This window comes from Gymnoscopelus braueri (assembly GCF_963280865.1).
Source record: "Gymnoscopelus braueri genome assembly, chromosome: 11".
NCBI lineage: Eukaryota > Metazoa > Chordata > Actinopteri > Myctophiformes > Myctophidae > Gymnoscopelus > Gymnoscopelus braueri.
In genome coordinates this window covers 39010712-39082800 of record NC_137613.1, presented here as the reverse complement: position 1 = coordinate 39082800, position 72089 = coordinate 39010712, and the positions used below count along the sequence as shown (strand labels likewise).

Below are 72089 nucleotides of genomic sequence, written 5' to 3'. Positions count from 1 at the left end.
CTTCAGTGAAATGAACAGAAACAACAGAACAAAGATTGTGTGGAGTGTTTCTCTTTACAAACTACTCAGTGTTCATTTAACTGTGTGTAAAATTGGACGTAACATTTTTTATGTTAAATGAACACTTTTTTAAAAATAATTTAAGACATTCTAACTGGAATTTCTGTTCTCTACATCTATCTGAGAAATACAATTTAAGATATGTTAAGCCTATTTTCAGGACATGAACAAAACTATCCCTCACCTCCAACCTCTTTCGCTGGGTTGTGTAAACACGAACATCTATGAGCCAAGATGTTTGCAACGCAAGCGCACACATGCACACACAAATGACCCCTGTGTTGAGGGGACAACACCTCAATCTGCTACACACACATTGTTATTACTCAGGGTGAGAGCACCAGCCAACTACCGCAAATAGTTACTGCGCTAATAAAAAAGCAAAGAGGCAGTCTTTAGGCTCTAGAGGTCAATAGTTGCCATGCATCCTGTGAGTCTTCACAATACACATTAACATTTAGAGTTCTTCAACTCTATATGCACTGGGTGCGAAACGCTTAGTTGAGATTCAATGCATTAACAAAAAAAATAGGTTGTCTGGGAATTGGAAGGTCGCCAGTTTGACCCTAGGCTCTCCCTGTCTACGTATCGAAGTGTCCTATGAGCAAGGCATTTAACACCTAAGAGCTCCCTCTCGTGTGCTCAGAGCAATCTGATCAAGCCATCTACTGGGTGAACGCAGTAAAGAAATGTCCCCTCTCCCAGAACCAGTAAATAATCCCTTTCCCTAAATTTCCCAAATAATTTTGATCTTTGTGACCCTATGATAAAATCTCATGGTTCACTTTTGGGTGCCAAACATTTGGTTGAGAAACTAAAACTGGCAACCAAAATTGTGGTCCGATGAGTCAGCGTGAGTCATCCCAGTGATTCAGCCCGGTGCCGCCTTTGGTTTGATCGGTTTTGGTGGATAGAATCTTAATCTGTGCCAACTCTGCCTCAGAAAATGGGCCAGAATCTCTTCAGACACTCTCAGACAGATCTCAAACTAGAAAACAGGCATGGGCAGCCAAATATGGGATGAAATTAGAGCAAATAACACACAATGCGCCTCCAGCCTAATCAAATGTAATACCAGATAAGAAACTGCAATACACATGACACAGCAAAATCAAGGGTGTTCCATTAACTGTGTAAGTGTACAAACTGACACATTCTAACCACTTAATTAACCAAAATACCAGATCTTCAAACTCACAACATGCAAAGTGTTGTGAGCTTGTAGATGGGCTATTTTCAAATAGCCAAAGTATAACTTAGGCTTAAGTGGTTAAATTGATAATGGCTGTGAGGATAAGAAATGATGATGATAAACAAGGAATATTATAACCGTTTCCACCTCACAGTGTTTTTTGAAGCGAGCAGTACCCAGCAGGTGGTCGGGGGTGGTTGGAGGAATACTTGTGCTCTGTTGCTATGAGACTACAGGAAATTACCATCTCACCATGTTCATCATACCACAGTGAACAGCACTCGTCATTCAACAACAATCTGAAATAGAATAAACTTAGCGTGTTCTGCATTTTCTGACCAATCATATGTCAGACATCAGAGATATGATATGAAGACAATTGTCCACAGCCAAAGTGAGGCAGCCAGGGCTTGTATACTTTAGTAGTGGCCAGGAATGTTCAATCATGTTTATTATGTAAGCTAGGAGACACCACTGAGAGAGAGATGACTTTGGTTGAGTAGTAAACAAGGTTATAGCTGCGTTGGCATTTTATCTCCCTCCTATTCTCTCGCTCCGTTACTCTGTCCATCTTTCCTATCTCTCTCCTTTCCTCACTCTCCCTCTTTGACTTTTCACACATTCTCTGTCTTCATGAGGAAGGTGTTGGCGGTGTGTGTGTGTGTGTGTGTGTGTGTGTGTGTGTGTGTGTGTGTGTGTGTGTGTTATATGTGTGCGTGCTTGAGTGTCCAGGGTTAGGTGCGTCATGGTGCTAGCTAGCTAATCCCCAGACACATTTAGTGAAAGGCCATCAGTATCAAGGGTACCCTGTGCCTAGAACACAGCATATGTAGCCAGCTGCAAAGAGGTCTCCCTGTAAGCCAACTAAATGTGCATGACAATAAATTCTACATTTATGTGCACATTAATAGCACAAGAGAAGGCTATTATAAGATATCTGATACTAACCAACTAAACCAAGTATGCACGGATCTCAAAAGCAATCTTAGACAGCAAAAGAGAGTGTACTTAAAGTACATGTGTGTTCAAACATTCACACATAACTTTGTGGTTTATGGTCAGTGAAGCAATTTCTCCCAGAGATTCAGTTCCTCCATGGATGATACTGACAGAGAAAAGAGCTCATCCAACAATAGTAAGAGTTGTATGATTTACTTTTGGAACAATAATTCTCAAAGAAACTAAGTATTTGAGCAAATGTATTCTTCATCTTTATGATCTAAAAGAAATTGACTGTTACCTGTACATTTGTTGAGTGACACTGTGAAAATTAGACTACTAACTACTTTAGTTGGTGTTTGTCTGTGTTGTGGAGTGTGTGTACTCTTCTCCTCGCTTTCACCTGTGTGTTTGTGTTGTGGGGTCTGTCCACTCACCTATTTGCAGCAGTACCGGTGTCACCAGGGCCGTTTCCATGGCGTAGCAGAACTCTCTGCCGAACATGACCGCCCCGTGCATCACCCATCTCTTCAAGGGAATGCGGTCTATCGACACCTCGCTCACCGACTCCTCTCCTCCTCGTCTTTTTCGTCCTGATCCCTCTCTCTCTCTCCTTCTTGCTGATCCTCCCGTCTCCTCTTCTCCGCCTGTCCCCGCAGGATTCTTGCCATTAACCCCAGCCACCAGAGCTCCGACCTGCATAGCGTCAGGCTCTGTGTTCTGGGGAGGCATGGTGGAGGGCATGCAAGCAACGGAAAACAAACGTGCCCCGTCCCCGAACGACAGCAACAATGTTCGGGTCCTTGACAAAAATTAATGCTACTAGCGTTATCTCTGCGAGGAATGGGGGGGGGCAGCTGCAACTGCAGAAAACAAAAAGCAAGCCCCCTCCTCAAAGATCAGAACAGCAGCTAGTAGTTAATGGAGAACAATTACTAAAGCTAGCAGTTAACAAAGCAAGTACCCCTGTCCCTAGAGGCCAGTAGTGGTAAGTTACTTGTAGATTCTTAATTATAACAGTTACTCATAGTTGCACTTCCAAATACTTCTAAAGTAGCTATAACTTCTGTTGGTGTTTGGTGGGAAAAGAAAAACGGCAAAACGCCACCAAAAGGCGTATTATTAAAATAGAATTTCTGAATAAAAAACGAACCGATTAATAACGGATCCTCTTCCACCACCGTCTGAGGTAATGAAGGTAACGACCTAAGACTAGGTCCTACTAACACTCAAAAAGGCCCAGATATGACATCCAAATAAAGAAGAGTAACAGATCCTTTCTTTATAGATTTAGCAGTGATCAGTATTCTTAGTCAAAGCTTCTAAACATAAAAAAAAGCTAAAACAAAAAAAACAATATCACCCAGACCAGGATATCAGCTATGATGAGTCACGTTGCAAAACGATTTGGGATTCAAAACGATTTGCTTTCTCTGAAAAGGTCTCCTCCAGAAGAAAGGTAGCTTCCAATATGACGAATGATGTCTAAATCCTCCATTCACTGTTTTTTCTTCGTCTCCCTCCAGAGATCAAAACAAAGCAATAAACCAACCATCCAAGGAGTAGTTATCCCAGAAAAATGAAGGAAGTCGATTTGTTCTTCTTTCACAGGAAGAGTGCAAGTTACATTCCGTGTGTATAAGGGTGTGTATGTGATGTGAATGATTCTGATTCTGTTTTTTGGTGTGTATGAGTGTGTGTGTGGCCCTGCCTGACGGAACTATCAGACTACTTTATTTGGTATTAAGAGTGGGTATTGCATGTATATGTGTGTGTATGCGTGTATGCGTGTGTGTGTGTGCGTGTGTGTGTGTGCGTGTGTGTACGTGTGTGTGTAGTTTATGGCTTATTTGACATCGAGGTTCCTCCTCCTTCTTCTTACTGTCTATTGTAAGCAGTGAAAATCCATATAGAACACCACTCAGTGAGTTCCAGAGTCATATTGGAGTTACGTATTGAGGGTTGGATGGCAGGGTGGAAAGATGAGTGGCAGACGGGGAGGAGGAGACCGCGGGGGGGAGGAGGAGGAGGAGGGCAGGCAACGCAGGTGGGCGGAGCTCCTTGGTGGATCCCCATCGATTGGCTGATCAATCTAAAAAAATAAATATATAAAAACAACACACACATGCACACAACACCAGCCCGATGTTGGCCACCACGATGTTTGGAAACAGGAAGCAGCCCCATCATCGGACGGTGGCGAGTGTCCCATTGGTCGAGAGGAGAGAGGAACCAAAGCCATTGGAGTAGAAAACGCCATTTCCGTTCGTTGGTTGGAGCCCAGGCAGAGAATGGAGGGAGAGAGAGAGAGAGAGAGAGAGAGAGAGAGAGAGAGAGAGAGAGAGAGAGAGAGAGAGAGAAAAAAAACCTTGGTTAGCGAATAAGTGATTGAAACACTTGCACCTGTGCTGTTGTCTGCATCCAACAGACGTAATCTCTTTTTAGATTGTCAATTGGGAACAAAACAGTTCTCTTTTTCAATTGGCTGGTCTGACAGTGTCTTGGAAATAGCTGGCTTCTGGCCACTGCTGAAAAAGAACAAAACATTCATTTCAGATAGCTAACAAAAAGACTGCCAGGATTCCTGTGCTTTGCCTGCATGGTTGACTCAACACCAAAAAAGGCTAAGATCGGCCAGGCTGCTAAAATAGCATCTGTTATTCGCCTCATATCAATATATGTCTAGACAGAGACAACACAACATGTAGACTCAACAAATGTTGCGGTTTAAAAGCAATAGGATACATTGAGTGCAAAACTATTTCTTAATTTTTTTTCTTTCTCAGTAAGACTTTGAAAAGAACAATTTGACTTTCATGAGGGGTGCATGATTGGACCTCGGCTATTTGCACAGTGAAAAAGTGAAACACATGACACATAAAACTAGAACACTATGTGAATATTTTGAAACGTATTCAAACTGAGCTAGTGTTTGGAGAGAGAGTTCTGTGTGTGCAGAGCAGAAGAGAGAGAGAGAGACAGACGGACAGAGAGAGAGACAGAAAGAGACAGACACAGAGAGAGAGCGAGGGGCCCTTTACTTGATAACAAACATCCTGGAGGATAGTAATACAGAGGGAGGCCAGCCAAGCAGGTCTTTTCACATGGGGGGGGGGGGGGGGGGGTGTGTGGCGCTTGACGCGCCTAGTAATTCATTTTCGGTGAGAGGCGAGTGGGCAGGTATTGCGGGCAATCTGACAGGCGGAGCGACAAGCGGGTGCAATCCCGTGAAACTGTCCCGTTCGTGCCCGTGTCATGCACGCGCCCGCCGCCAAGAGTTTAATTGCGTTTAGTGTCTATTCACATGAGGAGAGCAGTGCAACCCTGCGGATCTAAGCGAGTACGTGTAGCGTTGCTAGCTACCCATGTGAAAAGAGCTTAACCCAGTAAGACCAGGAACGCATAGCTATAGCCATTATTTTATTCAATTATTATATATAGATATACAAGCTATAGATCTACAGGCTCATAGCGCGGCACCAAGTTCTGCGCAATGAGCTTGTAGATCTGCTCTTTTTGAAAAATCGTGAATATTTGTGCAAATCTTTGAACATATATATTTTTAAAGTGAACATTTGTAACTCAAATGGGGGGTCCCTGGAACAACATATTTTGAGATGGAGATCCGTGACCAAATACATATAATTTTGGGGGTCCTCGACATGAAAAAGTTTAAGAACCACTGATATTATAGCAACATACGGTTTACATTTGTAGATGCGTTCCCGGATTGAATGGGTTAAGACAGCATTCACTCAGTAGTAGGCCTATTTCTCACATAAGAATGTGGGGTGCATGGAGTACATTGGAAGAGTGTGTGTGTGGTTGTGTGTGTGCGAGTGTGTCAAGGGCTCCGCTGATGGATTAAGACACAGCACGTTCAGCCACACACACACACACACACACACACACACACAAACAAAGTAATTCCTTCCACGTGCATGATACATCATAATAACAGTGCTAAGACCCTCATCAAGCCTCTTAGAGAGAGATTGAGAAAGAAAACAAAGCGAAAGGGGAATGGGGGCAGAGAGGAAAGGGGGGAGGGAGAGAGAGAGAGAGAGAGAGAGAGAGAGAGAGAGAGAGAGAGAGAGAGAGAGAGAGAGAGAGAGAGAGAGAGAGAGAGAGAGGGCTAGATGGCAAGATGGCAAGATGAATAGATGGAGGCAGTTTGGACTTAGGAAAGTTAATAAGAACAGAGAATTATAAGGAGAGAGGAATTGAGAACGGCAAAGAGACATGGAGGGAGAGAGAAAGAGAGAGAGAGAAGGATGAGAGAAGAGAGGAAATGTAAACATATTACCGTTTCTCAACCTCACAATGTTTTGTTTTGGTCTTTCTCTCTGTGTTGGCCTCTCTCTTTAACTCTCTCAGCACAACTGCGTGTCCCTATTAACATTCATGGTGCACTCAAGATGGTCATGCATATTTCATACACACGTGTGGTGTGCGCACACACACACACACACACACACACACACACACACACACACACACACACAGTACCCCCTCCTCCTCACCTTGCCCCATAGGCTGCGGCAGATTACATAACAGCACCCCCCTATCCCACCCGCTCAAGAAAAACGCACACAGCATTTTCCACTCTAATGTCGCATGTCTCTCTTGCATGGACACGCTACCGCCACTTGTACACAGTATCCCCAGTGTCTTTTAGCCTAAAGTTGGACAAACACAAGTTTCAGAGTTGGCCTAAATAACACTTTTGCTGGTCTACTAGCAGCAGACACAGACAAATGCAAGTCCAACATGACCAAAATATACAAAATGTTTAGATTTGGTTTTCTGTGGGAATAAACATGAAGAGCACTTGGGTTCATCAGGTCTGATGATGATATATCACAGTTTCAGCCTGTTTGTGTATTCTTGCATTAGCCCCATGTAGTTCAACCGCTGAAAACCAGGTTTCAGATGTATTTTTGTCTGCGTGTGGGTTAGCGTGTGAGCTATGTACAGTACGTGTGTAAAGAAGTGGTGCACAAACTGTGGGCAGTAGGTCACAGAATCTAAATGGGGGAAATATTAAAACCTATTAAAGATGATTCGGATTCCAATTGCATTGAGTAATTTCTCGGTTTTTAAACTGAATTTACTGATAATCATATGTTGTTTACTGGTTTCTGTTACATGGATTTTGGTGCTACAGGATTGTACATGCATTTTTGTTTCTATACTTTAAAGAGCAGGATTTGGTGTGCCATGAAAAGCTTTATATGAACATTAATTTGCCTGAACAATACCTCATTTGTGGTCAAGACATCTCGAATGTTTGTCCTGAGTGCACTGGAAAAAGCAAACATGCTTTTATGTCACTTATCTTTTTGAGTGCACGGATACCAAAGCGTTAAGCCAATCAATGCATAATATTCGTTTTTTGTCCCTGTTTTCACAACTCTGAGCACCTCTGTTTTCCCACTACACCCTATTGATAACATGACATAAAATCTAGGAATTATTTAGTTTTGTGTGATTACATATCTGTTCATTTATGTAACTTTATTCCTTTCTTCAGCTTTTAATTATTAAAAACATGGCTATTGGCAGCTGTCAAACAATCAACTTGAGGGTGATTGCTGCAAAAGGTTTGATCACCCCTTGTGTAGACGAAAGTGGTTGTGCCTGTGTGTGTGTGCATATTTGGGGTTGTGTATTTGATGTTTGTTTACATGCGGGTGTGTGTGTGTGTGTGTGTGTGTGTGTGTGTGTGTACGTACGCCAGCTGTGTGTGTGTGTGTGTGTGTGTGTGTGTGTGTGTGTGTGTGTGTGTGTGTGTGTGTGTGTGTGTGTGTGTGTGTGTGTGTGTGTGTGTGTGTGTGTGTGTGTGTGTGTGTGTGTGTGTGTGTGTGTGTGTGTGTGCACAATTTTAAGGATAGAAAAGAAACAAGGTCAAAGTGGGGGAAAAAGGCTGAGAAAAGAAAAAACAATGATGATACTGTACCACTATCCACCCGCCCCCCCTCTCTCTGTCTTTCTCTCATCAGATAGTGCTATCTGGCCGGTATATCTGTCATTCTCCTTCCATCAAACAAACACAAACACACACAAAGCTGTGAAAGCTATCTGATTGTAGCTCTAAATACATACAGTACAACACAACACGCAGCCTATTGCCTCACTCACAGAGAGTGTGTGTGTGTGTGTGTGTGTGTGTGTGTGTGTGTGTGTGTGTGTGTGTGTGTGTGTGTGTGTGTGTGTGTGTGTGTGTGTGTGTGTGTGTGTGTGTGTGTGTGTGTGTGTGTGTGTAACTTGAGACAAGTCAATATTGAGTTACACCTGAGCTTTTCTAGGAGGCAACATAAACAACGCTCACGTGAGAACCAAGACAGAAAATGAAGATAAGTGCAAGGAGAGAGGACCGGTAGATGGTATATAGCCAGAGAGAGAGAGAGAGATGGAAGAGCGAGGTAGGGGGATAGAGGGGTGACGGATAGAGTGGGGTGGACGGATAGAGGGAGGGAATTTGGGAAAAAGGGAGAAGATAATACATTTACAGTAACATTTCGGATTTATCCGTTGTGACAAGTGATGTGTCCTAGTTTGAGGTCGTCTCATTGTTTGGCTTGATAAATCAAGCACGCCTCCACAACTTGGAACCATCTGTCTTTGTCTGTAAACGTGGGAAAGATACACTGACTTGCAGCTGTTCCCTATGTACTGTAGTTCGCCATCACTTCAACATATAGTGCAAAAAAATATATATTTTTTTATTGTTGATTTTAATTGTCAGTATGTCTCTGCTACCCGGGATAAAAAAGGTAACGAGAGATGGTTGAACCAATGGGGGGCAGAAGAGGGGATAAGGAGGCAGTGTAAGAAAAGAGTTCGAGAGAGAAAAAGGCCGATGAAGAGTAAAGAGGGAGAACCAGCGGAGACTGGGAATGAGAGAAATAAAAGCAGTTAATAGAGGAAAATGGAGAGATTAAACACGAAGAGGGAGGGAGGGCACAGGGAAGGTGAGATAAAAGCAAGGCTGAAAGGAGGGAGGGAAAGAAGATACCAGTAAAGTTCAAGGTCATGGACAAATTAAGAGGCTCTCGTCTCCCATGTCTCAGTGGCACACAGAAATGCAAAGCAGTTTAATCCTGAGAGTTTAAAAAAAATGGACATGCAAGTGTACATTTTGACACTGTCAGAGTTGAAATACTAGTTCGTTTACACACACACACACACACACACACACACACACACACACACACACACACACACACACACACACACACACACACACACACACACACACACACACACACACACACACACACACACACACACACACACACACACACACACACACACACACACACACACACACACACACACACACACCTCTTGTCTATTTCAGTGAGTGTTTATTCCTGTGTCTCAGACCAGATTACCTGTCACACTGACACAGGCCTTAAAACGGAACAGACTATTTGGGTTGGCTTGCAAAACGCAGGTGCACAAAATAATTCTCATACAAAACAACTCTCTATCCCATTAGGGTCAGGCTAAATTCCTAAATTCTTCACCCCCCAGGTGTATTGCTATTTATAACGTGGGAACATGCCCACGGGGGTAATATTGATTGGCAGTTAGCAGTACCTGTTTGCGTTACCTACATTTACTGTAAATCTTCACGTTCCATGGCAACATTCCAGTGGAAGAACCCTGAGGAGAAAAAAAGCTAATGGCCAGTATTGTGCCTAAGCGACTGGAGAGACCAGTATTTTCCCTGAGCGACTGGAGAGAACAGTATTGGCCCTAAGCGACTGGAGATACCGTCATATTACTTGGCGTCAGGCTGTCTCTTTGTCTCGGCCAGTCTGTCTATCTCACTGTTACTACTCTGTATTTCAGGTGAAGATAGACGAGTGAGATTAAGGTAGTGAAAGAAGACAACATACAAAGAAGCAGAGAGGGTGTGTGTGTGTGTGTGTGTGTGTGTTTGTGTGGGTGTGTGTGTGTTGGGGGGGGGGGTGTTGTTGTTACTTTTTTCATCGTGCTGTATCTGTACATGGATTTTGGTGTCACAAACAGACATGCACACACGCTCATGCATGCGGTGCTGACCCATATAGAGGTGGATATAGATTACGAGACAGAAGGTCTCAGTCAGGATCAAGTTTACATACTGTGTGTGTGCGCGTGTATGTGAGTGTGCGTGAGAGAGAGAGAGAGAGACAAATAGCAAGAGAGAGAGAGATTCTTCTATTGCATTTTGATCAGTTTGGCTCAGTTTATACCAGTGTATGCGTTCAACTCCCCACAATGCAAGATATAAGATACTTCCCAGGGCCAGGAGATTGGTAAGTTAAACATCTAAGGAGCGAGAATGTAGAAAAAAACGGATCATTAACATTCTGCATCATCAAGCTAGCACACACCACACACACACACACACACACACACACACACACACACACACACACACACACACACACACACACACACACACACACACACACACACACACACACACACACACACACACACACACACACACACACACACACACACACACACACACAATGTGTGGATAATTACAATGTCCGGTCAAATATTCAAAGAAAACAATAACAAGATAATTACAAGGCACACTGCATGCACACATATGAATGTCCCACTGTTCCCTTTGAGTCGACTAGATTTCTTCATGAGAATAATATTTCCAGCCTAGGCAAGCTGATGGCAGGGTTTGGGATAATATCCCAAATGAGAGAGATAGGGAGTGTGAGAAACAGAACAGAGCGAGTAAAGCCTCATTCATACCATGTCGTACGAAAGTGTCGTTCGGCGAAAATAACCGACTCTCAAAACATAAAGATGTAAGTGTACATTTGGATTTACATTCAGAATGACACCAGCAGAGAGGCGAATAAAAACAGAGACTAAGCGAGAGAGAGAGAGACTGACACCTGATTTATACTTAGTTGCACTGGTGTCTCGTACCGAAAATGGCCGATCTACAAGTTCACAACGTGGTCGCGGCATTGTGAGACATGATGATCATGCGCAACGTAAAGTATAAATCAGGCTTGACAGACTGACTGACAGAGGGGACGTGTTTATGTGCTTTATGGAGCTGCAGTGCTGCAGTGCAGTGGGACCCACATGTGGTTCAACGTGTGCTACAGCCAATGACAACGCTCTGACTCTGACAACAATACATACGGGCTTATATGAGTCATAACATACCGGCTGGCCTGGTATGTGGATGAATGATGATGTAACATACCAGCTGTTTACACACAAAAAAAACACACACATACACAGGTTTTGTATTTCTATATTTGAGAGGACCTCCAATTGACTTACATGCATCCCTAACCCCTATTTCTATCATACCTAACCCGTTACACTAACCTGGAGGCTCACGTTAAAAGAAAATTAAACCTGACTTTTACAAATGATCCTTTTCAAAGTGAAAATAATATATTCAAAGTATTCCTTTTTTTCTCTTTTAGATATCTCTCTTAAGGCCCGACAAGTTTTAGAGAACAGAACAGATCAGAACAATACAATATTTACAAAGCGAGAAGAGAAGAGAAGACACACTTCATGTTGTGGACTTGTGGTGCTTTGGTGTCAGTCAGATTAGCAGCCAGCAATAGCCTCGTCATCCTAATGTTTATATTTAGAGAGCTTCTGGGCTGGCTAACTACAGAGCTGGCTAACTGGCCTACATAGATTACACAATATACCTTTAGAATAGCTTGTGCAATGGAACTATCTGGGCAACTCCGTTAGCGCCCTGGCTTCTTATCACCTGCCAACTGTGTAACACAATAGCAAATCTATATTGAGCAGACTTCAGTAAGCACACAAATAAATCCTGCAACAGTGGACAAACGGCTTGAAAGACAGAGTCTGTGTTTTCATGATTACTTACGGTTTCTCAACTCAACCTAATCCGAAACCAGTTTTGTTACTGTTGACTTCCTGCAAAACATGTGGCTTAAAGGAGTGTGTACTACTGTGTACCCTAAGCTACAGTATATAGTGGAGTACCAAGCAAGCCAACCTAGAAATGTACTGGAGATTTGTCTGGATTTGCAACAATGAGGTTAGATTACCCACATGCTTCCACTGACACCCTGATTGACCTTAAGAGGCCAAGCACAACACATGCAAGCAAGCATGTATGTGCATGCTCATTCAGCCATGGTTCAGCTACGGGCGGCCGTAGCTGAACCGATAGAGAGGCTGTCTGGCAGTCAGAAGGTCACCGGTTGTTTGCCCCCCGACCCTTCCAGTCTATGTGTTGAAGTGTCCCTGAGGAAGACGCTTAACCCCTAACTGCTCACAGGGCGCTGTATGAATAGGGCGCACAGCTCTTAATAGTTAGGATGGGTAAATGCAGAGGACTGTTTTCATGTATGTGCAGATGTACAGTGAGTCACTGTACATCAACACATATATGAAAACAGTCCTCTGTTTGTCACTGTTAGTGACAAATACTCCAACAACAACTAAATTGCTATAATATGAAGCATGCACGCACATCTCTGAATCTATATGAAAAGAGGAAGTCAACCCATGTCCATCACAATTACTTGGGCTCCCATTTAAACTAGCATGCCAACATGTGTTTCTCATAGGCTCCTCTCCACACCAGCATACTGACATGTAATCATCACTGGCTCATTGTATAATCATCATTCATGGCATTGCCGTGGCATGGTGCGGTATGTGTGTGTACCAACAGGCTGAGGCACCAGCCACCAGGATGTCCAAACATATAATTTTCATAGGCACTCATTCTAAAACAGCATGTGACCAGAGCTAGCACACGCTGTCCTTTTCACAAACACGCAAGTCTCGTAGACTCCAGACAAACAGATGGAAATGGCCTTCATGATTCGTTGCCTGCATGGATAAAGGGTTCTGAGCAGCAATCCGTGACTTCTTGTTGTGGGGGGGGAAAAAAGGCACAAATCTTCCTGATACCGACATATTTCTGGTATTTTTTGTTTTGTTTGTCAAAAGATTATGCAGTGGGCTAGCTAGCAACTTTTTTTAAAATGTTTTATTATATTATTATTACTACTACTACTACTACTACTACTACTACTACTCAGGTAACGATGAAAGTTGGGAACGCATGCCCCTCCGGTTATGCAGTACCAATTGTCAGAGTACATAACCATTTGTTTGTCTGTGTCCCTTTTATGCCCATATATGGAGATCTCTATACGACTACCTATGTATGTTACACAGGTAGATTTGCTTAAATCTACACGCAATGAGGTTCACACAAGCTGCTGACAACAGCCTTGGCCTACTTTCATACAGGAGTCTCATTACCGTCAACCCCCCTACAAAACCCCTGACGCTTTGACCCGTTGGGACCAATACCTTAGGGTGCAGAACCATGGGACTACATGAGTCCCTCTCTCTTCAACCTCTGGGTCTACGCCCACAGTTAGGGGGGGGGGGAAGAGAGAGAGAGAGAGAGAGAGAGAGAGAGAGAGAGAGAGAGAGAGAGAGAGAGAGAGAGCTGAGAGAGAGAGAGAGAGAGCTGAGAGAGAGAGAGAGGGAGCGAGCTGAGAGAGCGAGCGAGCGAGAGAGAGAGATATATCCCCTGTGGCCCAGACTATACCCCCTACACAGTAAATTCCTTAATGTTAATTTATCCATTGTGTAGTGTGTGCGTGTGCGCGTGTGTGTGTGTGTGTGTGTGTGTGTGTGTGTGTGTGTGTGTGTGTGTGTGTTGTTTATGACTCGCCACCATCACTGTGACCCAGTTATAATACAGATATCAATGCAATGCTGTTGTACCCACTACGTTGTGGCCCTGCACACTTTGTAAAATATACCTTGTAATAAAACATACATACAGACAAACAGGGGCACACACACACAGACATACAGAGACACGTACCCACAGAAACAAAGTGTTATGTTTATATGTTTATACGATTCTATTCTTTTTCTTTTCTGAAAAACTTCAAATATGTATTAAAAAATATATATGTTGCTATATACTGTACATAGCAACAGGCGACAGGAACCCCAAAAGGGGGTGTATAGTTACAAATAGGGGTTCCTGCCCAAAATGGGTTAATGTACACAACTTTTAAACATGCGAGTGTCATAAAGTAATCAGTTGAAATTTCCATTTCACAGTCTATTGACAGACACATAATGTCAACAGTTAACATTAACATTAGTTAACATAATTATACTCCCACGGCAATATAAAGTGATTTATAATCTTGGTTCACTCTCAGTGTAGAAATGCAAAACTATCTCCCATGCTACTACAGTGTGGCCCCCTGTCCTAGCCCCACCTTTTGGCTTGGATTTCTGCCATGCACGTGAGATGTTGGCTGGCTGGTTGGGGCTCTAGTGGTAGACGGTTATCAAAGCCAATATCAGATGACTGTATTACGTATATTTAGCTCTGGGCACAACATACAAGTGGCAGGCACAAGCATACATAAATGTATTTATTTATGTCTGCATAAAGAGGAAAGGCAAAGGCCATATTAATTAAGAGTACAATGGGGTGGCCATGGCTGATTGGCTAGAGAGGCCATCTGGTACTTAGAAGGTCACCGGTTTGCATCCAGGCCCACCCATGTCTATGTGTTTAAGTGTCCCGGATCAAGCATTTAACCCTAACAGCTCCGCCCAAGAGCCAGAGAGAGACCATCATGACCATAGATATAGAAACCTAGATACCTCATTGGCCGCTGCAGTTAATTGGAGCGGCCGCCATATTGGAAGTGGCAGCCGAGCCTTTTAATGCATTTAAGTCCACTGAAGCAGGCAGTCTCTCCACTATTAAAATCATCACAACTCCCTGAAATTTCCACCGAATTTCAAGCGCTAGGTTTGTAACAAATGCCAGATATGGAGTTATGGATCCAGTAGGCCTGTACGGTTACATCTAAAATGCATATTGTCATACCAAAATACTTTTATCCAATCCAAGTAGCATTTCTGTCAGTCCAGTCTTTGTTCTGAACCAATCTTATCCCAAGCTACAAACAAACGTCTGTTTGCACAGCCCCAAGCTTCACACAAACTGACTATGTCTCTGGGACCCTGTTTAGACTGCAGCAATCTGGGAACCCATCGCCAAATAAAAAGGAAAAACAGCGCCCTCTGCTGTTTTTTACTCTTTCACTTGGCTCTGGGGGGGGTCTATACGGTGGACCCGTGCGCAAGGAAACCGTGGTTTTTGGTCTGCCTTCAGCGCTCCACTTCCGGTGGTGCGACTATGTTTTCATTCCCACTAACAATGTTTCTCCACGGAACACTAACACCAATTCTCCCAAAGAACATGGATCGTTTTGGTTATAAGCCCACTTGTTTCTATGATACAAGAGCAATTTAAAATGTTACTAACTTTCCGTGGTCTTGTTGGCTTCGAGGACGCTATTGTTAAATGAGTTTCGGCTTGTTTCTAGTGGGGAAGGAACGGCACACACGTAAATCCCGCCCACTACATTTGATTGGGTAAAGCACGGCCTGCTTCCTGATCTGATAGCACGCCCACTTGAAACCAATGCGCACGGGTTGTCAACACGGCTACCGACAGATTCAAACGCAGAGCAGAATCTGTTCTTGAGAGATTAAGATTGCAGTAAAATCCGATTTAGTTCACAAATCCGAGTGTTGAGTTTGGCAAGTTCCAACGAAATAGTTGCTGCTGCGCGGCTGCCTCTTATGAGCTTGCCATTTCCAACATGGCGCCCACAGATACAGACGCCCCAGACTAGGAGGCAGCTTTTTATGTCTATGAGCATGACCATCTGAGCAGCCATCTGCTGGGTGAAGCTGGAACTGAATTTCCAACAAAGGTCTCCCTTTTCTACAAACAAGCCTCAATAACTGTTCTCTCGCCCCCTTTTTTTCGGTCTTGCTGTCATCCGTCTCTCCTCCTTCTTCACTGTGGCTAATGGTACCACCAGTGTTATTCACCGGTTTTTATTTTATTGTCAAAGCGAGAAGTAAAAAGCATATTTCATCATTGTCAAAAGTAAAAACAAAAAAACTGGTGGCTCTACCCATTATGCTCAATGTGAACACGAGGACCCGGGTTTGCATCCGACCGCTCTTGTCTAGCATGCTCTCCTCTCTCTGGCCTTGGTTTCTTGTCTCTCTGCTACACTGACCTATCTGAAAATAAAAAGGATAAAATGCCCCAAAAAATAAAATCTTAAAAATAACAAATCAACAAATCAATAAGCAGCCAAGACCACAGCATTACACTCCATTAAAGTAGACTGACTTACTTCCATGCCAGACTAGTATCACTCTGCATGTACACTAAGCTCTGCATAGTGTGAAGTTAGCGGGGGAACGCTTGTGATTCCTTGTCACATGTTCTCTTTTAACCGTCTCCCATTCTCGTTCTACCACACTCTTTCATCTTTCCTCTCTCTCTCTCTCCACTGTTTACCATCCATAGAAATGCAATTACTTAACGGGTTAATGTCTATATGTTTGTCAGTACATTGGTACACGCTTTAGACAAGTGCACATGGGGGACTCTGTTTAACTCCAGTAACTATTTGATACCCTGTTGACATTCTGTATGACTGGGAGCAATTTTACTTTAATTATAGGGAGGATTTTGCCCCAGAAGCCCAACCTCTTTATATTATATAAGTCATCATTACTTATTATTTGGGAGTGTCAGTGAATGTTGTTGTTGATGTTGTTTTTTTTATGATGTGATGAGACTCAAAGCATAGTAGACCCAAACAAATATCCCTTGAAAGACCACTACAGCCAGCACACAAGACAGCTCACACACACACACACACACACACACACACACACACAAGACAGCTCACACACACACACACACACACACACACACACACACACACACACACACACACACACACACACACACACACACACACACACACACACACACACACACACACACACACACACACACACACACACACACACACACACACACACACACACACACACACACACACACACACACACACACGTATCTAGGGTGACGGTATAGAGAAGGGAACTGGCAGTGTTCCAGTAATGTCATTAACACTGTTAGCAATACTGCACTCCAGCTAATGGACAGACACAGTCCCTCTCTGTCTCGTCCTCTAATAAGCGCACTCTGTTGTGTGTACTATGTACACATGGGCGCACGTGCAAACACACAGAGAAATATCTGAGTGTTAGCCAACTTAACTCTGAGTGTAAAAATGTCTGTGCAGACGAATACACATAAAAACACCCACAGACACACAATCAAGACCAACTGGTATGTTACGTTTGTGTTTACCTGAGATGAACAGGGTTAGGTCCGGTGGAGATAAAAACATGTACTGTAATGTACACACACCCAGTTGATTATCTTGCTGTCGCTGTGATTTAACATGGAGAGGAATGGAGAGGACAGAATCAACACCACAGCCTGAAAGATCCCCAACGAACGCTGGAAACTCTAAGGCTGGTGTTTCACGTGAAACGTTTCAATAGCAGCGTGGTTGTACAAGTATGCAAAAGAATTCCATCAGAGTTGCAATATATCAGCCCCAGCAATTAACTGAAAGGTTGCGCGCAGCTTAGGTGCTTTAAGATGAAACAGTTTGAACTAGTTTCATGTAGCCAAAATGCTGCTATCATGACACGTTGCATAGTACCACCAACTGATAGTAATTTATTATAGCTGATAATGTAGCGATTCTAAAACTTTTTATTTTGAACATTCTCAAAGTTACAGACCTGTAAGTGTCCTTTAATATTTTAACAAACAACAACAAATGCACTTTATTGTCCCCTTGAAAGAAATGACGTGGCGATTGAATAACTATCAATCATTTAGCTGGGGACCTCCCCTAGGGGTTCCGAGGCCCCACGTTGAGAATCACTTATGTAAACAACCACAATGGCAGATGAACCGTTTGTGAAATGGACCTGTGAAATGAATGCATTCAAACACAAATCACAACAGGTCACAATATCTACCCATCTGTCTATCATGCTAACTTGTTATTGTTGCTGTGTTTTTGCTGCGTGCAACTGATGGAGTGCACAGCAGGCCGTTGCTGAATCGTACATTGTGTCAACCTTGACGTTATTGTCACCTCTGTTCTTTGCCAGGCTGTGTCTACTCTAATGCCAAGCTAGCTTTATACAAAGTAATAACCTGCCACAGCCAGCATGGTGTCAGGTTTCTGAAATGGTTACACCCAGGCTTGATAACAACCAGGGACAATTTTCTGTGTCTCTCTCTGTCATCAGTTAGGCTATTGGCAATCTGGGAACCCATTGGCAAAAAGAAATTGCCTATTGGTAACATTAACTGGGTCAGTTAATATTATGTAATATTTCATAACTGGTGTGAAAATATTGTATAACACAAGCTGTGACCAGACCAAAAACTTGGTCACACGCCTTGTGCTGCCGTGTGACAAAGCATAAATCAGGCTTTAGGCTAGTTTGCTCGATTTCACTAATAACCCCAAGCATGAGGTATTGCAGCCATAATATTATTACTGCCAGGTTAATATAGCATAACGCCAGTTGTCAGGCATGCATGCACTTGGTCCTAATGGCTTTAGACAGGGCTTGCTAACGGTTTAACTTACAGGCCAACCATTTTGATCACCAGGGTCTAGGGCTATCCTTGTCCTGGATCCTTGAGATCCAGTAACAACCCACAGGACACAAAAGTCACAGGACACAAAGACAACACAACATGGACTGTAGTGCCGGGTATCAATTCTCTTACCTACTGAACATGGCAGAAAGTGTGAAACCAGGGTTGAAATTGTGTTCAGTTTTCAGCGAGAGGCACCCACAATTTCCTGTGTGAGCGAAATAACAACGCTGAGGCAAGCACTTAGGCATTGTATTTGTAGATGGCTGCCATAAAAGGAAGCCTCCCTGATGATCAACAAGTCTGTTATTGTGTGTTTAATATAATGTCACTTTTCATCGCTGTTGAACCTCACGTGTTTTGATGATTTTCCTTAAATTTCGCCTGTGTGTGTGTGCGTGATTGGGGACAAGAGTAGTGCAGTTGCTTTCTCTTAGGCGCCTTATCAGCAGCACTGCAGGCATGCATTTGTTTGCGTGTGTGAGTGATCTGGTAGAGATATGGGAGGCTATTGATGGCAAGCTACAGTTTTTGTAAGTGAGGCTAGGCACATACACATTCTCCTTCTATCCCCCCTGGAGACACAAACACGCACACACGCACACATAGGGTTGTGTATAGAAAAACTTTACAAGAATGGGAAGTGGGTTATCTGTGCACAGGATCCGTGTTTAGGACACAGAGCTAGATTTTCAAAGACTATGTGTGTGTATGTGGGTTGAAATTGATAGATTAAGTAAGTGTGTGAAGCAAGGGCGTAGCTTTCTAATTAGCTGCAATTGTGTGCAAACTGGAGGCAAATTACAGTACGTCGATTTGCAGTTTGAAATATGATTCATGTCAAGTACAGCATGTACTGCAATAACAAGATCAAAACTGCACAGACTGTAGATGGGTAACTGGGGCCCAGACTTGTTATGTGCGCGTATGATCATGTAGGCTATATGTGAAAGTGTGTGCTTCAATGAGTATTACATGCATGTGTGCACCGTGTGTGAATATGTGTGCGTGCGTATGCGTGTACCACACATGTGACTGTGTGTGACTAATTGTATGACATAGTTCATGCCCTCTTGCTGAATCAGCACCAGTTAGTCAGCATCAATCCCATCTAGAGGAAGTCTATTGGTTTCACTTCGACTAATCGAGCTCTCCTCCGTCACGCACTGAACAGAGACTGACTGCACCAAAAGAAAATGCAATGTCAACGAGGAGATAGAAACAGAAAAAAGGAAGAGCTTTTAGGTACGAAATGACCAAATTTTGTGTGTGTGTGTGTGTGTGTGTGTGTGTGTGTGTGTGTGTGTGTGTGTGTGTGTGTGTGTGTGTGTGTGTGTGTGTGTGTGTGTGTTACACTCACCAAAAGGTCTTGAAAGCTTCATAAATGTCGCTGATATGTTGTCGTTAGGCCCAGGTCACAATCTGCACTGGCCCTACCATTGCACCTACACACACACACACATACACAATAAATCAACACAAATCTTGCCATTTCAGTGGAGAAACATTTGTATCGCTGTACGAAAATAACAGACTTTCAAGTTAACAATGCTTTGTATGCGATGGAGTATTATTCAGCCTAAGGCTGATACGCATACGGTACTCACAATGAGAGAGGCATATACAAAAATCAATACAACACACACACACACACACACACACACACACACACACACACACACACACACACACACACACACACACACACACACACACACACACACACACACACACACACACACACACACACACACACACACACACACAGAACAATGAGCCTGCGTGGCTGTTGACAGTCATTACAGGAGGTCACACGTAGATTAACCACTATTACCATGGTATCCCTATTTTGGGGATGTTATTACAAGTAAAAAAAATAAAAAATCTTTGTCCAAGTGTCCAAAGAATGTCTGCGTGTGTTTTGTTTTCAACAAATGTGAAGAGATTTAAATAAATATCTATTCTATGCGACACGTGAGCTTGTAGATCACCTATTTTCGCTATTCTTCGTTTGAAAACCCCGTCTATTTTGTGTGCTTGTAGATCTGATATTTTCACGGAATGTTCGCCCCCGAATAGGGATGCTAGGGTTCGGTTAAATGGTTAATTTTAAAGTAGGAGTGAGAAAACGCTCACAAGCACGCACACATAGCGTGTATGGGCCTTTCTAATCATGCTGGAAGCCACTGTTTTAATCTGTCAGCCGTACCCAGCAGGTAGTTAGCTTGTTCTAACAGTGAATTCCAATATTACACTGTTCCTTCCTCCTACGCAACAACTCTACAAAATAACCACACAGATTCCTCAGGAGACACAACCCGACCAAAAACAGTCAGACAAGGAGTCGTTTTGTACACTATACAGACACCGCTTTACCACTCTGATATGACTCGTTTCCATTACAGCACAAAAAACAAAGATAAGTGAATTCTCAAAGAGACACACAATAGTAACATCGAGACATCGTTTAGGCTTTGTGGGGGGTACTTTATTTACACGTTGCCTGTAAATAATCTAGGAACCATTAAGACAAAAACATTTTTGTGTACTGTACTATGGTATTAGTGGACACTGTAAACAAGACTCACACCTAATCCCCTACTTCTAATCAAGAAAATATCCCTCAGGGGAAATTCAATAATTTCAGTGGCCAGGTACTGTACTGTACATTTGAAATAAAAAGAACAAAAGAAATCACCCTTTCAAAGACGTCTCAGAAAGTCAAAGTACACTATGTACACCATCCGTTCTCACAGTACAGCGTAAACAAGACCAGACACGTAGCCTAAATCTACAGTAATACTGTATGTCAGTGGTTCTCAAACTTTTTTATTTCAAGGACCCCCATAATAACTCTTGAGAGTGTACAAAGGGAACTCGTAACTGGCCCCCCTGTAAAAGGTCTAAGCTCATCACCAGAAATGATCCCCACCCCCCCAAACTGTTTACTGTACATATTTTCCTTTTTGATTACCACTCGTATATTATTGTTTGTCTTTAAAGGTTTCGATGAATTGAATACACAGGAGGACCCCAAACAAGCCGTAAGGCTTCCTTGGGTTTATCCCTTTAGCATCCTTTTGTATGAAACTGTACCTCTGTGCTTTTTTTGCAAACTGTTAATAAAGTATTCAATCAATCAAACCAAATGGACGCTTACTTTTCAGAGTTACAGACCTGTCAATTTGGAACACCCACAAGGAAGGAACCCTGAGGGTCCCTGGACCCCACTATGAGAACCACTGCTGTATGCAATAGGAGCTATAACAGTTTTATTTACATTTCATTAAATATTTACAATATTGCCTAATAGTATCTGCCATATAGTATGCCACATCACTAAAGTTTACATACAAATGGCTAATCAGATGTGATTACAGGATAATTGTTATTAAAATTAAAATGACCTCACAATACAAATGAATAAAAAATAAAGCAGTGTGCCTTTGTGGGTCCACATCACACTTTGATTGGCTGACAGATAAGCCTGCAGGCTACAGTACATGCTGTTGACTACTATAAGTCACTCAATGTGCAGAGGGTTACATACCACCAATATTTAAGGACTTTGAGTTGACTGTAGGCTACATTTTATTCCATCAAGTCAATCAAAAACAATAACTATTATTTTACCCATAACTCACACTTGGGTCAAAGCACCAGCAGGGAAATTAAACCCTACAATATACGTTAAAATCTAAAAATGTTATGTAATCTCTACATTAAAGCATGGGGGAAAAAAACAACACTTTAAAAACCACAGGCATGGAGATGCCTACCACACACACCTTAACATTGCACTTTATCTTACTCAAAGACGACACGTTTTTTAAAACCCATAATGTAATTACTTAGTTTAGAAGTTCAGATTTTAAATTCATTAGCCTTGAGCAACCTAATTATGCAACCTGTCCTGATCACAGATGGCAGAGGTCAACATCCCCCCCTCTCTCTCTCTTTATGTCTCTCCTCCTTTCTTTCTTTCTTTCTCCCTCTCTCTTCATGTCTCTCCTCCTTTCTTTCTCCCTCTTTCTGTCTCTCTCTCTCTCTCTCTCTCTCTCTCTCTCTCTTTCTGTCACTCCTCCTTTCTCTCTCTTTCTTTCCTTCCTCCTTTCTCTCCTACTTTATCTCTATTTCTGTCTCTCCTCCTTTCTCTCTCTTTCCTGGTCTCTCCTCCTTTCTTTCTTACACTCTCCCTCTCAACTTCTAAGCACAGTAAGCATGTCGTAGACTTCACAAATAATGTCAATGTTAAAACATGTCTGCAGCATTTCAGTGGGTCGGTCACAAAATAAACAACTTCATACAGTATAACGTTACAAGAGGAGGTGGCAGCAATGCTGCTGCCTCTTGTTATTATTGCTTTACTATAAATAGCCTGTAAACAGTGGTGGAAAAAGTAGGCCTACTTTTTACCACCATCTAGAAATACTCAGTTACAAGTAAAAGTCTGGTATGTAAAATGTAGGCCTACTTGAGTAAGTACAAAAGTATTGGCATTAAACTATACTTAAAAGCACCAAAAGTAAAAGTACTCATTATGCAGAATGTCCCATTTTGCAAGTTCAATATGTACATAAATCTCAAAATAGCAGATCTACAAGCTTGCGACCCGTTGTGAGCTTGTAGATCGGCTATTTTCAAATAGCTTAAGTATATAAGGCTAAAGTGGTTAATGCATGTTTTGTAATGATATTCAAAATCTACAGTAACTTAAGTTTTCAAATAATTGTAATGGAGTAAAAGTACAATATTTGCCTCTGAGATGTAGTGGAGTAGAAAATAAAGTAAAAAATACCTACAAATTGTACTTAAGTACAATGTACTTACTTACTTTACACCACAGATAAATAGCCTGTCGTAAACACTCGATTCAATTCAATTCAGTTCAATTCAATTGTGCTTTATTGGCATGTCTATCAAAAAGCAATTAGCGATTATTGCAAACTCATGCGAGCAAAAGACATACTTTATGACAACGTTACACTATTAATAATTAATAAAAGTACATTTACTCAACACGACCACCTCACTCATTAGAAGGACATTCTAATGCGTGGGGGGCCGTGATTTTTCCATTACTTTTTTCATTTTTTTTGAAAGTGAAATATCCCTTTAATTTTTTTTACTTTTACCACCACTGGTCACATCATCTCTCTCTCTCTCTCTCTCTCTCTCTCTCTCTCTCTCTCCCTCTGTCTGAGTGTCTGTCTGTCTGTCTGTCTGTCTGTCTGTCTGTCTGTCTCTCTCTCTCTCTCTGCAGCCGCAACCTGAGATGCTGTGTACAGTCAGTACATCGACACAATTCTAAGTCACGCCGTTATCGTTTATAATAAACATGCAGTGTTACGCACCTCGCCGCCGTTATTCCAACCCGCCTGGACGGAGACACTTGTCGCTGGTCGTTATGATCTATGTCTTTTTTGGGGGGGGCTCCGCTCCAATCGCTTTGTTTTGGTGCATTAGATTCTATGGTGCTTTTGCAGCTGAAGCTCCAGAGTCTTTTAAGTACGCCTTTAAAAGGAATAACAGTCGGAAGGAGAGACGTACCAGCGCCGAGCTTCCGCTGACGCGGGGCGGATTTGCATAAAAAGGGGCGGGGTTCGTAGGTGTCTCCGCAAGAGGCCTTTATGTATTTCAAAAGGGGGAAAGGACAGTGGGCGGGGCCTCACGTTCTGCATGCATATGTATGTAAAGGTTGTTTTCCAAGGCAAATCCTGCAGCCTGTCAGCTGATTTTGACTTCTACCTACCCCGCCCCCCGTCTCTCCCTCCCTCCCACTCTCGCTGAGCATTACACAGCTATAGAATGTGTAAGCCCTATTAAATTGTTTTATTATATATAGTTTTGAAAAAGAATAAGGAGGGGGGGGGGGGGGGTCGAGGAAGCAGTGGTGGGAAAAGTACTCAATTTTTTTTACTTAATTAAAAGTATCAATACTGCAAGGTAGCTGTTACAGGTTAAAGTCCAGAATTCAAAATGTACTTGAGTAAAAGTACAAAAATATTGGTATCAAAATGTACTTATAGTACCAAAAGTAGGAAGTACTCAATAGACCAATTATTTGTTTACCAACATTGAGACTGGATGCACAGGTTTCAGGCAATCAATTCTCAACCTGTTGTTTCAGGGTGCTGGTTTCAGTGCACCCCAACCCCCTCTTGTGTGTTGGCTAGTGAGGCGCGCCCTAGCGAGACCTGACAGAATGGGATTCATTTGGAGCCAGAGTGACGTCGTCTGTTAAGGGGTCTATATGCAGAATGTCCCATTTCACAAGTTTTCAAAAGTAAAAATCTTTTGAAAATAGCAGATCTACAAGCTCACAATGCGTCGCATGAAGTGGTTACTGTATGTTTTATAATAATAATCAAAATCTACAAAGTAACTAGTAACTAAAGTTTTCAAATAATTGTCATGTAGTAAAAGAACAATATTTGCCTCTGAGATGTAGTGGAGTAGAAGTAAAAGTACTGAAAACTGGAAATACTCCAATAAAATAAAAAAATAGTTACTTAACACCACTGGGAGGGAGAGGGGGTGGGATGGAGATAAAGGAGGTAAGAAGAGGTAGCCTGGCGTAGACAGACTATTTTTTTTGCACTCGCAGATTCGTCTGGTCCCAGGCTAAAGAAGAGGATGACTGAGAAAATGGGGGGGAGAAGGAACAGAGTGCAAGGGTGAAAAGAGAGAGTTTTTACTTGCCACTTGCTTTGGCAATGTAAATGTCTTCTCATGCCAATAAAGCTCCTTTGAATTGGTTTGAGAGAATGGGGAAGAAGGAAGAGAGTAAAGGGAGAGAGACTGATCTGAGCACATAAAAATGTTGAAGGATGTCTAGTCTTATGGCAACTTATGTGTTCGACAAGGCAAACAAGTTGCCCAGATACTGCATCACATACTGTACCAGATACTGTGCAACACACACACGCACTGCACACACTTTTTTCCTGTAGCATTTATAATCTCCATTTTCTATTCCTTTATAATTTCTAGTCCTTCTTGAATGACTTCTGGAATTAATCAACATTACAACATGTATAGCATTGGCAATTTTCCAAAAAAGAAGGAAATCTAATCTTCCTGGATGATTTTGTTCTGTCTGTAGAACAAAACAAATAGTATAACATCGGTACAGTGAATCTGTCAATGTTCTGTCTGTTATTTACATTTCAAGCATTTAGCTGACGCCAGGGACTCTTGATATTAAGATATGGATACATCAACAATACATGGATTCACTGCTTCAGAAGCAAACACAAGGGGAACTCCACTTTTATTAACAGTTCAGGAATCAGGACTGAAGATGCCATGTCATTCTCAGTAGAGAAACTATCACTTCCGATAGCTTACTACTGCTTTTGTCTAGGGTTTGATTTTCTTCCTATGCATTCCTATGCTTTATTTCAGGTAGGAGACTGTAGAGATGCAGGAAACCAAGGCCAGAGAGAGGAGACATATGACCCAAAGTGGAAGTCAGATTTGAACTGGGGTCCTTGCAGATCAAAAACACTATTATGGTTGGTCAATGCACCACCGAGCCACCAAGCATCCCAAGGTAACTCAGAATCAGCTTTATTGTCACATGGTGTGAAACTGCATTTTTGTGCAAGCTCCATCGTTTTTGTTATTTCCATAAAAGAGAAAGGGAAGAAGAAGGGGGGCAAGGGGAAGAGAGAGAGAGCTCAAAAAACAATTTATCCACATATTTACAAATAATATCTATCTATGCAGTAAGTACCTGAGGTAAGACATAAGGTGCGTGAGCATAGCAGCAGATATATACTGTACATGATATGCTATATGGACGTTAGTTAAGGTGCGAGAATAATAAAAATCAGCGTGTTGTAGGATTAAGGTGCAGAGTGTCAGCGCGTGTCGACCACATAGTCCACATAAGGTACTAGCTGTCACTGTCAACTCATTTGGAGCCTTCCAGTGTTTGGCCAAGGGGGATTTCCTCTCCATCCTATAGATGATTAATGTCCCGGGTTCAAATCCAGGTGGTTACAGTTGCAGTAATGCAGGGTCATACCTTATGTAACGTCCAGTGACATGCATCACATTTCTCACTTGAAAATCACTACTGTAGCACTGATACAGGATCAGTTCAAAATCCCAAATGATGGATATTCACCAAGCATTGACGTCTGTTTAGGATGGGCAGACACAGTACACATATTCAGTGTAGAGATCATACATACATTTATTCTGTAAATGTATTTCTGTACTGCATTTCTAACTTACTATTGCAATGCAGAATAAAAGCGGGATGCAGGCCTCCTAGTGCCCCCACTGTACTTCTGTATAGAACACTGCACTGTAATATTAATGTAACATAGCATGACAACAATAAATGTACCTTTTTCACTAGTTCTTTGTATTGTAATTTGTTGTGGTATTAACTATTGTATTCATAAGGGTTCACAATAACAAATTGTTCCACGGATGGTGCAGACCTATTTTGAAGCACAACCGGTGGCACAGAATAGGGGTGAAAATGTGAATGATTCCTTGGCCCCTTGGAAAACTTGTCCATGTCCATTTATCTTTGACCACTGTAAGGTCTCTTTACAGGTCTCCCAAACAGCTGAAGCTGATTCAGAACGCTGCTGCTCGAGTCCTCACTAAGACTAAGAGAGTGGATCATCACTCCAGTTCTGAGATCTGATCTGAGATACACTGGCTCCATGTCTGTCAAATAATTAATTTCAAAATACCACTGTTAGTTAATGAAGCTCTGAATGGTTTAGGGCCAAAATACATGTCTGATTTTCTGCTACATTATGAACCATCCAGACCGCTCAGGAAAGTCAGAACTAAATGTGGAGAACTAGATACCGTAGCTGGTTTTATGTACCACACATCTGGAACAAACTCCCAGAAAACCGAAATTCTTAGTTCTTTTAAATCAAAGCTGAAGACTTTGTTTGCTGCTGCCTTTTATTGAGGCATTTGATTCACTTTGCACTTAATGCTCTTAATGTTTTGTGTAAAGCACTTTCCTTGTTGTTGAAATGTGCTGTACAAATAAATGTGCCTTGCTTTGGTTGACAGGGGCCCCTCAAACATAGAATAGTTTGGATTTTTTTGTTGAAAATAAATACTATCCTGCTCTCATCGTATGTGTGAATACAAATTAACAGGTAGCGAACAAGACTTGAAGAGAAACGCAGAAGCTGGAGTAAAGTTGACTGTTTTTTTTACTGTTGTCTGTTTTCTCTCCACAATCATTTTGTAAAACTGAAATACAAACATCAAAAGGGATGCGTCACAAAAAAATGTACAGTAAACTTCGGTCTTAATAATTCAAAATAAAGTACAGTCAGCATGTAGAAATCACAAATGTTAATACCAAACATGTATCTATGCAAATAAACACATGACTAAATTATCATAATGACCTGCCTAATTTCTAAGGCTAACAGCTGCAGAAAGAATGCTTGCCAACTAGTGGGAAATAACTGAGAAAGAACATGACAGGGGCCCCTCAAACATAGAATAGTTTGGATTTTTGTTGAAAATAAATACTGTGTGATGTTGACTGTTGTCATGAGGCCCAAAATTCCAAGAACCTCCCTGAGCACAGCACAATTATTATTATTTTCTGAATGTAGAAGCAGCTGGAAGTATAATGCTTTTTGGATTAATGGGAACCTGATTAAGAACTGTGACAGGACAGAAATCAGCTCAACTTCCAATTGGAGGCTGAGGCAAGAGCAGACTTGCATGGTCACAGATTAACGGCTACTTATGGCCTTACGTAACAACAAAACAATGCCCAGTGCACGCATAGACCCACACACACACACACACACACAAATAGAGTGCTTCTGAAAGCTCCCTACATAGACCTCTTAGCTAGACACAGACACACGCTGTTTGATCATGACATGATGGAGAACATAACGTTACCTATGGGCCAATTTGTACACTCAAGAGTTAAATGAATACTGAGGATTTTACTGTGTGGGGCATGGGGGTCTGTGTCAAGGTCTTTGTGGTAAAGGGTTGCAGTCAGGGGTTGAAGGTGTCAGGTGCCGTGTGTCAATCAGCAGTGTGAAATGAGGAGAAGGCAACATTCAATTTAATTTTCTTGTGGACAGGGTCCATGAATTATTTGGCTTGTTAAGCTACCACTATTGATGTTTGAGGTATGTTACTGATGCAGTTATCCCCCAAGTGACTTAACAAGTGAGCAGTTAAATAATCGCTGTCTTGCTCAGCAATGCTTGGGCCTTATGCTTGGGTGCCATGTCACCCACTGAAAATAGCCGATCTACTCACAACGCGTCGCATTGTGAGTTTGTATATTTGCTATTTTCAAGTACACACTGGCAGGCTCACAACTAGTCTAGGCCTAAATCAGGCATTATGACCTTACGGTCTCGAGACAGTCGCTCTAACCACCAGGTCAGTCCAAAAACCCCCCATAGCTGAATCTGCGTAAAATTGAATATAAAGACATCACATAGGCTAGGGAGAGAAAATTCACTTTTATATCGACATGTAGTGTGTGAGTAAGCTTCCATTTCTCACAAACTACTTGAACATAATGAAAAAGAACACATACAGGTCAGGCGTCTGCTAATAATGTATCGAGTTTGTAAGAGCCTACTTCCCAATTCCACCTCCTTGGGACAGTTGACAGCGGTACGGTTGGTTGGGACAACTTGTTCTGGGCTAAAGAAGAAAGAAAAAAACTCAGTTGAAGAAATTTCAGTGTCAATTTGATCACCTTATATTTCAATGTCACTTGTTCATGCATTTCTCTGAGAGAAAGTAAATTTATAATTTTTCAATGGAATTTGGCATTCTTAAAAGACTTCAGTGGCACCTATCTCTAGCTAGACAGCACTGCTATTATGGAAGGTAGCTACTTAATTAATTATAACCAGCACCACTAGACAGACAACTACTTTATTACTAATAAAGTACTGTAATACAGTGACTGTCAGCTGTGCTAATAATGACATGTATATTAATTTTGTTAGCTAGCTGTGATAACTAGCCTAATCAGGCATGGAGGGTAAATGCATTCATCAGATATGATAATAATATAATCTGCTGTTGGTAGAAAACTGTTTTTAAGGCCTCCTCATATAGAAATCCCCAATGCAGGACAGGGGTTACTGAAGAGAGAAAGAAATATTTTTCAGAATATCTCACTCGTAATGATATAGAAAATAGGGGTTACACTCATGTCCTAACATTTTTGACTGCCTGCCACTTGAAAACATTCATTCAGTGACTTCAGTGGTGGGTCTGAAAGGGTCTTATTCAATTAGGAAAAGCCTTTGTCCTTTTTTGTTTGAATGTTGTTTATTTGTAACAAGGTAGGGACTACAAACAATAGCCTGTCCCCACTCCCCAACAGCCCAAGGGTAATTGCCCCATCTGTCCCAGAGAGAACGGGCACTCTTTTGGACTCATGCTACAGTAGCTACCAACAAATATTCAGACAACCACAGCTGTCACACATGAATTGTTTGGGCAGAAAATAAGCTTTCAAAATACAAACAGTATGGTAGAAGAATCCTAAAAAGAGCCAAAGGTGTACTTATGTACACACTGTGATGACGAATGTCTTTCAAGTTGAAAGTTTAAGAGGGTTTGTCAGAGTATGAGCATATAATGGTGAATGATTGCATTCTCACTTGTTAAAAAGGCACTGTCCGATCCCACTGTCCCAATGATCTTGACTAAGGATATAATGTAGAATGTTTATGGTTTTATATGAACACCTTGTTGTCAGTTAAGTGTTGAGATAGTGTTAAGTGGCAGGACTATCAGTAGATTAATCATTTTGCTGCCAATCCCAAACATATCTTGCAGCTATCTGCATTGCCATAAAACATAATGCGCTCAGCAAGGATGAACCACAGGAAGAACCCAGTGATTTTGGTGGCCCTATATAGCCTTTCCTCTAACGTCACCCTCAGGCCAATTTGAGAATCCATTGTTTTTTTGTTTTTGATTCCAATACAAAATCTGAGGTTAACTGCACACATTACCATAAACTTTGCTAAGTGCATCGATGCTCCAAAAGAACAAATACTCAAGTAAAATACAGATACTATTTATTTTTACTTAAGTACCATACTACAGTAAATGTACTTCGTTACTCTCCACCACTGATGATTTTGTTGTGTGTCCCCATTGCTGTGTGGTGTGTGCATACATGCCTTTGTTTCACCATCATGACCACTGTACAATAACTGCTCTCCTTGGCAAACAGTGCCCTCCTGTGGTAATGTTTGGGAAACGACACAACTTTGTTCACTGACACAATATACAGATTCTTATTTATTTTTGACTCGGTAAAAACACACTTAACATTATGACAAATATTTATCAAAACCTAAAAATAAAATGCAATGAATAGTTTACAGTACAGCATGCATGGGCAATACATACTGTATTATTGTATAGTTTACCTCCCAGTAGGAGGATATTTAGAGATTATATACAGAGTATTAACAATTATGTGCAGTTTATAAATGTAGTAATATACAAGATGTTGAAAGTGAGTGTATGTCATATTTCCAATTTAGCCTTTTTAAGACCATGAGACCCAAAATGTTTTATATTGCCTACATGTCTATATTAACACTGACCATTTAGTGTTCCTTATATGTAAGTGGTGAACGGTTACCTCAAGTCTTTACTTCTTTACAGTCCAATTTGTAACTCGGTGTCTGGAGTTATAACTCCAGAAATAACCAAAAGTGTACATACTACATATAATGTCTAATATTAATACCAAGAACTATATCATACAAACATACAAAATAATTGCACACAGCAAACATCTGGGTGTTCATTTCACTAAAATGTTAAATGAACACTCAGGATTTTACTGTGTAGAGTGCGGTACAACATATAAATACCAGTTAAAGTACGACTCTTTCCTATAACATTTTTGGCTCTCGACTGTGCTATTCAATAAAATAAGTTATTAAGTAATATACTAACTCGCCCAATAATACAAAGTAAAATCATCAGTGTTAATTTACCCATTTGTACACTCAAGGGTTAAACTAACACCAGATTTTACAGTAAGAATAGAAAATAAGGTGACAGTTTGAAATTGACTTGGTTACTTGCTGTTTTCAGGTTCAAGTTCATTCTACCGTCACGTTGTAGTTCTCATGCACAGTACATCTACAGTGCAGACAGTCCACGTCCACAGTCAACAGTACCGCCCTACGACAAATAGTCCTCAATCAACATGTCAATACGGACCGGTCCGCTTACAATCGTTCCCAGACTTCCCACCGACGTCCTATCGCACGACTCTGATACTCTCCAAATGTTCACAGGAGCGAATCACCTCATTCCAGAAAGTCTGATTCCATCTACCTCCCACACACACCCTTGTTTTCATAGACCTGGCTGCTTATTTCTCTCGCAGAATCTGGCAACACCGATCACAAGCCCCCTCGACATCAAGAGTGCGGTCCCAAGTCCCAGCGCTGCTGCAGGGGCCACGTGAACCGGGCGGGCTCTCTACTCCACCTTCCAGATGGCGATCTTGCCGTCCTGCTTGCCGGCTCCGCTGAGCGCGTAGCGGTCCTCAGCGGAGCAGAGCGCCGTGACTCTGTCGCCGTGGCCGTGAAGCTCTTTCAGGACCAGCCGGCGCTCCGTGTCCACTATGTAAACCTTCCCTTTGGCGGAGCTGCGGCCCACGCCGCCTACCCACACCTGTAGAGACGAAACAACACAGATTATTGTTTTGTGCTTTATTCTTAGATGTGGTTGTGCGTGTGTGTGCGTGTGCGTGTGTGTGTGTGTGTGTGTTTCTGTCTTTCTGATTGCTTTTGTCTAGTTTCCAATTGTTAACTTCATGTTTAACTACATTAAAAGCTGATGACCTACAGTATATGTATTATGCTATATCTCTATATGAGTTGTTGTATTGAGTCGTGTGTGTGTGTTGTACTGTGTACTAACTTGGTTTTTCACTTTTATCATGCAGTGGCAGCCACCACAGTCCTGTAGCACCACACGGTGGTAGGGTTTGGTACTGTCCTTCAGATGCCAGACACACACCTCTCCGGAATCTGCGCACACACTCCACAGCTCTTCCCTCTGCCACACACACACACACACACACATCACAGAGACACAGACTGAGGCATGTCTAGCTAGAAACAAACAGGAAATTGCAGCATAGAGCTGAATGTGTGTGTATGTGTGTGTGTGTGTGTGTGTGTGTGTGTGTGTGTGTGTGTGTGTGTTCTACCTCAGGTAGCAGCAACATAGAGCTAAATGTTGCATCAGATGCTTTCTGTTGCTCTGGAAGACTCAGTCGATGTTTTAATGAACCATTTCTCCATACCTCCATTATACTGTCTCTGGAACCTGGGGGGGAGAGAGAGAGAGAGAGAGAGAGAGAGAGAGAGAGAGAGAGAGAGAGAGAGAGAGAGAGAGAGAGAGAGAGAGAGAGAGAGAGAGAGAGAGAGAGAGAGAGAGAGAGAGAGAGAGAGAGAGAGAGAGAGAGAGAGAGAGAGAGAGAGAGAGAGAGAGAGAGAGAGAGAGAGAGAGAGAGAGAGAGAGAGAGAGAGAGAGAGAGAGAGAGAGAGAGAGAAGGGGAGAGAGTAAGAATGTGTGTGTGTGCGCGCCTGCAATACTGTGATATTGTGTGATACTACAAAACGTATCTCATGGTGTATGTGTGTTCATCTGTTAGTGTTGAGTATGTTTGTGAGTTTGTGTGTATCTCGGTGTGTGTGTGTGTGTGTGTGTGTGTGTGTGTGTGTGTGTGTGTGTGTGTGTGTGTGTGTGTGTGTGTGTGTGTGTGTAACTCACAGCACCACAGATTTCCGTTATAGATGTGGACGGACAACAGACGACCGCAGGACAGACGGAACTGCTTCTTCACCTTTAGGGGAAAAAACATTGTTATTGTTTTATGGCAGATAGCCGAGCTAGCAATGAGCCGCCTGGGAGAGAGTATACATTAGAAACAAACACTGAACAGGTGCTCTTTATCCAAACTGACCTGCAGCGTGGAGACGTCCCACATCATGACACTTCCTTCTGCACTGCAGGAGTACGCCACCTTCTGACTGGAGGGTCAGACGTTTACATTAGTATTTTTTATTATTTATTGTTTAAATCTTTTTTTGTCTTTTTCTGCCTTTATTGTTGGAATACAGTAGACTGACAGGAAATGGGGGGAGAGAGATGGGGAGTGACACGCAGCAAAGGTCGTCGGGATCAGGAATCTAACCCACGACACGCTGTCAGGCAGCCTAGGTGTCTGGACCGCTACACCAGCCGTCCGGGCCGACATTTACATTAACCATTTCGTTGCTTTTACACAGAGCAACTTAAAGCCCTCTTCAGACCTCAGCGTGCCAGATTGACTTGAGACTAGTGTAGTAGTCTACATATCAGTGTAGTAGTATGTTCCATCTGTGAGAGATGTAGTGCGTTCTCTCTTCACACTGTGTGCGTTACTGGTTGCGATCTGTGTCAGCCGGCAGGCTGCCTTTCCGTACATTTCTATGTGGCTATTGTGGAAATAACAAAAGTTAGTTCTGCGATCTGAACCACTTAAAGCCTATATAGACTGCGTTGACTACAGTCCTCCAGGGGTCTATTCTTGGTCCCCTCCTTTTTTGCCTCTAAACCAAATCACTGAATATAGCAGATCTACATGTACAAGCTCACGAGTGGCATTGTGGTTTCACTACGTGTGTGTGTGTGTGTGTGTGTGTGTGTGTGTGTGTGTGTGTGTGTGTGTGTGTGTGTGTGTGTGTGTGTGTGTGTTACCTGTATTTGTCAGTGCATAGAGTCAGTCCAGTGACCTCAGCCCTGTGTTCAGTAAGCTGCCGGTTACACACCATGGAGACCATGCTGATGATGTAGATCACAGAGTCTTCAGAGCCCATCCACACCTGGTCCTTATCCACACCCAGCATACAGTTCTAGTGTGTGTGTGTGTGTGTGTGTGTGTGTGTGTGTGAGAGCGAGAGAGCAAGAGAGAGCGAGAGATTAAAAGTCATACAAAAACAAAACCACAAAAAAAATAGTGTATTTCTACAAAGTGCTCTCTATGCTATAGCTCAGTGGTTCTCAACCTGTGAAAGAAGGAAAAGAAAGAAAAGAAAAATATCTTTCCTTTGAATATGGCGATCTACAAGCTCACAAGCTTGTAGATCTGCTATTTTCACAATATTTACCCGTGGAACGAGTCAAACAAAATGTAATGCATCAACTCCTACATTCCAAGTGCTTATCAGGGTGGGGGGTCCCCAGTTCAAATATGATTATTTTGGGGGGTCATGGCCTGAAAAGGTTGAGAGCCCCTGCTATAGCCAACCTCTCCACTAGGTGGCAGGACAGATCTTTTAATTGCTTATGCAAACATCCAATCAAATTCATGTATATAATAATGGGCTAAAAGTATTAAAATATGACAATTTCCAACACAGTAAATATGCATTAAATTGCACACTGTACATTCATTACAGTTAATATTGTTTCTTAAACTCACAGACGGCAGATTTGTTGCTAAATCTGCTACATTTATGCGACATAATGGTGATGTTAAATAATGTGTGTCCCTTATATTATAAAGGAATTAACAAGCTTTGATGTTCTGTGGTAAACCAACCAAATAAACTTTGTGTGTTCCAATAGTACAGTGCAATAAAACAATACACACCATCATTTCCCACATGGTTAGATATGAATGAGGAAGTTTTAGACAACGCAATAAAACAAAGATACGAGTGATAGTATGTGTGTAGTTATTATAAAGTGCTACCAATCATCTTTTTAAAGCCAAATGAGCAACGATGATATTGGAGGAACAACAGGTCAGAAATGATATGTATCAAACAGTAATACATGCACAAGCATCCACACATGTGGATCAAAGGTCGTGTTAGGCCAGTAAATACCGGTGTTGGCCATTTCTTTAACGACATTCCCTCAAGACATCTTTATTGGTAAAAAACAAAACAGTGCTCTCTCTCTCTCTCTCATCAATTATAGTCCTGTCTCATATAAATAAAATGTCTCTACTTGTACCTGTATGAGTAAGTGACACATACTGTAAATCTTTCTTGTATCTCACCCCTGACGCCATGTCCTGTGAGCAGCCTATATTTTGATTTACTGCCGGCCAGCTGAGCTGAGTCAGTTATGATGTAATATTCTGAAGTGCCTATTTTTGTGCAGCACACTTTCATTGCCTGTTATTCTGAAGAAAACATGTTCTAAAAAACTAATGATGCAATCATGTGCCATTACACACATGTGGCACACCAATTGCACAATTTCAAGCCATTGGGCTATATTACATTTTTATATTACTCTTTCAAATGCAAATAGTTCTCAGCCCAAAACATAATGCTGTAAAATGTTGTTAGGCTACATTGTTAAATGCAACTACTTTTCGTATTAAAAATGAATGTGGCCTTTTTTATACCAGATGCTCAGTAAAGAGTAGTCTTTCTGGACATAATTGCCGGCAGTTTGAAAAGTCCACATATGCACAGACAGTCAGACACCCACAGATATACCCACACAAACCCAAATACAGTGTTTGCCACAATAACTAGCACTCCAAAAAACGCAGCTTTTCCCCCTGAACTTTCACAGTACTGTAGATTGTAGAAATGCTGCTGCATGGCCCAGATCTACACTGTGCATGACCTGGTATTCAAGCTGTGATAAATTATTGTTTTTACCCCGTTCACACACACACATACAGATAAGTTAACCTATTGCATGTGACTGTGAGTAACGTTTTGAGAGCAGAGGAATGAATTAGCACAGTACCCTGAAGTGCTTCAGTCCATTACAGCCGACCTTAACTTCATTTACCCATAGCCTTCAACTTAACCCAAGACCGGGAACGTATCTGTGTGTCATTTTAACATTTCTTTGGCTATTCAAAAATAGCAGATCTACAAGCTCATAGCGTGCCACCGAGTGTCACGCTATGAGCTTGTAGATCTGCTATTTTTGAAAAATCTTGAAAATATGTGCAAATCTTTGAATATATATATTTTTAAAGCTAACATTTGTAACTAAAATCTCTGCCTCTGGGGGGTCCCTGGAACAAAATATTTTGGCGGTCAAATACATATCATTTTGGGGGTCCTTGACATGAAAAAAGTTTGAGAACCACTGATTATAGCAACATAAGGTTTTTCAAAAAACTTTTAGGATTTAGAAGACATTTGTAGAATCCCCAGAAGCAAAGATTTGAGTTAAAAATGTTCGCTTTAAAAAACATATATATTCAAAGATTTGCACACATTTTCACGATAAGAAATAAATAAATAGCAGATCTACAAGCTCATGAGCTTGTAGATCTGCTATTTCTGAATAGCCAAATAAATCTAAAAAAAAGGTGCTTTCCCCGGTCTTAATGGGTTAAATAACTTGGAAGCTCCCCTGTCCCACAGAAACCTCCCACAGTAACGCTGCCTTAGCCTGGTAAACCCGCCCTCCGGATATCTCATTTGTATTTGATTCTGAAATCAAATACAAATGAGATTTCCGGAGGGGGGTTTACCAGGCCAACGCTGCCTCTGTTGGGTTTGATTCGCTTTGATCTGCACTGATTGTTTCCATGTTGGTTCTTTATATGCTGGGTGAAATGACTCATACAGTATTAGATAGTGACCCATATACCCCATTCAAACCACATTGTGTAGTTTAAAAAAATCAAATAGACACGCACTACTACACACAGAAAAAATAACCTGAGTTCCAATGGATCCAATGTAGTTATTATTAGTCACAAGCTCCTGTATATACTTTTCATTGGTTATTATTTATTTATTTATTGTATTTATTATTTAATTATAAAACCCACACTTGACCACTTTCAGAAGAAAAAAAAAATAGCAAAAAATAGCAGATCTACAGGTTTGTAGATCTGCTATTTATGCTACTTTTGTGCGACACTGTATACCATGCGAGTATATAACATAATTTTATGTTTGTCCCTGTGTGCCGTCAGTGAATTATGTGACACTGTATGACTGCTGTCTTCACTTTGTGTTTACTTACCAGTGATAAATGGTGCATTTATAAATGGTAAATGGTGCATTTGTATAGTGCCTTTATCCAAAGTGCTTTACAATATGCATTACATTCACACATCGGTGGTAGAGGAAACCATGCAGTCCAGTGTAACTGTTGAGCCAAATTCATACCAAAAGAAATGCCAAAATGTGTTGTGTATTTCCATTTGGAAAACAGTTATTTTCAGTGAGAAGAATGCGCATTCTTATGCTTAATGTAAATCAGGTTATAACGTTCATCATAGCCGTGTGTATTCATGTCTGTAATGTTCTTACCACTCTTGCTCTCCCAACTTGTAGACAGGTGTGTGTCAGCGACCAGCTAGAAGCATCATAAACCATCACCTTCCCCCCGCTTAACGACACCCACAACTGACCTGGAAAACACGCACACGCACACACACACACATAATTATATTCCTTGTTATCAATTCGTTCCCAGTCCCTTATCACATACTTGTGACCCACAAATACCAAAGTGACATATTGGAGTAGGGCAAGCTGTAAATATCAAGTTCAAAGATAATTTCTTTGAAGTATTAAAACCGAAGCCACAGACAGGGGGAGTTCTCTGTATGCATTCTACTGGAAAGGCTGTTTGGCACACAGTATACACAAGCAAAAACATTTCATTCTGATCCAGTTGCATGACGGAAATGGTGATGGAGAAACAAGTTTGTGACTGTAAATCAAATTGCCAATGCACATATACCCTGAGCAAGGCACTAAAGTCACTCACCAACTCAAGAGCACAAAATTAAAACAGTCATATTTGAGTAATTCATTAGAGTGAGTTTGTGTTTTTTAACAAATTAAATAAACAGTACAGTAAACATACTATACGGACACTCTTCACTCCACTATTTATATTGTGTCTCCACCCTAGACCCCCTCAGACTCCACCCTAACCTAACGGTCGTCTTTCCACCCAACATTCATCCAACTGCTATTTAAAAACACCTCTGGAAGAAAACGGAAAGTAACATCCTGTGTTTCATTTGAGAAAGCGGGAGTGGAAAAGGAGAGAGAGCCTGTAGGAGAGGTGGATGTTGGGGGTCCAGGGGGAAGAAAGGCCGGAGAGAGAAGCATGAAGGGGGAGAGACCTGTAGTAAGAAAACTGTTGGAAGAGAGTGAGGAGAAAAGTTGGAAAGGAGAAAGGTAAAAAAGGGAAGAAGTGATAATGCGGAAGAAGAGAAAGGTTAAAAGGAGGTAGCAGACAGAGAGAAAGAGAGAGAGAGAGAGAGAGAGAGAGAGAGAGAGAGAAAGAGAGAAGTATGAGAGTTGGACATGTGCCAAGTATTCCGTTCAGTGACCTACATTCAGACCAGAGTCACTGAGAGGAAATGAATAGCAACACTTGTTCTTTACAAACCCCCAAGTGATGACTCCTATAAGAAGTACTGACCACTACTTTGTGTGTGTGTGTGTGTGTGTGTGTGTGTGTGTGTGTGTGTGTGTGTGTGTGTGTGTGTGTGTGTGTGTGTGTGTGTGTGTGTGTGTGTGTGTGTGTGTGTGTGTGCGTTTGCTGTTACGCGTCACATAATATCTTTGAGCGTCTACATGCATCATCAGTATGCATACTATGCATGTGAATGCGTGAGTGAGCATTTGTGCCTGTACTATATGTGTGTGTGTGTGTGTGTGTGTGTGTGTGTGTGTGTGTGTGTGTGTGTGTGTGTGTGTGTGTGTGTGTGTGTGTGTGTGTGTGTGTGTGTGTGTGTGTGTGTGTGTCTGTGCTGTGTCATGTGTATGTCACCTATATCTTTGAATCTAGATGGCATGTTTTAGATTGGGTGACCATGTCCAACATAAGGATCATGAGGATAATGTCAATGACCCCAGAGCAGGGGTAAAGTCCCCCGTAGAGACTAGGGTTTGCCTTTGGCTTGGCCGGGCACTCCACAGAACACAATTGGCCGTGTTCGTTAGATGGGAAGCCGGATGGGAAGGGAGTTCTCAGTTCTCAACGACTCCTAGAGCAGGGGTCTTCAACAGGGGGTCCGGGACCCCTGGGGGGTCCTCAGAGCTACTATAGGGGGTCCGCCAAATCTTTGTGAGATAGGATTTAGTTTTTTTTACATTAACCAGTTGAACCCTAGAATTCCTTTTCTGAGGAGAACATTAGGCAAAAATAGCAGATCTACAAGCTCACTGCGAGGCGTTGCGAGCTTGTAGATCTGCTATTTTTGGCAAAGAGGTATAGGTGTAGAGGGGAAAAAAAGAGCAGACCAGTAAAAAAAAAAGTTTAATCTGAAACACAAATTTATACAATATAGAGGGGGTCCCTGCTTCATCTCTCTCTCAGCTAGGGGGTCCTTGGCCTGAAAAGGTTGAAGACCCCTGTCCTAGAGCAAGGGTTCCCAAACTTTTCAGTGCCGCGACCCCCCAAAATAATCATATTTGAACTGGGGACCCCCCACCCTGACAAGCAAGCTTGGAATTGTAGGCGATTACATTTTGGTTTGACTCAGTTCCACAGATAAATATTGTGAAAATAGCCAAACTGCTTGGAGATCAGCTATTTTCACAATGTTTGCCTCTTTCTTATGTAATATTTGACAATTTGGCCAATTTGGTATTAAAATGGTCTTAAAAGTAATTAAATTTCAAACTTCAGATATGTGCAGATACCCTGTATACTTATACTGTATGTTGGTTTGTTTACTGTTGAAGGAGAAAACAATGTTGCACATTAAGCTAATCATCTGGGGACCCCCCAAAATGATTTGGGGTCCCCCCTTGGGAATCACTGTCCTAGAGGGTTGTTGCGCCTGTTTGGCAGGGAGCAGAAATGGATAACCGGGGACTGAATATCCCCTTCCTCCGTGCTCCCAGTGATACCCCTCACTGTCAGGTGAGGAGGCAACATCAGCGGCATGGGGCGTGCACGCGCAGTAGCAAAGAAGCCACAAGCGTGGCATTTTGCAATGAAACTTACAGTAATCCGACCGTCATTGTGGTCTTGTCACAAATGTTAAGACTCTCAGGAGGCCAGGTATTCATTGAGTGAGCAGTAGAAATGTTTAACCCATGGAATCTTCACTTTGACAAAACCTGAAAGCCCAGGGCCCTTGAAAAGGTCTTCACCTTTCACCCAAATTCAACAACAACCGGCCATGAAAGCGTATTCATACACTTATTTACCAGGGTATACAATAAAAGCCAGTGTTCATTTAATTCTGAGTGTCAAATATAAAATTACCTCTCAGAGTAAACACTCTGGATTTTGCTTTATACTTGAAGCCAAGTCTGAATCTCAAGATAAAAGATTATTTATCACTACCTTGCCGAGGGGATAATGAATGGCTTCTAGATTAGTGTCTTTCTCCATTTTCTATACGAGTTGGCTCATAAAGGAAATGACAGGACAAAGAAGGGAGTGGTGTTATGAACCCAGTCTGTCTTTGACGCTTCAGCGTGTTTGTCTGTCTCTGTATACGCATCTCTTATTGTTGGACTGTCTATGAGTACTGTATATACTGTGCAGTACATCAGGTGTTATCTGTGTGTGTGTGTGTGTGTGTGTGTGTGTGTGTGTGTGTGTGTGTGTGTGTGTGTGTGTGTGTGTGTAGCTCTAAGACCAAATCAGAACAGTCAGTCACAGAGAATGCAACCTAACACTTGTCGTCATAGTGACAACAGAATACTAAAGACGTTACTGGGTCACGTGACAAACAAAGGATGTGTGTGTGTGTGTGTGTGTGTGTGTGTGGGTGTGTGTGTGTGTGTGTGTGTGTGTGTGTGTGTGTGTGTGTGTGTGTGTGTGTGTGTGTGTGTGTGTGTGTGTGTGTGTGAGTGAGGGAGAGACAGAGAGAGAGAGAGAGAGAGAGAGAGAGAATATTGTGTATTAATGTGAGTTTAACTTTTATGTGGTTGTCTGCATTTTGTATCAGTTGGTGCCGTTGGTGAAGGTGTACTGTATGTGCATAGTATGTGTGTGTACCTGGTGTGTACAGCAGCACATCCACAGCTTGTGGTGCAGTTAGCTCCAGTGAAGGGTTAATCTTGTGTTTCAGCGTCTCTGAAGTTGTCTTGGGAACCATCATAGGTACTATAGACAGACAGACAGAGACAGAAAGACAAACAGACAGACAGACAGACACGCACGCACGTGTGCGCGCTCACACACACACACACACACACACACACATACACACACACACACACCCCCACACACAAGAAATGGTGTTGAAAATGCACACATCCTGTCTGCATCTAAAAGTTACCTTTACTTATAGGTTTAAATCCACAGAAAATTTATTTCTGTTCAATAAATGCACGACAAAACATCAATAAAGGAACTTGCCTCTTTCACTGCTCTTTGCCCTAATTTAGTACTCCAAAAACTATGAATATCTTAATCCTCCAGAATTTCGGTCAACCAATTGGTATCTACAGAGAACATCTGAACGTAAACACCAAATGCACCACGGTGAAAACATAACAAGCCAGTCTTTTCCTCATTGACGGATCCCTGGCCTGCGTACTTCCTCTTTGACTAATGCATGCATTTAGTGAGGCCCTGATTGACGCTCGGCATGTGACGTCTCACCTCGCCCAAGTAAGATATTGCAGAGTGCAATAAACTGCCAGGATTTTCACGGGTGAGCTTCAAAAAGACATTTAACAATAATCATCACTATGAACATTGTCAGGTTATTATCAGGTCTCTCTTGTAAAAGAAATTTATGATCTCAATCGGACTTCCTGGTAATTTTTTTTTTTTTTATCTACCTTCCATCTTGATGCGGTCAAAGTGGGCCAGTTTAGAAGCAGCGTAGATGGACTTGTTACTCTGAAGGCTCCCCACCACTGCATCCATCAACAAGGCATTGGTTAGAGCTTGCTGCATGTACTGAGGGTCCTGGGTAGATACAGAGAGAGTGGGAGAGAAAGGGAAAGAAAAAGAGATATATATGAAGATATATATGAGAGAGAGAGCGAGAGAGAGAGAGACAGCAAATTCATTAACTGTGTTATTCGTTTAGAAATGTGAGATATTTATTTATTTATTTAATTGTGCCATTTGTAACTCCAAGAGTGTACATATGTAACCAAATGGATCGTTTTGGGTCCATATGTACAATCTCAGAGTTAAATGAACCCTCAGGGTATTACAGTGTACTATCTCATCAAGCTGGTTAGACTGGCTAGCTGTGGTGGTGGGTGCACATTCCTAAGATTCAGAAGGCTCACTGAATGACTGACATGTGTTGTACATTAACAGAGCAATGCACATCAGGGGAACTGAGAGACGGCTTAAAGGAAACTGGGGAGAAAAGGCATGAAACGAGTGAGAGAAAGAAGAAGAGACAGAGAGAGGAGATAAGCTACCTACACAGAAGAAGAAGAAGAAGAAGAGACAGAGAGAGGAGATATGCTACTGCACCTACACAGATTCTTTTACAAAATGATACCATCTGGTTTCATAGGGGAAATTCATTGTGCGTGCGTGCGTGCATGTAGTTCAGCTATGCTTTAGGAATGTGAACCACACCCACAAAGGTTCACACACACACACACACACACACACACACACACACTCTATTTCTCCCCCTTTTAGTACCTCCTCTCTTTAGCAGTGCTTTCTCCCACAAAATCTCACACCCTCACAGGGTGTACACATGTGTGGGTGCGCGCGCACACACACTCACATGCACATACATATGCACGCACACACATCTTCCAAAAAGTCCAATTTTTTTTACTCCACTACATTTCTAGGAAGGCTGTGGTCAGGTCATGGACCTGGTGAGACGAAGGAGGAGCCGGGCCAGGAGGCCACCCACAGAGCCTAGTCCCTCCATGTGCCAGAGCCTCCCCGTGTTTCAGGCAGAGTAGTTCTGGAGAAGCGGACTGAGTGGCCCTGTCTTTCCCTATAGGACTGATCGTGGGTAGCTACCTGGGATGTAAGTTGGGGCTTGATCAACCCCGGCTGGGTCACCTGGGCGAGGGTGTATGTTGCGAGACCCGAAACACCCTATGACCCCAGGCTACAACACTGATGATACATCCCCAGGTGCATCCATGTGATGTATTCTTTATAGTTATGGAATATGGAGTACTAGTTACTTTTTGCTCAGCTATTTTTTTAATGCAATTGGCCACACGCTGTGTTCTTCACTGAAGAAAACCAATCACACTACCCGCTCTCAACTGGGATTGAAGTAAAAGCAAAAAATATGTCACCCAGGCGTGCAAGGCTAGGCTATCCATCTTGGTTATCCCTCTTTCAATCAAACAAAAAGGTGGTAATCGTGCTTTGGAATACTAACCATGATACTGACATGATATTGGCCATGATACTGCCATGATACTAGCCATGATACTGGCATGATACTGACTTGATACTGGCCATGATACTGACCATGATACTGACATGATACTGGCCATGATACTGACATGATACTGACTTGATACTGGCATGATATGGGGGCGGCCATAGCTGAGTGGTTAGTGAGCCCGCCTAGGGAGCCAGAGGCCCTGGTTTCCCCAGGTACGATTCCAGGCCAGGCCAGCAAATGTGTCGATGAAATGAAATTTGTCCCTGAGCAACACTCTTAACCCCTAATTGCTCACAGGCCCTCATTGGAAACAAGACCGCAAGGACTTTCATGAATGGACCTGTTAAAGGAATTATCCTTTATTATACTGGCCATGATACTGACATGATACTGGCCATGATACTGACATGATACTGGCCATGATACTGACCATGATACTGACATGATACTGGCCATGATACTGGCCACGATACTGACCAGCTCAATCAGTCTGGCAAAACAGACAAACCAGAACACCCATTGCCTGATTTCAAGTCAATGTTTGAGATTTTGGGAATAAGAAAGGGTTCATATATTTTCAAATATTTACCATGTTATTGTTTACCGTTTTTCTGATTTGATTGCATTTCTATGTTTTTATAGGTGTTTCTATAGGCTTTGTAGCGTAGTGATTCTACAAGAAGCACATCAGTGCATGCAGTGCATGTGGTTTCAAAGAGTTAGGTTCTATAAATTAATTGTGAAAACATTACAGAAATTTAAAAAAAAATTACTTTCTTTTTATTTTAAAGTATTTGTAAAAGCAGGTACTTTTAAAAGCAATAACTTTTTTAATTTTGAGTAAATGTTTTTGAGCTACTTTGACTTTGACTCAAGTACTCGGGTTGAGTACTTAGTCCACCACTGCTTAATGGTCCCATATGGTCAAAAGGCATTTTATTTTGTTTATTTTTTTCCCCCTGTGTTTTGCATTGTTTTTGCACTCAGGAGGTTGCTTATGCACTGTGTAAACATGTTATCTCTTGTGCCATTTTTCAGCTACTCACAAAATTATTTCTGTTTTACAAGCCATTCAAAATCATATCCCATGTAAACAGGCTGACCAAACATTGTTGAGTTGCGCAGGAGCTGCAAGTTAGAACTCAGTTGGAGCTATCGAGCAAGTTCACACTGTTACACTTTTGAGGAAATCTTGGAGTACAAGAATTTGACTGTCTGCTACTGGCTGTATTGTGTAGGCACCTGACTCAGACTTGACCTTGAGTTAGCATAAAATGACCAGTAAATTAGGTCATGGAAAATATATTGTTCCTGGCTGCCAGGCGGCCAAACAGCCTCTTGAAAGAGAAGACTTAATGATCAATGGATAAGCCTCGGACAATTTTCCTCATCGAATCGACCAAATATGTCAATATGAGAATTGCTTTACTCCCAATTAGCAATATCGGTACAGCTGCTTGGCTTTCTCTTTGTCAAGCCAGCAATACTAATAGCACTCACAGTTCATTTAAATACATGCCCAAAGCTTCCAAATACCAGTACAGAGAGTCCACATTGATACCCAAGCCCGATGATGTTTTTAAGTATTGTGATATAGTAATATTTCAGAACACAAACACACAGAGGTTTTACCTTGTGCTGGTCAGCCAAGTTGCGTCCAGCCCACATCTCCTTTACCATGATGTTCCAGAGCTCGGTCTCAGTCTTCAGGTTGGCCTCGAACGTCTCCTTCCTGCCGCTCACACGCAGCTTCAGACTGGGGATACGCAGCAGCAGGAACGGAGCAGACGACACCTTCACCTCCTTCAGATGTGTAGAGAAAATGGAAACAAAGATGAAGAAAAGGGAGAGAGAAAGATCAAGAAAGAGGGGGGGAAAAGCATGGGATGCCGACGGATGGATGAAAGAAGAGAGCAATTGGACTTATGCCCTATGCAGAAAAGTGAAAATATAATTTAAATCAAATGAGAGGTGGGGGTGGGTAACCAATTTTGTGAGGAAAGCTGCACTTGTAAAATGGTTATTCCCTTGTAAATGATAATAATGCATTTTAACACCACTCAACATCATCCTTTGAATAACATAGTTCCCACACTAATTCCTGTGGGCAGGTTATCTTTAGTGAGAGTTCATGGCTGATCTACCGAGTGAAAACACAGTGTACTGAATGGCCTACCACTACACTTTATCCTAGAGTCAGAGAGATATTGTGTTAAAAGACCTCATATTATTACTGTGTCGCATATCCCCCCTCCTCTTTATTCATCCAAGCCTTATCACCTCTTTCCACTGTTTAGTTTCTGCACTGTACAAACTCAATGTACTGTTATCTAGTTTATTCTTCCTTCCTCCCCATTGAGAGACCAGCTCTCCATCCCCCCTATTTGCACCCAACCCCCCCCCACCGTCTATTCTGACCTCTATGTCTCTGTACTGTGCCACCTCGACGTATCCAGGTCGTCCGTTGGTCAGCAGGAACAGCCGCCGCTGGGTCATGGCGATTTTCCCCACGCCGCGGCTCGTCTTCACCGAGGACGACACTTTGAACACGCACTCGCTGGGCTCCAGGTGCTCCAGCACAGAGGACGGCAGACACAGCTGAACATTTTAATGATACAAGTCAATGGTAGACGCCTTGGGGCACCGGTTGCAGCAGTTGGTACGTGTACAGTCTAGCACAGACCTAGATCAATCAATCCACTGTACTATAAATGATCACATGCTCCTAATAATTAGCATGGGTAAATGCAGAGGACAAATTAGTCCAAACTGTATACAGTATCTATATTTATTTCGATGTCATCTCTGGTCCTCAAGGACCCTTTAGATTAGAACATACAGCTCAATTTACAAAGACACCAGATGAATGTAATTAACTTTCTCGTAGGATGTAACACCAGAAGTTCAATGGGTCCCTGGTGACCAGGGTTGGGAAACCACTGCATTATTTGATAGTACAGTGAGTGGAGAAAGACAGAAAGGAGAAGGTAGGACTAAGGGATGACTCATATCCAGGGCATTGTGAATGTTTACACTGAGATACTACAGAGCTGCATATAACTCAGAGTGCAGAGTGGTCATAGGACCACAATGGAAACAAGTCCCCAGGACTTCTTTTGTGTTATGCTTTTAGCCCAAATGTTGTACTGTACCTCTGTGCCGTTTACATTTTTGACTAATAAAGTATTCAATCAATCAATCATGTAATAGCATCTACTGTAGTATGCAGGACAAACCTCTTGAGCTTCGGTCTCAGTCTCCTTCCAGATGGTGTAGAAGACTCTGAAGAGATCTGGACTGACCTGCTTCTGTTGGCCTGGGACACAGACAGAACATAAACCAATAGACACATATAAAAAGATATAAACACAGAACACTGAACAAATACAGTGACCAGTGACAGACCAAACATTAAGCAAAAGGTTACTTCCTATATTTTGTCCTTTATGTACCCAGGGAAGGTTGGCAGAGCTGGCTTTCCAGCAACGCCCTGCTCCACAACACTCAAGTTACCCACACTCTACCTGGGAAATGTCCAAGTACAACCACAGTCCTCAGTTGGGAGTTACAGAGCAGGTCTGTGTACTATAAAGTATGGCAACAATGACTTCATACAGACTCTCTGTACACCCACCATACTGTAGCTGTTTGCCCAGCCTACTCAGCACATCTACAGACTTCTACTGTTGGTAACAAAGCAGTTGCAGGTTTAGCATCCAACTGTGTGACAACAATGAACTCATACAGACGCCTTGTCCATGCTCCCCAGCGCGCACACGCGCCGCACACACACACACACACACACACACACACACACACACACACACACACACACACACACACACACACACACACACACACACACACACACACACACACACACACACACACACACACACACACACACACACACACACACACACACACAGTAAACTGCCAACATATTGTACCGTTGGAATGATTTCATTGGCTAACATCCAGGAGCTAGCCATGCTAACAGGCTGATAAGTGATAATTAGAAAGCATCGGGTTCACTGAGAGACCGTTTGAAAAGGCAAACGTGAAAGGCACCATCATCATCTTTAAATAATACAAACAGTATCATTATAATGATACAGATAGTTATAGGAGGGCCTATCGTACTGCTATGGAAAAGGTCAAAGTAGTAAAATATTCCATAAATATAAATGCATTCCCACGTCGGCTGTCACACACATGCGCACAAACATGTCAATGATTTACTTTCAGCACACATTGCTAAAGCTGAGGAAGCTCTCTCCAGCCCAGGCTATCCGTCTCTCTACAGTGCCGGAAAGAGGGAGGAAGGAAGGATTGCTGGACGTGTTTTCACTACATCCAAAGAGAGTAAGACAGCTTCTTTCCCATAACAGAAAACGAAGCGCAAGATAAGCAAACCCCTTCTCCTTCCTTCCTGAAGAAATGCTGCGCAAAGGTGGTGGGGTCCCAAAGAAACCCACCCAACAATGCCTAAAGCCACCAGTCCGGTTGCTGATAGTAGATTCTGATCAATTACAACCTGATACTGTAAATATGACCAAATGCTGGTATGGTATCCAAACAGGAGGGTCTATTATTTCTATTATTGTTATCATACCATAGTGATATTCGGGGCATACTGAACACTGGGGGGTTATAACTAATGTCATAATTTTTCTGTTGGCTGTTGGAACCTGTCCAGTAAATTGTCCTACAAACAAAGCATTGAAGAACAAGTGAGTTAATGATTAACCTGAGGAATGAATGTGTGATTACAAAACAAGGAGCAGGGTACCATTGAGAGTACCAATGTGTCTGACCGCAAGTGTGTGTGTGTGTGTGTGTGTGTGTGTGTGTGTGTGTGTGTGTGTGTGTGTGTGTGTGTGTGTCACTGTGTCTATTTGGGAGATGGAGAAAAACACACTCCCCAAGAGATAGCTATAAAAAGCCCTGCAGGGCAACTATTAAGAACAAGAGCTATGTGTAAAAGCATAACCAAATGTTATTATAAAAAAGAAACCCACTGCATTATAGCATAAAACAAAACTTTGTTTGGACAGTTCATTCACCAATTCAAAACTCTTGAGAATATTTGGTACTCTTTATCACACACACACACACACACACACACAAAACCTACCTACGGTCATAGCTTCAAACAGTCTGTGTATGGTTCCTTGGTCTTTCACGATGCCAGACTCCTGGACATATTTCACAAACTCCTCCAGATGCATGTGCTTATTCGTCAGCTTGAAACGCTTTACAGCACCCTCCTCCTGCTCGTTGCCATGACGCGCACGCTCCCGCTCCTGGTCCCGCTTGAGGCGAGTGATGAGGCGTTTTATTTCGGGGCGTCTGTCAGCCTGTGAGTTGTTCAGTAACATCATCATCATCGACAACACCATCGAGGGACGCACAAAATAGTCACAATAACTGTCACAGTGCACAGTGGGTCAGGCAAAAGTGTTGTGCTAATCAGTAATTAAGGTATGACCATTGTCATAGTCATTCACCATAAATTAATAAGTGAATGAATGAGAAAATGGAAAAATAAAACACAAATTCAATGTCCTCTTTCTATATCTTTGCAGATATTTTTGACATCACCTGTTTAGAGGCCCCTCACTCAATTCATATTTGAGGTAGATCGGACAATGCGTGAATGATTAGGCCTGTCCCCGACTAAGGATTTGTATAGTCGAATCTGATTGGCAACTAATTGCCAATAGTCGACTGGCAGTCGACTAAGGACACACCCAAAAAAATTAAAAATAAAAATAAAAATTATATATATTTTTTGTTGCATGATTCGACTGAGATTGGCAGTCGAATCAGTCTGATTCAACTTCCATCTCTCAGTCAAATCATGCAAAAAATATGTTATGCAATAGAGGAACATTCCATTTGGCTGTAGGGGTGCTTAGTGTCTGATTTAACATAATACTATTGGTTTCTCCCAATAAATCATGATGTATATCCTATTTTTGGCAAACTAGGCCAATCTCAGTAATTTTTTTTTATTTTTTATTTTTTATAATTCGACTAAGAGACACGCAGTCGACTCGGACCCCCCGCGACTAATTAGTCGACTATTCGACTAGTCGAGGTCAGGCCTAGAATGATTCTTTTGCATTCCTTAGTAGAATTGACCCCTTCCACAAAATTTTAAAGCCAGTTATAGCCAATTGGTATGGATTATAAAAAATCTTCGATTATTACATGACTCCAGAGAGCATGTGTTAACAATCTTTTCACCACCATGAGGCTGATTTAAAAAATATTCAGGATCGAGTTACTGGGCCTACCGGCAGCATGTACAAGGGGCGTACACACAGGGACGAAAACAATATCTCCAGCCTTGCCTTCGGCCTGGCGGATAGAACGATAAACAGTATGTAGGCTACTATACTAAGATAGGGCTATACCGATGACTCTAGCCATACCTGTAAGCGCTCATTATCGGGGAGAGAGTCAACCAGGGACTTGACCATCTGAGACGGGAAGATATCCGAGTCCGTCTTATGAAGACTCTGGAAGTCCTCTAAGGCATCAAGACGCCTGTTGCACACTGTGTTCACCAAACCACGGAGGTAGTGGTACCTGGACAAACACACAGACAGAAAAACAAAAGGTAGAGAGATTACATTCCTCAGATAATTATTTTTTTGCAGGTGCAATGACAATAAAGGAATTGAGCTGAATTGATATCCAGAGGGATATAGGGATTATATCTAAATGCCTGTTGAGACAAGTCCTCTTTGAGTGCTTATCTCCCTGGGTAGAGTGGTAGGTTCATAATCTTGCAAAAAAATGCAAGAGTATCTCATGCATCTTAGCTGTTTAAAGTTGTTCTTTTTCTTTAGCATATCCATGTTCCCCGAATAACACAGAATGTAAGCTTCATGAAAAAGGAAATATGTTATTATATTAAATGATAAGAAATATCATTTGTATAAAGTGAATGAGCTTATTTGTAGATCCTCAACTAAAAGATGAACCTTCGCTACCTAAAATATAAAGCAAACCTACAGTACGTGTTGTATACAAAGCTATTTCTCTTCTTCTTTTGTTTTCTTCCCCCTTCCTCCCCTCCTTTCCTTTCCTCTCTCCTAGTACCTGGCCAGCAGTGCAGAGTCATCAGGTGATGTAGCATTGAGAGCCTTCTCCAGGGAAGCAACCATGTCAGAATAATAGTTCTGCACATAGTGATAGGCCAGTGGAGGGGGGAACTCTGGGAGACGGAACACCTTCACTGCTTTTTGGTGGGACTTCAAACCTGAAATGACAATGATTCATTGGTTCCAATTTATTCATTTACCGTACTGATAAATCTATCTGGAGAAGTGCTGAGTGCCTGGCACTAACAACAGTAAACAGTTCGCCCGTTTCAGGTAATTTCACCCACTGTTTTACACCTGTAAACCTGTGATGTGACAATAAAGTTGATTCTGATTATGGTAGAGCACTCGTATTTTTAGCTTACCTGTACGGGCATGTCTGTTGCAATAATTACTTATGGATGAATGCAGTTTAAACTGGTTGCCCTCCCACTCTGCAATTCTGTCTTGTTGTTTCTTTGTCTGTCTGTCTGTCTGTCTGTCTGTCTTTCTCTATCTCTCCCCATCTTTCTGTTTTTACACCACCCATCCACCTTCCCATCTATCCCTTAGTACTAACCAGCATCAGGTGTCATCTTCCTCAGAGAGGCAGGTCTGTTGGAGTTAATGGCGAGCAGTGTGTTGTCAGGGGAAGAGTGGTTCAGGTTTGGCATGCTGGCACCCAGCCTCCCACTCAGCCTGTTCTCAGGGCTGGTGCAGCTGTTGTAACCACTTCTGGACAATTCAGACATGGGGGGACGCCGAGGAGAATCGGTCATAACACGGTTCCTGAGAAGATAAGATAATTAACTATTAACTGAATCCTTACTACTAACTACACAGTTAATCCTGCACTATGACCCCTCTATTAAAATATATGGTTGTGTGCCTTACTGTAGATACACATTCAAAGAACCACATTCCTAACTACAGACAAAATTATTATCATCTGTGAACAACCAAACATCTAAGTAATGTACAGTACATAGCATAGCATCTTTGGGAACAAGTTAACAACATACATCTGAATAACATAAGTAGCATCTGCCTAAATAAGCATTAGGAAACATGTACAGATGCAAAGATAAGGAGTGCTAGTGGGATGAGGTGGAGTCTGAAGAGATACGTTTTCAGAGTGGAGAGAGAGTCTGCAATCCTACAATTATTACAACTCAAACATCATACCTTTGTGTTTGGTTGCGTGTGCTGAGCTCCATCCGACTGAAGGTGTCCATTTTCCTGCTTAGCCTGTCTCTCAGGAAGGTGTGGAATATATGGGTGTCTAATACCTGCATGCACATGCACACACACACACCAGTGCATTTAAGATAGTTACATACTGTATGACACAGGCAGGATAATGTGTTTGCATGTGCATGTGCATGTGCATGTGCATGTGCATGTGCATGTGCATGTGCATGTGCATGTGCATGTGCATGTGCATGTGCATGTGCATGTGCATGTGCATGTGCATGTGCATGTGCATGTGCATGTGCATGTGCATGTGCAAGTGCATGTGCATGTGCACCTTCTTGTAGAAGAGCTGATCCGCTGGCTCTCTGGTCCTGAGAAACTCCTCACTGTTGAAAACTCTATGTTCATAGTTCAGGTAATCCTGGACCTCTCTGATAGAGAGAGAGAGAGAGAGAGATAAAGAATAGCCTAATTTGTGCTTTTTCGCATAAGATAACTAATTTACCTAAAGTACCTGTATTTATTGTTATTCGGCATAAAATTACACTTAACCATTTGAAACCTAGCATCATTATAAGCAAATACTTGACGAAAATAGTCAAACACACAGTAAAAATAGCAGATTTACAAGCTCACAACGCAGCGCAATGCGGTACATTGTGGGTTTGTAGGTCGGTTGTTTTCGATGAAGAGATTTGGTAGCGGGGAAAGAAGGAGGGGACCAAACACAGACCTGGGGGGCCTCAGTCAACAAGTATATAGGATTTAAGTTGTTAAGAGTGAGTGAGACAGAAAAACACATGCAAGAATACCTCCTGCACACAGGACACATACCTGAAGATATTAACCACCAGTTCCAGGGCTATGTTTTGTATCTGTGAGTTGAGGCGTCTCTGCCAGCCTCTGCGTTGGCATCGCAGCTCGTTTACATCAGTGCCCGCTCCTAGGTGGCACAGCTCTAAATCATAGTGTAACTGGAGACACTCTGCCCTGCGCGCACACACACACACACACACACACACACACACACACACACACACACACACACACACACACACACACACACACACACACACACACACACACACACACACACACACACACACACACACACACACACACACACACACACACACACACACACACACACACACACACACACACACACACAAGCAGGATGATCGTACATGACTGTCACAGCATTACATTTGTATGGCTATTGTATAGTTGTTTCTTTTAGTTTATCCTCTACAATCCTACAGTATCTAGAATTAGGGCTTGTTTTCTTCTTAGTTTTGGTTTAAAATGCTTATAACTTATACTACTATTTTAGCTTCAATCTTTCTCTATCTGCGGTTACTGTGATTTAAGTAAAAACAAGACTAATAAGTCTAATAATGGGGTGGCCTTTATCGAAGTCTAATCTTGAAATATCGATAGTTACAGTACTACTGCATGTGTGCAGTTTATGAATGGAGCTTGCACAAATCACAAGTTCAGCGGTGAAGGTGCACTATACAGGGTGATCACTTGTGTGCATGTTCTAGTGCGGTCACTATGTGCATGACGTCAAGTCAACTTTTGAGGGGACAGTCATACATAGTATACTGTACATACAGCCAAACCCTATTCCGGACAGTTTGACCTATGGCCATGAAAATGCCTTGAATTAACAGCTGACAATCTCTTCCAATGGTACAGTTTTGTGTGTGTATGGCTGTACCTTGAGATAAAGGTGTCAGCAGCAGTCAGGGGAATGTTTGGTAGGTCAATGGTTTCAGACCATGATGACTGAATGATGCCATCGTCGATATTCACCAGGATTAGGTCCTCTGTCTCCTACACACACACACACACACACACACACACACAAAGATGTTGGACAAAAACCTTGTATTTCCGCATTATATATTATTACGCTTTCTCATAAATTAATGGATTATTTTATGGGAACTGTGATGCACATAAACGTCAGGATCATGCACAAGTGCTCATGCATATGCATGTGTACACACAAGCTAACACAAACACACACGTGCACACTCTCTCTCACTCTCTCACACACACACACACACACACACACACACACACACACACACACACACACACACACACACACACACACACACACACACACACACACACACACACACACACACACACACACACACACACACACACACACACACACACACACACACACACACACACACACACACACACACTGAACTTCTGTGGGTACAAAATGTGCAATTCAGTCAAACAGAGCCAGGCTCAGTCTGTCTGAACAGACAGCTGCTGTTACATATGAGGGCTACTGTATAAAACAAATACTCAGCACTGCTAAATCTCAGCCTAGATGAATGCAGTGAAGCACAGACCATTATTGTTCAATATGAGCTCAGCATAGACACTGACTGAAACACTACCCAAATTAAAACAACACCATTTCTGTTGCACAGACAGCAGCCTCTGAAGCAATAGCAGCTGTAAATCACAGACCATGTGTCTTGTGCTGTGCTCTCACAACACTGAACTTACACCAGTGATTCTCAACCTTTTTAAATGTCAAGGACCGCCCCAGTTTGATATGCATTACGCCACAGCCCTTGATACAAGTTTTATTTGATCTCTGGAACCCCACACTACACTCTAAAATCATCAGGATCCTTTCTGGTCCATTGGGTTCCATTTGCACACTCTCAGAGTTCAAGTTCAATTAGCCGGTCGACAAGCGGGCAGATGGCTATTGTTTCTGTTTGTTCCACTCTCGTGTGCTTCTAGACACGTCTCGTGTATTACTGCACCGTAATAGTGTGAGCTGGGAACTGTGGATGCATGATGGTAAGAACTGATATCACCTACCATAATCTACATGTTTAAACGTGCACAACCCTCTACAAAAAAGTGGAAAATATAATGACGCCACTCCGAAAACAAAACCTGGCACCAATGTGTGTGTTTTCGTGTGTGCGTTTGTGGGTGTGTGTGTGTGTGTGCGCGCGTGTGTGTACTTACAGCAGCAACTTCTTCAAAATGGCTGATATGACAGCCCATCAGAAAGGCAGTGGGAGCCATGAGGAAGTCCAGCATGTCGCGGGATAGGACAGGTACGTAGGGCTGCTGCCAGGACAGAGGCTGGAACACACGCACACAACAATAGGATTGAAATAATGGAAGGAAACTAAAGATGGATAGAGTATTAATTAAAGTATTCCAATAATTTATGTGCACTGTGTCCAGTGCAACGCGGTCGCCTCGGAAAACAATGAAAAGTTTTGATCAAATAGAATACATTTTTAGTTACTGCATTGTCTATTTCTCGCTTCAAATGTTTTCAAAAACATACTTGACAGCAATGTTTAGCTGTAAATGACATTGTGTAATTGTTTACATGGCTGCCATGTTGGGTACGGCACGGGATCAAGCAACGCAGATTGATATGAGCCAGGTGCTCTGAGTCTTTGATTAAACAGCGGTCATTATTCCAAAATAACACACCGCTGAATTAAGTGATTGACCAATCAGAATCAAGCATTCAACCAAGCCGTGTAATAATGCATTATAACACCGGCAGGGTAGGCGTTATTACATAATACATGATCGCAATTATTTGAGCTCATCACAATTGTTGCATAATCGTTAGAATTCATCTGTATAAAAAAACAGCTGGATGAAATGAACACAAATGTCATATTTCCATCATTGTTGTCCACACTATTTTAAACAACTTTCAACCTTGCTGTACCTACTGACCTGTAGATACAGCAGCAGACTTTCTGCTACCATAGTGAGTCTGGCCCAGTCTGATGAGAAAAACACCACCCTCTGCTCTTGGAGGAGACAGGACAGGACCTAGGGAGAGACAAGAAGAGTTATGAGGTCTGTGTTTGTGTGTAAGTACTTCTTTCTACAATACTTGTGAGGACCCAATGTCCCCACAAGCAATACCAATAGGAATTTACCTTATGGAGACATTATTCTGGTCCCAATTAGGGAAAGAGACATTTTTATGGCCCTCTAGCGTCTCACATTTTGTTTTACAATGCAATTTGAATGGGTTCTGGGTCATGGTGTCCTGGCCGACTTTAGAGGGAAAGATTTTAGGTTTTACCACTATAAAAAGATTCAACTTGGAGTTGGGGTAGGGCATTTAGGGCTTACGTTGTTGTTAGGATTTCACCATTTCATTTTGAGCTATAAGTTTAACCATAACATATAGCAGGGGTTAACCATCCTATATTATGACAAAAGCAGTATAGTTCCAACGAATAAGAGGTCTATATTATTATTCATACAGTACACATTGAACTGATTCAGTTATATTTGAGATATGGATCAAACATGGTCTCATAATTTGCAGGTGAAATGTTTTCAGTGCTATGCCCAACTAAACGTACTTTACGTGGTATATCAATTCTATAAATCTCTGCCGTGATATACAGTACGTGTATGCAACATTTTGGTACTATACTTAAACAAACGTTACATATATACAAGAAAGGAGAGAGATTTGAGATATATTTTTACTTTAGGTCAATACTATTTCAATTATAATAATAATTATTATTACCATTACATGGCAGGTTGTCAAGACCTTTGTACAAATATCGCTCTGCTTCCTTCCATTGTTTACTGGCTGCAGTATCGCGACCCACATTTGTGGGGATCAGGTTCCATCTTATCTTGTGATCTTAAGGTATGTTACCTGCAACAGTGTTGTGTGTGTGAAACACAGCAATGGAAGATGTAGGTCGATGTCGATGACAGGTCTGTCCTGATCCTCTCTGGAGGGCAGGAACACCTGAAGGGGACGGAGGCTGAATGACTAACACACACACACACACACACACACACACACACACACACACACACACACACACACACACACACACACACACACACACACACACACACACACACACACACACACACACACACACACACACACACACACACACACACACACACACACACACACACACACACACAAGATTACTGTAGGAAAATAATGGCAGTATTCGAGAGATAGATTGAGCAAGTAATTACGAGTGAGAGCAAATCAATGGCAGACAGGAAGGAGACATACTGTACAGACACGGACAGACAGCGAGACAGACAAGGAGACAGATAGAGAATGTGAATTATCCAGAAAGTACCTTTACAAAAAGGCAGCCAGATTAAAAAGACAAAAAGAGAGGAAGAGAGAATGAGACATCTAAGCAGCTGTAGACACGCAACAAAACAATAACAAACAGATAGCTAATGGTAAAGGTCTTTACACATCAGGGGCGACGCGATCTGAATTAACGACCCGAAAATGCAAAATATTCGGACAGGCGAACATCCAGCGCGACGTGTATATGCGTATAAAATGTATAAAGTCAATAAAGTTATCTGTGGTGCACTCCACGGAGAAACAATGGAGTCTACATCCTCAACTTGAGGATGTAGACTCCATTGTTTGTAGACTCCATTGTTTCTCCGTGGCGTGCTTGAGGACCTCAAGTGATGATGAGCTGGTCATGGTTTTATTGAATAATAAAAAGAAAAAGAATAGAAGTGTTTCGGTACACCCAATATTGACCTTGAGAACAGAAATGGGTGAGTTCCACACTACTATCCAGGAGCTCAAATTGTACCACAGCCGTTTCAGGCAATACTTTAGAATGTCCATCAGACAATTTGAAGGACTGCTCCAACAGCTCCATGTTTGCAGAAGGAGAGGACAAATTTCCGAGAGCCGATTGATCCGGAGCAGGGGCTAGCCACATGTCTGAGGTAACATTATATGATAGGCTATATTCTATTTGAGGAATGAGACCAAGTTCAGTTTTCTTGAAAGCTCCGGGCCTCCAGTTATGTAGGCTATATAGCCTCCAGTGCACATCTGGCTCACTCATCTTCAACAGGAGTTGGATGGGATGGCCATATAGCCAATGGCCGATCTACAAACTGACAACGCGTCGCAGCGCGTCGCGTTGTCAGTTTGTAGATCGGCTATTTCTGTGAATGTTCGCCCCGAGAATAGGGATGCTCGGGGTTCAAGTGGTTAGTGTAAAAAGAACAAAGAGAGAGAAAATGCTCTGTAGTAACTCTCAGGACCCCCTAGGGATCCTGGACCCCCTATTGAAGACCCCTGGCCTACCATTTTGATTGGTCAGAGGTGGAGCTGTCGCCAGCCAATGTCTGCATGAAAAAAATCGCCCCCAGTGTGTAAGGATCTTAATGGACTAAAAAGTCATGGATTACTAGGTAGAGACAGACAGAAATAGAGACAGTGATGGACAGACAGTAGTGATGTCTAACCACGTGTAGCTGACCAGGAGGTGGTATGGGGACCAGGGATAACTTGGCTGAAAACTCTTTGATGGTATCCTCAAAGTCAGCCTGCCTGCAGGTCCGAAGCTGGAGTACAAGACTAAAAGAGAGAGAGAGAGAGAGAGACTTTATTTTTGTTGTTTCATTTATTATTAATTATTAATCATTAGTACTATTATTACCATGATAGGCAGTCTCTCAAGGCGTTGTAATAAGGGAAATGGGAGATGACACAGATTGCGACGGGTGCGTAGAGGCGGGACTTCCACCTATGGCCATTCTGGACACTGCTTTCGTGAAAGGACTGACAGGAGAGACGGCAAATGAGAAGCAATCATCGGAGTTGATTGGATCAACAAGATATTGGGTCCCCCCCCCTTTTTTATTACACCACAACCACACATATCCCTCACACAAGCAGTATCATAATGCGAGTGCATGCATGGATGTCTACCTGCACAGCTCTGTAGAACTGCACCACAATGCCATGTGTTCGATTCCCAAACAGGTCAGTGAAAACCAGGAAGTGGTAAGCGTCTTCTCGCTGTTCAGTGGCGACCTGCAGACCCCCTGTCCCGTGGAAATTAAAGAGTGTCAAGACACAACATAAATAATGACTGGTATCGTTTAGGTATGGACACCATGTCTCCACATCTCCTTATTTAGAACTAATACGTGCTACTTAAAGTTTGGTCTGTTTGATCAATGGTTGCTAGGTTACTGTTCAAATATTACAATGCAAAATGTCCTTCATAAAATCACCACAGTGCCCAACTTCACAAAAAATAAAAATGTCTTCCTCAAATGTTAAATAAAACAAGACCAGGAGACCTGGTTCTGCCAGACCCAGACTTCACATGACGTGTCAGCCTGTGTCTATGCCCATGTATGGACGAAAGGGGGACAGACTTTTATGGCTGGGGCACGACGTGTGTCCCTTCTATGCCCATGTATGGACAGACTTTTTTGGGGGACAGAATTTTTTTGGGCTGGGGCCGGAGGACAAAGTGACCATACCCATGTATGGACGAAACAGGTACAAAGCCTCATGTAAGCCCGACCCCCTTGGGTCTGGCAATTATAATATTGTGTTTGCTGTTGCCATGATTGTGTTGTTACCAGGGAAACAGAGGAGTGGCAGGGCAATGAGGTCTAGGTCCTTTGGAACACTGATGTCCTCTGTGGTCGACGCCCCTTCAACGTGATTGGCTGCTTCTCCGTTAGTTGATGACTCAACCGGACGATCTCGTCTCTTCTGCAATCAAACAATTTTATTTTGAAAACACATTCTACATAAAAGCCTATAACTCAAATATCATTGCTGTAGGGCAGAAATCTTGTATCTTTTTATTTTTTTAATGAATGCTCTACTTCACTGCAAAAATAGCTAATCTACAAGCTCAGGACGCATAGAGAATCGTGGCTATTTGTGCTATTTTGAAACATTTTGAAAGTAAAAGTGAAAGTGGTTAAGTCTGTGGCTTTTATAAATATTGAACCAATAAAAAATATTAACAAGAGCTTGTGACTAAATAATAACTACAATGGACTTCCATTTCCTGAAAAGTAACGGTTTTGGACATACAAGGGTTCTGCCCGACACCGACAATATACTGTATACTAAATAGTAGCCCATCCTTGTAAAACAAAGAAGGACTTGTTTTGCAATTAATTGATGATCATAGATTTACAATTTATCTGTTCTGCTTTGTGAGGAAAAGTCAACAGTAATAATAATTAAGCAAAAAAATTACTAAAACCTTCTTAATGAAGCTCTTTCTCCTCTGGACACGGCTGAAAGCTGGACCAATCACATTGCTGGAGCTCGTCTCCTTGGATACAAAGGGCGGGGCATGGACCTGCAGTACTTCAGCGTCCAAAAGGGGGATCTCTTTTAATTTACTCTGCTGTTGAAGCTGGTAAATATTTTGGAAACAAGTTTAATTCAGAGCCTCTCTCTAGGTCGTCCTCAGACGAGCCCTCCATCGTTGCTTCCAGTCATCCCGGTACTCCATACATCTGGCCAGTTCGTTGGTACTTTGCCGCTGGCAAATAACAGTACACACATGGCCTGAAAAGCATTCTCAACATCTGGGAGAATAATACCTCATTGTAAATCATGTTGTTTACTTGTTCCTATGCTATTATTTAGATTTGTTTTTTTCCAGACCACAAATGCTATTTAGACATGTTGTTTAGAAGCACTACATTGTTCTCATTGCACTCTACTTTATATATATTTACCCTGTCGTTTATTGACTAGGGTTAATGCATACTCTGCTTACTCCAATCTAGCACAACAGTCACTTTGGATAAGACCTGCTAAATGCCTAAATGTGTGAAGTTGTTAAACATTGAGTGATCAATCAGGGATCATAGTAGCTAATGTCATGTGTGTGTGTGTGTGTGTGTGTGTGTGTGTGTGTGTGTGTGTGTGTGTGTGTGTGTGTGTGTGTGTGTGATGCTTACATTGTTAGCAACATTGTTATGTAAATGATACCAGAGTCTTTAGCAAATATTGACAATGTAATATTCTATGGTTATGACACATTGATTATATGGAAATCTCTGAACAATCATGAAATGAAAACCATAAAATTACATCTGTGTTTAAAAGTATTATGTGCAACTTCAATAGTTTTTACCAAACACCTGTTCGCAGTAAATCTCTCAGTTACTGCTGCTACCTTACAGTATAGTCAAATGGTGAGATTCTAATACTACGTACGTAGTAGTTGTTGTTAGTGTGTGTGTGAGCACTATACCTGTAATAAGTCTTGCAGTTTATCACTTGAGGCTCCCACCACCACACATGCCTCCAACAGTCCTGATGGAAGGTCTGCCATCACAATCGCACTGCATAAAATACAATACACAGCCACAAACACACACCTTGTAAGTTGAATGAATGAGAGACAGTAAATATCTTACTTTTACGGAAGTGACCATGTTAAATGTGAAAACATTGAGGTTGACTTCAGAGCAAAATGGGAAAACTGTCATGTTTAAATCGTTGTCTTGGCACCCACTACCTTGGACTTCCAAACCAGATATTGAGCCAGCCATGATTCATGAAATGATTTTTTTACAAATCTCTTTATTGATTTTTTTCAGACAATAAAAGGGAACATTGTGTCAAGCAATGATAACAAAGAGGTCTGTTTTTTTCTAACAAAAAACAACAATTAAAACAAAGCAACAAAACACAACATAACAGAACAAAACAGTAAACCGAACAGGCGAACACACATACATGTTAAATACAGGACGAAAATATGTAAATATGTTAATTTAACATTATCACTGAGTTGAAAGAAAAACTCAAACTAAAGCTAAAACTGTGCATCTAATACAACAGGCTCAACACAATGAATGCACCTCCTCTATCCAACCCACAGTCGATTATTTTATTGCATGTTGTAGGCCTAATTTGCACACTGAACACATACTTTACCAGATGCACACACACACACACACACACACACACACACACACACACACACACACACACACACACACACACACACACACACACACACACACACACACACACACACACACACACACACACACACACACACACACACACACACACACACACACACACACACACACACACACACAAGATGTTAATGTTTAGTCAAAGAAATAAGAAACCACAGTTGCGTGTCATCAGCATCAGGATTCAATTCCCAACTAAGGATGTGTGCTGCATCATGTGGTTCTCCTCCTCTCTCCTTTGGTGATGTTGATGTATAATTCTTGTCATGGTTGTGGCAGGAGGGAACTGTTCTGTCATGTCTGTAATGTCATGGCTTTATAGTGTGACCCCTGGTGGGGTGGCAGCTGCTTTTGCCCCGAACTAATAAGCATCTCAGTAAACAAACGCACATCTGATTGTCATTACCTCCAGCTGGAGGCAAAATACTGCACATGAAACGGTACTAGGACACATCATCACTCTTCCGGCCTCTGAATTTCATCCCCCCTCTTTCTGACCCCCTGTTTAGTTTTTTCAAACGTTACTGCCAATTCTGCGTTTTTTTCTTAAGCCTGATTTATACTTTGTTGTATGACGTGGCATGAGCTTCTGCTATTGTCAGCAAGCGACACTGTAGTATGGCGAAGAATAAATATTCTAAAAATAAATATAAGCACGATTCCATTTTCCCTGTCCCGCTGTTGCCCTCGACTTTGTGTCCATCTTCCCCCCTCTCCCTAACCTTTCCTCTGTCTCTCCTCCTGACCTCTCTCATTTTGTTTCCCCAGATCATTTCCACAGTATTCTTTGTTTATTTACATACGGTACAATAGCGAGAGAGATGGAGGGGGTTCATGTACTGGGTTCACTGGTCTCTTGGATCACATTCAAGACACTGCTGTGCAACAAAGTACAATTTAGGCTTCATGCTTTATTAGATGAGACACCATGATGCAGCAATTTATCATGTTTTCTCCCTTTCTTTTCATTCCAACCACGTCTCTCCCTCTTCCTGTTCCTCTGTCCCTTATAAGCCTCTGACTAAACTGGCCTGCTGTGTAATGGAACGAACACACACACACACACACACACACACACACACACACACACACACACACACACACACACACACACACACACACACACACACACACACACACACACACACACACACACACACACACACACACACACACACACACACACACACACACACACACACACACACACACACACACACACACACACACAAAATGTATTCCCTATAAAACCCTAATTCTGTAAACCCCCTGTGTTGTTTGTCAGAAGAAGCCAATAATGTTCAGCATCAAAGCAGCTTAATTATCTAGCAGGTTTTACTGTTAAAATTTTGATTTTGTTTTAGTCACAAGTCTTTTGAATAAAATTCTATTAAGTCATATTTTAGTCACCTGAAATCAAATGTTTTAGTTTTAGTCTAGTTTTAGTTGACTAAATATCATACAATGTTAGTCGACTAAATCGAAAGTTTTTAGATTTTTTTAGATTTAGTCTAGAAAATGTTTTGTTGGCAGGCCTGTCCATGCATCCTCTGTTATTTGTCTGGACAGAGTGGGATAAATGGGCTACTTTAATTCAGTAGGTGGATGGTCCCAGCAAAATACATGAAGGGAACAGAAGAGACCAAAGTGAGAGAGAAAATAGTTTCTTTCAAAAGCTACATTGATCAGCAATGATGATGTTATTAGTCTTTACATCGTGTATATATACACTGGTAAACGAAACCCCCCTCCGGAAATCTCATTTGTATTTGATTTCGGTAGTTGAGATTTCCGGAGGGGGGGTTTACCAGGCTATATTGAACTAATTAAGTCAGCACAACAACCTTGAAGATTTTGGGTTAAGAATGTCATCCTACAGTTGTATTAGATATAAATGACACACCAGGCCAGCATTTACATTTACACAGTGGTGTAAACGTAACTTGTACATTTACTCAAGTACTGTATTATTATCTATTTTTTACTTTAGTGGAGTATTTCCAATTTTCAATACTTTTACTTCTACTCCACTACATCTCTGAGGAAAATATTGTACTTTTACTCCACTACAATTATTTGAAAACTTTAGTTACTAGTTACTTTTTAGATTTTTATTACTAAACAAACATTAACCACATTAACCACTTAAGCTCTACATTATATTTGAAAATAGCCAATCTACAAGCTCACAACGCCTTGCAAGCTTGTAGATCTGCTATTTTCAAAATACTTTTATACATTTTGAAAACTTGAAATGGCACATTCTGCACGAGTACTTTTACTTTTGGTACTTTAAGTATATTTTGATGCCAATACTTTTGTACTTTTACTAAAGTAAATTCTGAATACCAAAGTTTGACTTGTAACAGAGTATCTACATTGTGGTACTGATACTATTAATCAAGCAAAAAATTTGAGTACTTCTTCCACCACTGCATTTACAGTTGAAAAGACATAAGAGTTATAAATAGCACAAAGTAGAGCAAAGGCATGATGAATATGCGAACATGCAGTAGGACAGGTACTGGGGCTAACTCATGATGTTAGCTGTGACGTCATGTTGTCACTGTACTTTCCCAAGTATGTTTTACTTCAACGCCATGATCTCAGTTGTTGATGTTTCTTGGGACATGTCAAGCTTTGCTGGCTAATGTGGCTATAGATAAATAGTAGTAATCAAACGGGCAACAAAGGATTTCCCAAGTGTGCCAAACAGAGCTAAAAGTTAGCCCAGAAATAGGCCTATACTTTTTTAATATATATAATTTTAACGATATAGGTAGGCACAGAATAACTAAGTACATGTACTCAAGTACAATTTTGAGGTATTTTTACTTTCTTCAGTATTTACAATTGTCAGTAGGCCTACTTCTACTCCACATCTCAGAGGCATATTTGATTTTGATTATTATTACAAAACACACTAACACTTCAGCCGTATATATATTTCGCCATTTGAAAATAGCAGATCTACAAGCTCACAGTGCATCCCAGCTATTTAATAAAAAAATGTAATCATTTTGAACTTGTGAAATGGGACATTCTGCGCAATGAGTAGGCCAACTTTTACTTTTGGTACTTTAAGTATTGATGCCAATACTTTTGTACTTTTACTCAAGTACATTTTGAATGCGGTGCATCTACATGGTATTTCTACATTGCAGTATTGATACTTTTACTTAAGTAAATGTGAGTACTTCTTCCAGCACTGGCAATATATGTATGACGCCAGATATAGCCTAACGACTCTCCTTTTCAAACATGACAGTGTGTCTGATCATCACACCAGATCATCAGATCATTTCACTGTGCAACTACCACTCGAGAAGTCAAATGACTCATGTTTTACTGTAACGTTAAACTGTTTAAACAAAATGCATGTATTTATGGACAGAACCACACTTTTAATAAAAGCAACGAAACTTTGAGAGGACTGAACAACGTAACCAACTAACCTCAAATCAGTCGATCATTTCCTCTGGCTGCTGGGGAACACAAGGACGAGATCTCCAGATCACAGTGAATATAAATCCGTGCTGTGTGTGACTGTCTATTGTCTAACTCTAACCGACACGACTCACTGACTGTGATTCACCGTTTTAAAACAAAACACACCCTGTCGGTCGGGGTCCAACGCACTGAACGCAGTACGATACCCTGATCACTCACACAGACAGGACCTACGCTTCGTTCGCGCACACACAATCCTCCTATGGCAGCATGAATGGACACTGAAACCAGCCAGGAAAGCAAGCGACATGACTGTTTGAACTTCCAGTCTGGTTTCATTTCCAAAATAAAAGTGCACAAAATGATTTTTTCAAATTAATAAGCTTTTGATTTCCATCGCTTTGGGCAAAATATAGGAGTGTATTACTACCATCTATTGTATGTCTAGCTGTATTCTCATTTAAAACATTTATTTTGAAGAGTGTACGTATAGCTACAGCAGTTTACTTTCGACCATATCTGAGGTCCTCCTGTTGTCCCTGTGCCATGGGTGTCAGACTCAGTAGGCCTATTATTTGTACTGTTTGTTAAGCATGTCTCTGCATCCATGCCAGTCCAGATGATGCCACCAAAACACATATCTGACCACCTGAGTCGACCTGACAAATAAATCATTGTAAGTCTGACCCTACCTGCAGTAACAAAACATCACCAATAGAGAGCAATGTTGGATAAGTTGGATAAACTACACTCAAGGAGGTCATTGTCCATGCTTGCTGAAAAACATAGACCAAATAATAAACCATTGAACCATGAAATCTTTAAAGACCCTTCAGTCCCCTGCAGCTCCCTCAGCACAGGGCCCCAGGGGGGTGTTTCAATAGTCAGCCCATTGTGTTCTTTTTAAAGTTGTCTTTCAAACATTGAAAGGGGCTTTCCTGATTTATTACAAGGAATTAGATAGATCTCTTTATCATTATTCTTGGTTTATTATTAATAATGAACCAAGAATAATGATTGCCATATATTTCGGCCTGGCTGCCAGGCTGAAAGATATGGCCGAGACTACATTTTGCACCGTGTCCGTCCGTCCATTTGTCCATCAGTCCGTCATTCTGTCTGTGGACAGCTAATCTCCGGCACCGCTGGCTTGATGGCAGCTAAACTGCAGCACACACACACACACTACCTTTTCTCATGGGCCTGTTGTAGCGCTACCAGGAGGCCGATTTTTGCAAAACACGTTTTGACAGTAGGCCTACTCCTACAAATTTTGTCCAAACATTGCGCAAATCGGTACACAGTATCTCTATAGTCATTAAACTAAACGTGCCTTTCAGATTTTTCATATTCCATCCTGATTGTCTAAGATTGGCTTCCAAAGTTTGCTGGAGTGCTCCGTTTTGAACAAAATGCCTTATCATGAATTATTTGGGTGAACTACTCCTTTAAGCCTGTAAACTTGTTATGCATTAAGTTGAATCTGAATGTGAATTATCTCTCAGAGTGTGAGATACCTACACTGGCTTGGTTTGGCTATTGCTATCTCAACCTGTGAAACATTGATCGTTAATTTAGTTATTTCCTAACATAGTCAGCTTTTACCGTTGTTTATAATTACTTAACTAAATTGGCCTGGTGGGTGTACATGTTCAAATGTACCCATATCGTTTTGCCCTGACTGTTGGCATCTTCTCTGCTGTGTGTGTGTGTGTGTGTGTGTGTGTGTGTGTGTGTGTGTGTGTGTGTGTGTGTGTGTGTGTGTGTGTGTGTGTAGACACAAGACTAGGTAGCTGATATATTGCACTTTTACCTTTGCGCTAGGTATACTCTTAGTTGCTTGTTTTAGAAGAGAGTGCACTTAAGACTTCTGGTGATTAGTAGTTTTCTTGCCTACCGATGTTGAATGCACTTATTGTAAGTCGCTTTGGATAAAAGCATCTGCTAAATGACTGTAATGTAATGTAAAGTTTCAGTTTTCAGTTCTGTCCTCAGTAAACAGCCTTGCTCTTTTCATTTTTTTTTAATTCTGAGTTTAATTACAGCAGTTGGATGCTGTAGAATAGATTATTGATCTCCACCCTCAAGTTTCATTGTATGTGAATAGCCAAGCAGACAAGTTTAAGCCGTTAAATATTCTGCATTTCTTTGCCCTCAAACTTATGCCGTCATAGTTTTATAATGTGTTTGTGATTCTGTGCGATTCTATGTGTTGTGCATCTTATGACTGTTTAAGGTTGCTTTTTCATTATTTTTCTAGATTGAAATATAACCAAACTGAATGCTTTGCGTTGGACATGTCAGCTAAGGACAAACTAAACTATCACCACAGCATGGGAAAAAGTGTGAATATAAGAATAGCAGAGCATACATACAGCAGATACAATAGACAGACAGACAGGCAGGCAGGCAGGCAGGCAGGCAGGCAGGCAAGCAAGACACTTTATTGATTAGAGAGGCAATTCCACAGTAAAAGCTTATAGAGGATCTAAATAAGGAATCAAAATATGGGTTCTAGTAGAATCAAACCACATGCTCCAGATTCCTATAGGGGCCGACCAACGATACCGAACATACAGTATACATTTGTTCTTTTTGAAAAAGAAACATTGAGACATGTCCTATGTAGATCTCCACAATATCAAACAGTCCAGGCTTGTACTGACGTCTGGATTAAGCTGGATTAAAGGGGATGGATGCTGGACGTCAGACTAGTGGTAAACACCTGTTGACCTGGGATTCAAATGTTTCAAATATTAAATAAGTACATCAACCATAAACACACTCAGCTCAGGTAAGTATAAAACATATATTTACTTAAACACACACCAACATAAACATAGAAATTAACATTAAAGATTTTGTAGATTTTGTGGTAACATAGTTAAGATTTCATATAGGTAATACAAAAGAAAAATTATAAAGAAAAGGTAACCACATTTCTGACCAAAAAGGCATAGAGGCTGAAGCCATAGCTTATTACGCCTACCTTTTTACAAAACAAAGAAAAAATGAATGTCGAAATAGAGAGAAAAAAACAAACAAACAAAAAACAAACAAAAGAAAAAGAAGGAAGATACAAGGACAAGACACTTTGCTGTACATGTACATGTTTGCTGTACTGTACAAGTATTCACTTCTGACTCCTGGCTATTGCAGTTCATGGGAACAATCTGCTTTGATGTCGATCTGACGTAAGGCTGGCATATCCAATGAGGGAAGGGCAGGCCGTACGCCTGTTTCTGTTCCACCTCCTTTCCCTGTGCAATTTCTTCCTCACAGCGTAGTCGTAACTGCCGACTGACCATGGCCAAACCCTCCAGCGTCTTCACGTGGCCGAGGTCCTCCCTAAGGTCCTGGTGGATCTGGAGTGTGTGACGCCAGAGCTTGAAGAGATGAGCTCGTATGTAGGACAGTTTGCAGGGAGGGTACTGCTTGACCAGCTCCAGATACTCCTCAGCCATCTCCCACACCGGGGGGCTGCGGCCCTGGAACAACGCTGGGTTTTGGAGGTTCCCCTCAGCACTCATGACGCCCTGCACGCCCGTCTCCTGAATGCAACGTTCCACATCGCTCAGATGCTGGATGTTGCCGTTGGCAAAGACCGGAATGTTCACTGCTTTCCGCACAGCCTGGATGTGCTCCCAGCTGGCGAGGCCAGTCGTTTCTCTTTTCTGGTCTTTGGTGCGGCCATGAACCGTCAGCAGCTGACATCCAGCCTTCTCTAGCATCTGGGCGTAGCGCACTGTCTTGTCCATCTCCTTGAACACACGGATCTTACATGTGATTGGAACAGACAGCTTCTCATTTGCCAACTTGATCATTTTCTCCAGCAGTTCCCATTCATCTTGAAGGAAAACTCCATAACGCCCGCTCTTTGCGATCTTCTGAGGACAGCCGAGGTTCAGGTCGATGGCGTCACAGTAGTCCTGGGCCAGAAGAGAAGCCTGCAGAAACACCTCGGGGTCGTTGGCACAGAACTGTGTGATGAGGGGTCTATCCTCTGCACAAACTTCATTGTAGAGGTGTTTTTTCCGATAATTTAGGTCTCGTACAAACATCCGGGCATGCAGCATGGGCGTGTAGCATAGCTGGGCACCATTACGGCGGCTCAGTAAACGCCAGGCCAGTTCACTCTGGTCTACCATGGGCGCCACGACGAAACATGCACCCTTCAATGTGGTCCTCCAGAAGTCAAAGCCCTGGAGCTTTGCCATTACAGCTGCCTGCTTTGTCAAATTGTTGGTATACTGCAGCAATTTCCACGTTAGCGTTGTAATAGAATTCTTAGAACTTACTTGAAGAAACTGAATTCCATAAAAAAGACGGTTGGAGAAGTGTTGAGAACAGAGTTGTATTAGGAGCGCTCCCAGAGATTGCACCACACCGGTAGCATAGCACAATCTCACGAGTACAGCTTTTCAACCCCTCTTATACAGAGTGAGGGCACACAAAATAGATACACAGTGGGTGGTGACACATGGGCATGACCTTATATGGCTACTTCTTCAGGACTGTCCGAAATAAATGAGCAAGCACATGACATTCTGGTGACAGGTGAAGAATTTCTGACATCGACACTTCCATAGCTAGGACTGAGAGACACCTTAACAGTTGTCCCTCACGTGTCCCATAACAGATATACAGCACACACTAATAATATGTCAGTATATCTTTCATCTTACATTGAGAAGGTCACCTTGCTATACTGTGTAACCTCTCAAATGTGACCGGAAATACAGGCTGTGGAATTGTCAATCAAGATTTTGAATTATAATATCGTGGTTTGACTGACTGGTGGGCAGTTATATAGTTCCTGCTGATGTCACTGATGATGTCAGGATGCGTAACGGGTAGGCCCCAAAAGCAGACGAGGTAGGCAAGAATGTTCAAATCAAAAGGTTTATTTAACAACCAGGGTTTCCAAAAAGCAGATAACCAGACGTAGGCATCAAGCACTTACTCAAACACCCATGCCATAGGTTGCAGGTTAGGGCCATCAAGCATACAATGCAAACACAGGGATTAAATAGACAGGGATTAACAGGACACAGGTGAACTCAACAGACAATCAACACTAGGATAGGCTGGGGGATTAAGAGGCCACAGGTGGAACCACAGACAAATCACAAGACTGGTTATCAAGGCAGGTACAGAATTACAGGGGCAGACAAGAAGGCACAGAACATACTACAAAATAAAGGTACAGAACACCAAGGCAAAAAGTCAACAGAGTAACAACAACAAATAATACAGAACATACGGAACAAAGGCCTAAACGGGCCTAAAAGAACAGGAGTGTGACAGATGATGTCACACTCTACATGCCACCAAAGTGGTGATTTGTAAATCCCATTATAAAGAGATAAAAAGTGCAAGAGGGGGAAGAGATGGGACTCCCCCCCTCTTGCACCTTCCCATCATGGGAGGTGATAAGAGAGAGAGAGAGAGAGAGAGAGAGAGAGAGAGAGAGAGAGAGAGAGAGAGAGAGAGAGAGAGAGAGAGAGAGAAAGAAAGAAAGAAGAAAAAAAAACAGTTAATACATTTCTACCATATTATTATACTGTTCCCTCTTTAACACAGAAAAGCACAGAAACACAACCTGAATGATGCAGCACTGTTAACATTTCACATGCTGGGCGAACCAGATGTATTGTTTTTAAGTGTATACAGCACGAGTGCTAGTTCCTTATTTGTTTATTTTGGTTCTATTCATTCACACTTTATATATTTTTTATATTTGTCATTTTATGCCTCCTCCCTCATCGTCTCTCTATCCTTTATACTATAGAGTCTATACTATAAAGGAAAACATGTTTACAATTGTATTGGCTACCACTCCCCTCATTGTCTAGAGTCTTGCTGGATGGTGGTTTTTGGAAGAGGTGGTGTCCGCGGGTGGCAGATGTTTCGCTGCAGTCTGCACCTGTTTGTGGACTCGATGATGGCTGTGTTTAGAATCCAGCCCACAATTTTCTGTGGCAGGTTGGATTCCTTCAGCTGCCTGCAGGAAAAGCATCCTCTGCGAGGCCCTCTTGCTCATGGAGGTGGTGTTCAACGTCTCCTGCCACTTGTGATATTGTTTCTAGGAATCTGAATGACTCCATCGTGTTAACACACACCTCTTCCTGAACATGGGGTAATAGAAGACAGCCAATGAATGAGAGATTTGGGAATACTGTATACGTTTTGTGTAAATATTTGTATAAGGTAATTGATACAAAAGCACAAGTACAAAAACAAAAACATGTTTACAATTGTATTGGCTTCCACTCCCCTCATTGTCTATTAGTATAGAGGTATGTCAGTACCTGACATACCTGATGTCATTGCCGATACCTTGTGCCACTTGAACAGTTTTCCCCCCAAGGCAGTGAGGCTCACAAACAAATCCCCTGGCCCTCA

General features: G+C 41.9%; 3 protein-coding genes across 4 annotated transcripts in view; all 3 read right to left on the bottom strand.

Moving 5' to 3' along the window:
* The window catches only part of LOC308095953 (solute carrier family 45 member 4-like), a 54931-nt gene extending 30643 nt beyond the window's left edge, over nucleotides 1–24288 (bottom strand). Inside the window, 3 exon segments of the mRNA XM_080443137.1 lie at nucleotides 2629–4283; nucleotides 20152–20236; nucleotides 24146–24288. Of these exon segments, the coding sequence (XP_080299263.1) occupies nucleotides 2629–2935 (307 nt within the window). The 5' untranslated portion in view covers nucleotides 2936–4283; nucleotides 20152–20236; nucleotides 24146–24288.
* A 5852-nt stretch (nucleotides 24289–30140) lies between these two features.
* LOC308095224 (DENN domain-containing protein 3-like) lies at nucleotides 30141–65939 on the bottom strand. 2 transcript variants are annotated; one of them, XR_013934048.1, is made up of 31 exons: nucleotides 65690–65939; nucleotides 61499–61589; nucleotides 60494–60649; nucleotides 59853–59988; nucleotides 59188–59303; nucleotides 58916–59037; nucleotides 58722–58833; nucleotides 57121–57240; nucleotides 56169–56267; nucleotides 55431–55550; nucleotides 54136–54251; nucleotides 53247–53402; nucleotides 52747–52843; nucleotides 52404–52507; nucleotides 51799–52007; nucleotides 51238–51397; nucleotides 50565–50721; nucleotides 49262–49484; nucleotides 47361–47440; nucleotides 46543–46722; nucleotides 45757–45927; nucleotides 42575–42704; nucleotides 41784–41891; nucleotides 38117–38217; nucleotides 34569–34723; nucleotides 33793–33859; nucleotides 33600–33672; nucleotides 33034–33152; nucleotides 32742–32879; nucleotides 31480–32492; nucleotides 30141–31417 (listed from the first exon to the last, which is right to left on the bottom strand). XR_013934048.1 is itself a non-coding variant. In XM_080442199.1 (30 exons), the coding sequence occupies exons 2-30, from the start codon at nucleotides 61577–61579 to the stop codon at nucleotides 32298–32300; spliced, it is 3801 nt and encodes a 1266-aa protein (XP_080298325.1). In that variant the 5' UTR covers nucleotides 61580–61589; nucleotides 65690–65939; the 3' UTR covers nucleotides 30142–32297. The 2 variants fall into 2 exon arrangements, 1 of the variants encoding a protein (XP_080298325.1); XM_080442199.1 differs by having other exon boundaries at nucleotides 30142–32492.
* On the bottom strand, nucleotides 65696–69904 carry LOC308095623 (tRNA-dihydrouridine(16/17) synthase [NAD(P)(+)]-like; the record flags this gene model as incomplete). Its single annotated transcript, XM_080442674.1, has 2 exons — nucleotides 68879–69904; nucleotides 65696–65719 (listed from the first exon to the last, which is right to left on the bottom strand). Exons 1-2 carry the CDS (start codon nucleotides 69899–69901, stop codon nucleotides 65696–65698), a joined length of 1047 nt encoding a protein of 348 aa, XP_080298800.1. The 5' UTR covers nucleotides 69902–69904.
* Nucleotides 69905–72089: the final 2185 nt, after the last annotated feature.

Excerpts from the sequence above, each read along its gene's own strand:
- LOC308095224 (XM_080442199.1), bottom strand. The coding sequence starts at position 61,579 with ATGGCAGACCTTCCATCAGGACTGTTGGAGGCATGTGTGGTGGTGGGA. Across the intron at positions 52,844-53,246 it reads CTGGTGGTTAATATCTTCAG|AGAGGTCCAGGATTACCTGA; the intron begins GTATGTGTCCTG and ends TCTCTCTATCAG. Across the intron at positions 46,723-47,360 it reads CTGAGACCGAAGCTCAAGAG|CTGTGTCTGCCGTCCTCTGT; the intron begins GTTTGTCCTGCA and ends TAAAATGTTCAG.